This window comes from Cyanistes caeruleus, chromosome 14 (assembly GCF_971803275.1).
Source record: "Cyanistes caeruleus chromosome 14, bCyaCae1.hap1.1, whole genome shotgun sequence".
Classification (NCBI taxonomy): domain Eukaryota; kingdom Metazoa; phylum Chordata; class Aves; order Passeriformes; family Paridae; genus Cyanistes; species Cyanistes caeruleus.
In genome coordinates, this window is record NC_141714.1 from 18,463,717 (window position 1) to 18,535,805 (window position 72,089).

At 38.4% G+C, this 72,089-nt stretch overlaps 1 protein-coding gene and 1 long non-coding RNA gene across 2 annotated transcripts; one reads left to right on the forward strand and one right to left on the reverse strand.

Moving 5' to 3' along the window:
• The first annotated feature begins 891 nt into the window (after window positions 1-891).
• Window positions 892-5,301, forward strand: LOC111928549 (uncharacterized). The gene is made up of 2 exons (XR_002864176.2): window positions 892-4,588; window positions 4,689-5,301. It is a non-coding gene; the product is annotated as an uncharacterized LOC111928549 (long non-coding RNA).
• A 14,586-nt stretch (window positions 5,302-19,887) lies between these two features.
• LOC111928761 (uncharacterized) lies at window positions 19,888-36,267 on the reverse strand. Its single transcript, XM_086851017.1, has 4 exons — window positions 36,064-36,267; window positions 30,132-30,203; window positions 24,462-24,577; window positions 19,888-21,113 (listed from the first exon to the last, which is right to left on the reverse strand). The coding sequence occupies exons 1-4, from the start codon at window positions 36,265-36,267 to the stop codon at window positions 20,933-20,935; spliced, it is 573 nt and encodes a 190-aa protein (XP_086707143.1). The 3' UTR covers window positions 19,888-20,932.
• Between the last annotated feature and the right edge of the window lie 35,822 nt (window positions 36,268-72,089).

Here is a 72,089-nt window from a genome sequence, read left to right on the forward strand (position 1 = left end):
CTTCCATAGAATACTCCATAGCACACTAATTAGGACTCTTCTGAGAGGTTTAACAATCCCTGTAGGCAGAGGGGGGAGCTGGATCTGATCTAATCCCAGTGACTGCCCTCATTTCTGTGCTGCTGCAAAGGGGAGCAGAAGCTTCCATGGCCTCCTTTGGTGGGAATGGTGCTGCCCATGCCTCACTCCAGCTCTGGCTGGGGCACTTGTTCAGCTCCAAGGGGCTGGTTAGTGTCCTTCTGATTGGGAACGGCGATAAAGAACGACACGGACTCTCAAGGGAGTCACAACAGGAGAATCTCTCTAGTTTATTGCTCTAGGCTTGTCTTATAGACAGATATGTGGAAAGTACAGAAAGGAAACTCTTATTGGTTAGTAAAGTGCTATATCACCATCATTGGTCAGTGGGGCTCAGCACCCCCCTGACTCTATCCTGCAAGGAAAACAAGAGGACAGACAAACAGCACCTGGCCGTTGTTTTCTGTCTCTGAGGATTGTTTTGAAATCCTCCCATGAATTTCACAGGCCAGCTTCTCAGGCAGGACTGATAGGCCATGGGCCTGCAGTTTCTGCAGCTCTCTGCAGCCTGCTCCAAAGCTAGCATCCATAGGTTAGGGCTGAGTGGAACCTCTGTGCCTCTTGTTATTCCTTGGGTAGGTTCCACGGCCTTTGATCCCAGCTCTTCCTCCCTGGAAAAGGAAACTTGTGTACCCAGGTCAGAGCAGTGAATTCCACCAGGAGCAGGCTGGTGTGTGGGGCTCTCTGACTCTGTCTCTCTCTCTGGCTGGATGGAGGAGGTACAGTTTGCAATCAGAGGAGGAAGCCACGTGGAGAACACATTTTTATTTATGGCAGAGCACAGAGTCAGAGGCTGGCCTGGCTTGGAACAAGATAATCTTTGTTTAAAGATTATCTTGTTCCAATCCCCTGCCATGGGCAGCTACAGCCTCCACTTTCCCAAGCTGTTCCAAGCTCTGTCCAGCCTGGCCTTGGGCACTTCCAGGGATCCAGGGGCTGCTCTGGGCACCTGTGCCAGGGCCTCACCTCCCTCCCAGGAGGACTTTTTTGGACTTTTTAATGTGGGTTCCTTCCCAATAATATCCCATCTAAGCTGCCTGCTATCAGCCCCTTCTGTCTCTCCACACCTTTGTCCAAAGTCTCTGTCCAGCTCTCTTGGAGCCCCTGCAGGCTCCAGAGGATGCTCTGAGGTCTCTTGGAGCCCTCTCCTCTCCAGTTTTGAGCTTCTGACCTCACCACGATGCCATCATCACACTTCAGGCAGTCTGAGTGGGATTTTGCAGTGCTTGAGAGAAGCATAAACAAACCAGAGTTCCAGCTCTGGTCTGAACATTGTGTCTGATTGCAATGAAATGTGTTACTTGAGCCATTGGCTTTAAGTGACATAAACCAAAGGCACGAAAACATTTCTGAAGTGCTGATAATGCTCAGTTACCTCTCACCTTATTTCAGATCACTGATGTTTGTAATATTTCTGCTCTTCCTTATGTTCCTCAGTATTGCCATTGAAAATTCAGCCATAATTAGCTACCATGAAAACTAAGAGCAGTAAATAAGGACTGTTTATTATTAAAGCATGAAAGAGTTTCAAATTGCAATGCTTATTGAAATCAACATAAATCTTTTCCCCCCTCCCAATTAATCTAATCTTAGAAGATCTTTCCATTAAAAAAGAAAGTTGCAATATGAGTATTATTATACTCATATATGAGTGAGTGCTATCTCACACTATACAGTTGATCTTTAAACCAGACCAAATGTGAAATTTTCAACATATTTTAAAGTTGTTGCTCTTTATTTTTACCAATTAATGACTCTTTTGAACTTCACCTCATGATACTTATTAGCCTTCTTAAATATACTGGAGGTGATACATTCTTCATTTATGTCACTCATTAATCACTGCTCAATAACTGCTGTCAGGAAGCTGCTGCCTTTGATGTCTCATTGTTCAGCGCCTTCTTTCTTGTTGGTAGTTAATCAAACGCTTCCCTGCTGTGGTCAAAGCACAGCTTGAGAGCAGTTCCAGAGGTGATCCAGCATTAAAACATGGAGCTGATTGGAAAGGTCCAGTTTTTTTTTATATATCATGCCCAAGTGAAAGCTTTCATTTTGCAGTCCATGGCAAATGAGGCATTGTTGTCCTGCTCTTGTGACTGGGAAAACAGAGCTGAGTTCTGCCATCTAACTGAAGCACGCTGTAATGACTGACTAATTAGCTGCAGTTATGAAATGAACTGCAAAGTTTCCACTGTCAATCACGGTGAAATAATGTTTCTTCTTATTTTTTCTTTTTTTTTCTTTTTTTTTTTTTGTTTTAAGAGTGGAATTAAAATAATTGTCGAAATGTATTAAAGCTTCAGGGGGTGGTAAGTCTAATGAAAGCATCCAACAGAGAAAAATATCTGTCCTGGGATAAAATGAACATTTTCATTTCTAGTGTTCAAGCCAGATTTAGACTGAAAATATTCAGGAAGAGATTCTGCAAAAGCAAGTGTGGGCAAACTGAAAACAAGGGAAATAGCAACTTAGAGGAGAGTGAAAGACAGGAATGAAATGGGACCAGGAACAATCATTGAAAAGGAAATTAAAAAGAAATTAAAAACAGATTATTTGGAAATAATGTATGCTTTTATAGTAGTTTGGCACAGTCTAAAAATAAATCCTCAGTGTTTGGAGTCTTTGCAAAGATGATAAAATATTTCTGTTTCTCTTTTCAGAGATCTAACACTGATAACAGGACATGCCAAACAGTTGCTGCTGTTCAGCTGAAGAGATCTCTCAGATTAATATATACTGCCATCATCTTCCACTTGTGAGTGAATCCGTAAGTTTATGTAAGACTAAAGTAAAGAAAAATAAAAGTACAGAAAATAAACATGTTGTGCTTTTTAGAAAGAAGGTATTACACTGCCTAATCATTTAATAAATAAAATGGTATTTAGCAAGTGGTACCTAAGAAGAAGTTGAGGCATTTTTAGCCAGTTAAGATCTTCTGCTATTCCCTGAGCTCCTCTCCTGTGTAAAATCTTGTCACAATCACCAATTGCTGGAACACTCAAATTAGTAAGACAAGAACTTGAGTAGGAAAGGGGGTTGAAAGTAAGTGATCATTAAGGTCCCTTCCAAAGCATTCTAAGATTCTGTGATGCGTGATTTTAAATAAAACATTGTAAAAGTCTCTTTGTAGTAGGGACCTCACAACCCAGACATGGCACAGATAATGACAAACCCCATCTGTACAGCTTTGAGATCTCTGTGTTGTTTCATTTTGCTAGAGCTTTCATGAGAACATAGACCTATAATTAAAATAAGAACTTGGTGGACTGTTTAGAGTCTAACTTTCACTTTGTTACCTGCTATTTCTCATTTTTCTCTCGTTTGAAACTGAACAGAAAAGATTATGCTTTAGCCCGCAGGCACTTTCTTTAGATTTCTTTTTTTTCAAATGACTGAGGGAACAAAATATTTCCCTTTCTCTAGACACTGGCATTCCACCTGACTCAAATCCCCGTGACCTCAAGCACAATTTTCCCCTGTTCAGGACTGGATACAAAAGCACTGAGTTAATCCATGGTCTGTTCACTGCGGGCACAATGTGCCTCTTGGTGTGCCTTGTGATCTTCAGAAGGGCAGAGTAAGAACCTCGAGAGAATCTGAGGGCTGTAAGTGCCTGATGCACCAATGGCAGGCACTGACCTGCTCAAAATGCTGGGGATAATTTCCCCAGGCTCCCAAGCAGTGACACATCTCCCCTGGAACCTGCAGCGCTGCAAACATTCCCTGCCCAGCAGGGCCTGGGCTTCACTGACCTGCTCAGGGCTTGTGGACATGATTCTCTGAACCTGAGACAATATTCAAGCTCTCAGTCGCTGACCATTCCCAATGGAGAGCCTTGGGAACCATTCTTGCTCCAAGATTATTTGTGTAAATAAAAGATCTCTTCGCAAAAACAAGACACAGAAGTTCTGAGAGTGTTTTCTCTCTTATCCCACCAGAGGGATGAGAGAGGTGTTGTCCCTTCTACCCATCAGGGTGACCTGTTCAGAGAAGCTTTTAAAAAGGTTAACAAAACTCCACAATAAAGGCTTTTGACCTCATGAAAGTGGCTGCAGTGTAGATAATTTCTGGGGACCCTCGCTCAGTACTTTGTGTCCTCACAGGGTATCACACTCAGGTTCTGTGATATCACTGCTTGGGTTTGTGATATCAGTGCTTGGTTTGTGATATCCACCTCAGGTTCTGTGATATCCACCTCAGGTTCTGTGATATCCATCTCAAGTTCTGTGATATCACTGCTCTGGTTTGTGATATCACTGCTCTGGTTTGTGATATCACTGCTCAGGTTCTGTGATATCCACCTCAGGTTCTGTGATATTCATCTCAGGTTCTGTGATATCACTGCTCTGGTTTGTGATATCACTGCTCAGGTTCTGTGATATCACTGCTGGCAGCTTAGCAAAGTCCAGAAGAAATCAGGACATCACGATCCTGACTCCATGTGATGAACATCTGAGGAATGTTTCAGTGGCCATTTGGAAAGAGGAGGGAGCCAAAACCAAGGATTTTAGTGAGATTTAAGTTCAAGCAGCTGATTCTTTTTCTTTCCTGGGCACCAAATCTTTGGTGCTGTATCACTGCCTCCAGTGAAGATCCCGAATATTTTGCAGGAATATCACAACAAATGACTAAGATTCTGTGCAGCTGTTTAATGCATCAACCCTCAGTCCAATGAAACTGCAGCAGGATGAATTTGGACTCTTATACTTTGGGGACTATGATGGGTTTTGCTCCAGATGCAAAATGACAGACTGCTGATGGCTCTTTACATATATTTTGCAGACTGAGTTAATCATAAATAATTATGTCAAATAAAGCAAATTCCCCATAGCCTTTCCAAGGAGGAAACTCTGAGAACATGAAAAAAAAATCAGACAACTACAAAGTATAGAAAAGAACTAACTCAGAGGTGCTTCTTTCTTTTTTTTTAATTGAGTTGATTTGAGAGAAAAATAATAATAAGAATAAGAATAAGGAGAAAAATAATAAGAAGAAAGGTGGCTCCTGAAGCTTTTCAATAGGTTTTCACCAAGGTGTCCAAATTTTAGGATTTTTTGCATTCTGAGCCAAGTGCAAGAAAAAAAAAAAATGCCCTTCTCAATGCCCACACTGTGGAATCAAGAGGATTCTTTTAAGTTAATCTAGTACAGCAGTGAGTCTATTCATATTAGGAATAATTTATTTTCTATCTGCTTTCAGGAAATATAATCCAACTGGGAGAAAGAATTTGACTCAGATTGCATTATTTTTGACCTAACAAATCAGGAAAAGTTCTCTACTCTCTCATAACCAGTATTTTAATGTATAATTATATGAAGATTGAAAACCCCTTTTTCTCACTTTTAAGCTGTAGGTGACAGCTGCTTTTCAGGACACAGGCTGTCCTGGTGTGTTGTCACAGTCTGTAAGATGTCTTCAGTATCTCTTTGTCTCTCTTTTCTTAAGCTTTTTTGTCTTCCTGTGATTTTTCTTCCCCTTTTCCTTATTCTCTTTTTCATTGTTCCTTATTCTTCCACATTTCCCCGTGGGCTTCCAGCTGACTCTCTCCTTGGATTCCATTCTCCTCTCTGCTTTGTCTGCAACGATTTCCATTTTTAAATGGAGCTGTCCTTATTAGCTGCCTTCCCTGCTCCAGACTGATTTTCCTGTGCTTTGCCTGTTTGACAATCCAGTCACACCCCCAGGGTTGAGCTGCAGCTCAGTTTTACACAGATTTTTACACAGAGTTTTACACAGAGCTCTTCATCCCCCAGCAGAACTTCCCTTCTGACCCCCTCACAGACCAGCAGCCCTGCCTGCCACATGCCCTGACAGCACAGCCAGCAAATTTGGCATAAACCCCACTTATTCAATCTGTATTTTAGGAAATCTCTCTGCATGCCAGCCCCTTCTCCAGGGAGAAACTGCTTTTCATTTCTGGAGCATTACCTGAACTACAGCCATCCTGCCCCACTCCCAGGAATGGAGAATGTCTCTCATCCTTTACTCCTTATTGGGAAATCAATACCTTAAAATATCCAAACCCACATTTGTTTTACTAGTTTGGTCTATTTTACTCATCACACTCCTTCTCCTCACCATTTTCTTATTATATTTTATATTTTTCCCGCATTCATCAGTTCTTAGAGTTGCCTCTTATTGATAGGAAGAGAGGAAAACTTCCCTGCAAGCTGGACTGGCTCCATAATTCCAAAATTTTCCATGCACAGCCTCCAAATCCCCCTCTGCAGTTGATATTCGCTGCTTGTCTCAAACAGGAAACTACAGAAGAGATCACATCATCAAGAAGAAATCAAATTAAATGGAAAAGGCGCTTTTGACATTAATGGTACCTGGAAAACATCAAACTTAGAAATATAGGCTCCTGAGATTCTCATGGAGAGTTAATGAAAGAAAGGTTGATCCAGAGGAAAACCTGGATCATCACCAGGAATTTGGCCTTCCCTAAGTACACAAGATGGATTGTGCTTATTGTGGGAATTTCTGTGGTTCTGAGGGGGCTGAGTGTCTGTGGGTTTTTTTATATAATCACCTTCCCAGTGACTGTGAATGAAGTTTGGAAGTTGGCCTAAATCTGGGAAGTTTAAATATGTTCCAGCTACAGTCGGACTCCATTACCTTGGAAGTCTTTTCCAACCTTAATGATTCCAGGATTCTGTCCAGGGATACCCCAGCTGAGTGATTTGTTCTGTTTCTTGAGGGAAAACTCTGGCAAAGTCCAGTACTGATGGTTACTTATTAAAGAACTTCCCCTCAGTATTCCCTTTACCATAGGAGTAGGAAGTGCTTAGAGTGACTACAAAACTGACTTTAAATTAATCATATAACAAGATGTAGTTTCATGGGGGCACACACAAAATGTTAGACCCAAAAACATATAAAAACATAAAAAATAAAGATATAAAAACATAACCTGCGTAAGTAAAAATACAATTTATAAAAAGCCACTGCATGTGTGTGTCTCTTCATACAAATCTAAGAGTAGGTACAGGTACTTAGGTTGAATAAAACTTATTGACAGATATAAAATCTGACTCTAGCAGAAGAGCAGTGTGCTGCAAAAGGCAGTATTTCAGCATTATGAGGGACTTTTACCCATTCTTTTTTATCAGCTGTTTCTAACTTGAACAAAAAGTGTTATCCATCATCTTGACTCAGAACCCAAAAGCACAGTTTTCACAATATTTCCAATGAGAGGAGACATACCCAATTTTATCTGGAACTGGCACAGTTACCTCCCTAAACCTGTACCAGAAATTGTGAGCTGAACTGAAGATGGAGGTAAATAATCCAGATATTAATGCTGTGCTTTTCCATCAGGTGATTGCTCTTGCCATGGCAGGCAAGACAAGGAACCTGAGCAAGATCAGGGTTTATTTCATCCAAGAATGATTCTTTCCCAAAGAAAAAATGCTTCTAGCTGGGAAGTTTCTAACAGGTCCCACCTAAACAGGGCTAGCTTTAGAAAAACCCTTGCCTTTCTATGCAAAACAGCACTGACCATTTGAAAATTCCTTACTCTTTAAACATGACCAGACTTAGATCAGGTTTGAAATTCCTTGCAAGAAGAAAAATGTTTATTGAATGAACAGGACCATTTTTTTAAGCAATGTGTATAACTGAATTGTTAGACTTTAGGGTTTAATTAATGGCAAAACTCATCTAGATGAGGAAAAGAAAATCAAGATAAGTTATAAAAGACTCTTATTATTTATACAGTTCCTATTTTTCCTCAATTAACTATCACATTAATGTGGGGTATATCATGTTTAAGTTAACACAACAGTACAGTTTAGATCTGTGCAATTGTTAATCCAGTTATTTTATGTGAGGAAAAAAATGTTTTTAATGCAACAGAGACAGCTCTTCATTCCTTCCATGCTAATCTAACACTTGTTTTGAGACTTCCTCTCCAAGTGATTTTCAGTTAAAAAGGAGATGTTTTTGGTTATATTTCCATGGGAAACACCACAATTTTCCTTCATCCCCTTTGCCTCTCCAGGCTTTCCCCACAGGTGTGCAGGAAGATATCTAAAGCCCTGCAAGGATACAAACAGAGGTGGCTGAACTGCATTCCAGATTTGTGGGTTTTGAAATGCAAATTGGCAGCAACAGTTGTCCAAGGCTGTCACACAATCGAGAACTCCCAGCTCCTCTGCTCCTGAAATACAGCAAGATGCAAGCAAGGACCAGCCAACCCTAATCAAGAAGAATGTTTCTGTAATTAGATAGGATTGTTTGTTAGCCCAAGAAATTAGAGGCAGCTCTTAACAGCACAAAAAAATAACAGAGTTTATTGCCTCTGTAGTAATTTTTTTCTCTTCACAGTCTCATGATTTGCAATAACATTCTGATTTTCATTTTAAGCTGTTTGGATTTTGCTGTTCCCATTGCCTTATTTTTGGGATGTAACGAATTAAGGTAATGAAAAGATCTTAATAATTTAGCATCACAATTATGCTGTGGTGGTTTGGGGGGGGTGGGGGTGGTTCTGTTTGTTTGGGTTTTTTTTAATAAGAAAGCCAAGAAAATCTGCTCTTTTTGGATATCTCACCTTCCCCTTTCTGTGTCTGCTCCCCATTCACCAAGTGCAGCCATTTCACCTTATGAATGCAATGAGCTGAAGAAGGAACTACAGTAAAAAAAGAAATATTGGTGTTTCCAGGTATTTGACTATTTCATCTTCCTAAAAGACTGGAACAAAGCAGGTGTCCTTGTAGCATTAAGGTCAGATAAAACAGGCAGCTGGCTCCTTTTTGCAGTGGTTTCAGCATCCTTCCAAAAAGGACAGCAAGACATGGCCTCTTGTGGAGGCAGAAAGGATTTGTGTGTCTCAGCTCACATTCTGCACAGGGAGGCATCAGGGATATCAGGGATAGATCACCCTAGAAATTGGGACACCTGCAGAGAAAACCTGTCAGGACCAGGCAACACAAAGATAGTTCAGGTTCCTCTCACACTCAGTGAGTTTTAATGTACTCCAGGAGGGATCATCTCAAAAAGATTAACTGGCCTTGGGACAAGAGTGGCTACAAAAGCCGGACCTCTGTGGAAAAAATCAGTTTTGATGGCAACTCTGAAATGCTTCACCTGGATGAGGAGGAATGGCAGCGTGACAAGGGGTCATGCAGGTGACCAGGACATCATCAATTATTTCCTCTCCTCCTGTGGCTGCTGGAGGTTTGATGGTGCTGAATGTGAGACTCCATAAATATGTCTAGAGGGATTTGAGAAAAAATGGCTCCTTGCAGCTGCCTCATTCTTTTCTAGATGGAATTTGTTTCCAGTACCTTATGTTTCAAATCTTTTCTCTGAGCACTTTAAAGGGATTTGCCCTTTAAATACCACCAAAAAATTTCAGCAAAGACTAATTATAACCACCTCACACGATTTCAGTGCTCACATACATTGTAAGAGACTTACTGAGAAGTTGGTACCTCTCCAGCTATAGGCATTTACACCCTGCAAAATGACACATTCCAACTGTACACTCTGACAAAAAAAAAACAATTTATTTTCAGTTGTCCTTGCGTAAATAAATTAAAAAGAATTAAAAATAAAAATTAGCCAAAAGGAAAGCTGAAACAGAAGTCAGAATGGTGTTGGGAAGTTGTCTGAGGTGTCTTGGTGTGATGTAAATGTGTGTGTGTGACTGAGAGCCCCACTCAGGCTCTGGCACTGGAGCCACTTCTGGTTCCCTGCAGCTCCACCTGGGCAGGCAGAGGGTGAAGGTCCCATCTGAGAGCTGTGTGTGTGAAACTGGATTTCTGGAAATGGCACCAGGCTGGCATTAATGAATAATGAAAGCAACTCAGTAATGATGAACCCAAATATCCACTGCAGAGACCTTGGTCTTTGCGGCCTTGGTGAGAACTTCAGCTGTTGAATTTCTGCTGTGGGAACAATTTGCAGGAGGATTCTGAAGGATGTTATTGGATAACAACTGTTCTTTGTGTTGCTTGGGGTTTGTGGGAGTATCCCAGCAGCTACAGAGCAGTCAGCTATGCCATAAAACTGTGATATGTTTTATGTTATGATCAGTACATAAGCGTCCAGCGAAGGATAAAACAGTGTCATACCTGTTCTAAACTAAAACCCACCAGCTAAATCTTCAAGTTGGCGCTATCTACAGGAGAATCTGAAAGTGTGGAATTTCAGCAGTCACCCAGAGACAGGCTGGGCATCACAGTGATCAATAAAATATCTATTTGGGTATTATTTCTCCATAACTCATGTATGGCTTCTTAAAGAAAAAATCTGCCCTGACAGATGGCTCCTGGTCTTGTCTCCCATAAAGGTGATCAGGCCACATCTCAATTTTAAGTGTAAGAATTTATTCTTTTTTCTACCACTTCAAATAAAATAAAGAATTAAAAATCTCCTTCTCTTACATTTCAATGTATAGTAAGTATAGTTACAATAAAGAAAATAAAAGCCCACATAAAATATGGCAATTTTCTTTTCAAAAAGGAGTAAAAAAAAAATTAAAATAACAGCATCATTACAGGATCCTGTGAAGTTACACATTTCAGACCAAACTTTTTTAATGGCATAGCAAACTTGGAGTTCTCTACAAATAAAACTAAAATTGCTCCTTCGTTAATTTAAAATTATCCAACACTTTATTAACAATTTATCTGTTTCTAAAAGTGACAGAAAGGTACATTATTGTCTCCCTGCAAGGTGACAGAAATTCTTCAAGGTCTTGCAAGAACTTCACCAAGTGAAGAGGAAGCCAAATAAATAGAATCTGAATATGCATTAAGCACAGCTTGATTTAAATTCAGACATAAGCTCTACCTCAAGCATGAGAGGACTACAGGTGATAGCATTTGAAATAAATTCATAGAGCCAGGCCAGATTTCAGGCCCTGACTCTGTTTCAGGTATTCAAGAGTTCTGGGAGGAACAAATTTCCTTGCACGGCTCAGGACGTTACGTAAGACAAAGTGACAGCAGCACTTTGCATATCTTCTAGGAACACACCATTTATTTACAGGCTTAAAGAGAGCCTGGAACATTCATCTAGGCAGCTTGTTATGCAATTTATATGGTACAATTTGCTTCTAAAATAAAAGAAGAGTACAGACTGCCTTTTATGTCTTTATATAATGTGCCATGTAGGAACTATAGGCATTACACAGATTTGGGGTTGGAATCTATACTTATTTCCAATATAGTTAAGTATAGTCATTAAATTCCAAGCTTGTGTGTCCTCTCCTAATGTTCTTTCATCTAGAAACTCCCTCCAAAGAAAACACATAGCACAGCTATTTCAATTTTTTTTTTTTTTGCTGAATTTTATCCTCCTGCAGCTCAGTATTACAGGCACAAAGAACACACGAAAGGGAGTAATAAACTCTAAAAGGCAGTCAATGCAGATGCAAATTTTCCCTCTTCTCAGGCAGAGCAAATGTGATTGTTCCTCTCCATGAATTACAAGAGGAACACAGATTAGGTTTGCTATAAATCTCAGAGAAATCATTTATATGGTTATATTACTGCATATCAGAGTGATAATTCATGTGACAGTTGTAGAAATCACATGAATACCCAGCATCAAACTGATTTTTGCCAAACTTTCTTTATTTAGCTACAACATCAATTTGCATATTTCCATTTAGTCAGCATAATTTTTAAACTGTTAAGTTAATGATAAATGAGGCTGTTTATTGCCAAATGAGGAGATTATTGCACAACTGTTGATCCAGTGGCCATCCTTGTAATAACAAAGACAATTATTTATGGGTTAGGATTGCTCCCCCTGCCTTAGCCTTGCTGTGTTTCACTGCTTGATCACAGAGGCAGCACAAAGGGCCTTGCAAAGCAGAACAGATTTTCCTACTGAGCACATCCAGCCAGGAGTTTTGGTTTTACAAAATGGTTTGAACGTTATTGCCCACTTTTCAATTTAAAACGCTCAAATAAGCAAAAAAAAAAAAAGATTATCAATAGCAATGCATCTTCTCACACAAACAATGCACTGAAGTGGCTCAGGCACAGTAAGAAATATTTTGCCATTTCATTCTGAGCCGTTTCTGGAGGTGTTTCCACGTTTTAACCAATCTATCCCTTGTTGCTCTGTGCAATTTGTTCAGTGTATTTACTGACTAAAAGAAAAGCACTAAGCACTGCCATTAAAATATAAAGTTACTGCAGTCATGGACATCATCAGAAAGGAAGAAAAGCAACCTATCACCCCAGGCATCCCACTGACTGCAATTAAAAGCAGCCCTTGGCATTTATTCATCCTGGTGAAATATTGTTATTGAAGAGGTTCATACGTTGTATTTCATGCAAAATGCTCTGTGCAGCAACAACAGCCAGCGTGGCTGGATTGTGCTGGTGGGAAAACCAGGAAATATCACCTGGATGCTGGAATTGGAAAAGACTGGGGATGCTATCTAAGAAATTTCTGTGCTACATTAACTGCTCTGGATAGCCCAGAAAGCAAACCCCATCCTGGGCTGCATCCCCAGAAGCACTGCCAGCAGCTTGAGGGAAATGTTCTTGAAGATAAATAAAATATTATTAACCAGAAAATATTTCTGAAATATTTTTCTCCTTCTAGAATACTGATTTGTGGATCTTAGAAAAGGGAAAAAACAAGTCTTGGATCTGTGACACGTGCAGTGGAACTGGACCTGGGGACTTCTCTGAGTTCAGTGCAGAAAAGGAGTCAGATTACAAATGTTCATTACAGGCAGTGATAATTTCTTTTGCTGCTGAGTTTTTGTGAGTTTGAATCCAAGTTCCTAGAAGGGCAATATACAATGGACAGTATGAAATTGTGGTTATGATGTTTCAGAGGCAGTCTGATGACTTTGGAAGGGTGTCCTGTGATGTTTAAGCTATGGTCTGTTTGTCACCTGCACAGATTAAGGGTGAAAATGTAATTCCATTAAGCCCACTGAAAAGTTCCACTGGCCTCAGTAGAAATAGGATTTACTGGGAAAAATCCATATACTATTTCAGACACAAGATGAAACTCAGAGTCTCTCTGGCATTTTAGGCTTGTATTAAAAAGCACAACCATTAACAGCTCTTCAAAGGAGAGCACAAGTGAAGTACCAGCAACACTGGATTAGGTCAATTACACAAACAAAAAGAGAAGCTTCAGAGAGCTTTATTACACAGAATATCTACTTGAATAAACATTACTGCAGGTAACCCTTTGGCCTGCTCAATTCTCCTGAGTGTCGTATGCTCCTATTGGCATTTCCTGAATGGTGACCTGCTCTGATTCTGTAAATGATTTGATTTAAATGTCAGCCAGAACCCTGGCAGAGGAATCAGACTGAACTGCTGTGCAGAACCACCATTCTGGATCTCATCCTGCTTCCTGCATTTTCAAAGATTTGGCATTCAAAAACCAAAACAACATTCATTTCATTTTTAACATCTCTCTCTCCGTGTTCTCCATTTCCCCAGTCCATCTCTTTTCTAAGTATTTTTTGACAAATAATTGGTCTTTATGTCCAGCACACAATAGTGTTTCTTAAACAGTACCCAAGGTGTTGTCTTTGCACAGGCCACCTTCCCAGACCCGTGGGGACACCACTGGCAGTTTTAAAGTACAAAGACACAGCAGTGGAGAAGTTGAATTCACAGCTGTGATAAAGAAAAATAAGGATCTGCCATAGATGAATCGTTTGGAAAGGGAAGAAAATTATAAAGTCAAGGAATTAAATGAGAAACAAAGTTTTTGAACCATGGCAAGAAGTTTAGTATAAAGACACCTTGCCTAACTCCCAGCCCATAATCTAAACCAGGAAAATTCCAAATTAAATGACTTTGTAAAGAGTCTGCCTTGAAGCAAAATCAAATCCATGAAAATTCAAACAAACCAGTAAAATTATGCCAACAGCCTTCTTATCAGAAGCAATCCAACCAGAGAGAGAGGCAAACTCATGACATTAACCTGCAAATACCAAAAACTCAGGATCCCATTCAGGATCCCAGCTTTGGACGTTGGGTTGTGGAGCTCTTCCCAAGTGTCCCACACAGCACAGCCCCTCTGGAGGGGAGCAGCTTCCAGGAGCACTGGGATTGCCAGGATTTGTGCCAAACCAGCTCAGACACAGAGGAATGGAGAGCAGAGGCACTGGGACACATCTCTCAAAGGACACATTTATGTTAGCAATGCACAAAGCCTGCACAGTTGCAGTAGATGGAAAAAAAAAACCCAAACCCAAGGGGCTGAAAACATAACAATAAATAAATATATTCCATCTCTGATTAACTTTCTGCTTCTTGCTTAATGAGAGCTGCAGAGTTCACAACAGCCTATGTGTTATAGATAACATTTATATATAACACATATATTTAACATTTCAGAACATACTTCAAGCAGAAACACTTGGTTTCATGGCACTGCAGTTCTACTGTACCTGGAGAGGTTTTCTTGGGTCCTGGGGCCAGAGGGAACCACATAAATCACTACAAACAACCTCACTCCACACCAAAAACCTCCATGCCCTCCTTCCTTTATCACCTAGAATCACTTGTGGCTGGGTTGAACAACAATTTCCTGGGAGTGATTCACTGTTCCACACACTGAGTGTTTCTTTAAATCAAACAGCCCTCAGTTATGGTAAAAAAGCTGACAACTTTTCTCCTAAAATAAAAAAAAACAAACACCAAATCCAGAGGAAAAGCAAACCCATGTTCAACCACAGGAAGAAGAGAGGTATAAATCATCCTGCACTGATGTGTGCACTCGTGCTGTGACTGAGTTGGATATATTGCTGCATTAAATAGGTAAATATGTATTTATTTATGGGTATGGCCATGGGGTTAAAATGTTTTTATCTCTGAAGAACGGACACACAGTTCCTTGATATACAGGTCACAATACCTATGTCCCAGATAATGTAAAATTCTTCTCCACAAAACCATATTTTCCACCTTTTTTTAACTGTCCTTTCCATTTCTATGGTGTTTCAGCTGAAGAGCTTGACACCACTGCGAGCTCCCCTCTCCAAAGCAGGACCCAGTGAAGTCCATGTCTTTCTCCAGCTTTGGGAGCTTGACCCCTTCATGCCTTCACTTTTGTGAGAAGGTCTGAGGGTAAAGGAGGAAACAGCAGAGCCATGGCCTCCCAATTCATTTTTACCTCTCCATCCATCACAATATCTTTTATTGGAAGAAAGATCACTAAGCTCACACCTCCCCTCGCAGTTTGCTCCAGGTGAAAAAGAAGAGAAAAAATTCTGAGGTTTATTTAAGTGTCTATTGCTGTTGATCTGGAAAGGAGCTAAAAATCTGAATGAGCTTATAATTGTAACTTTACCTCATTTAAAACCTCTTTTTCGTGGCTGAGATGGCAACAACAATGTAAGATCTCACATATGCTGCATCTTCCCAGCTCTTATCAGGCGTAATTTTTAATCTAGATACAAGGCTGGATAAAAATAGGGTTTTAAATCCTAGCCAGCCTCTGCCTCAGGTTTTGTATAATCTAGAAATCTAGCTACTTCCATTTTTTTGAGGCCAGTTGAAACCAGAGTGGGACAAACTACTTTTAGCATGGAACATATTGGATGGATGGAATTTAGTTCCAGCACTAGCAGAATACAGGCTAATATAACTTTGGGAAACTAATCTAAAGAGATATTTAATAGTAAAAAAAAAGGCAGAAAATTAAAAAAAAAAAAAAAAAGTTGAAGAAAGATTATTTTCATATTGATTTTAGTTTCAAATTTAGCTAATTTTTAAGTTCCAGTTCAGAAGGACTTCTAGATACAGTTATCAACACACTTGAAAAATTACTGTATAATCATCAACTAAAGAAGATTCAGCTAAAATGCTTTGACAGAATCAACAGGTATGACAGGAAATACTGCACAATCTACTTGTCATTTTACTAGGCTACTTATTTAGTATAAACAAGAATAGAGCTGTAGTTTTAAAACAAATTAGAGGGGATTTTTTAGCTCTGAGCAGTAGTATTTGTATTTCTCAACCTATTAAAGTGACTTGGAACAAATATATACCTTCACCTTCAGGAAAAAGAAACAAATCATTATTTAATGTAATTATAAAGAGGACAACTGAGAACTATGAGACTATCTTAGGCAAGGATTTTGTAAAAAAATCCTTTTGTTCCATCCTTTGCAAATCATCTTCCATGATTCATCACATAACTCATTATTCAAGCCTTTTCCAGAGGAACTATCAGACTTATAAATTATTTAATGGTAACTCTGTGTTGAACATGTTTCTTTCCACTTCATACTACAGCATAATCCCATCTTGGTCTGGAAATAATAACTCAAACCTTCCTTGACAATCAGAGTAAATCACACTGAGATTTTTAATCAAGTAAAAGATGGGTAAAGTTAAAAAGAACTGAAAATTCATCCAGAGCCTATAGAAATAGGGAATCACAGTAGTATTTCTCTTCTTTGTGCTTCCCTTTGAGCTGAACACATCAATCATGTCTTCAAAATAAAAAGGAGGAGAATTTTAAATAGCGAGGTTAACAGGTAAATCCAAGCAACTGCACCAACCTTTTAACTATTTACCAGATTGGCCTTGAATTGGGCTACATTTAAAGCTCAGATGTGAAGTGGAAAATACTATTCCTAGGGGGCACAGGGAACCCAATAACTTTCTTCTTCATGCTTAATAATCTTGTATGTGAGGGACCAATCTAATTTGTGGAAACGGATTGTACCTTAGGGATATGTTATTTCAACCCAAACTGAATATATTATTCATTCTAAAAAGCAGCAATAAAGATTATATAAGATGTAATTCATTATTTTTCTAAACGTTCCACCGTTCCACGGGGAGATGAGACTTAAATAGCTTACAGGAAGCCTACCTTAATTAGGTTGCTTTTCAAATCAAATATAATATAATTTTAACATAAAAAAAAAATGTCACTCAAGGGAAGCATTCCATTTACCAGGATGATTAATGAAATTTAAAGGGGAGAAAACCCACATAGCTCCATGGGTAATGAAAGATGTGGAGGAATCTGGGAGAGGGAAGGACACAGACGTGGACGTGTACAAATATGCTGTGAGCTATATACAGATATCCCTCTCATATTCATGCATTCCTGCACACACTCACGGAGAAAGGCAATTTGTTACCAGAGCAACCACGGTCAGTTGGCTTTTTTGTCCTCCATCAGAGTTGGTTTGCATTTCTGTTAACTCATTTTAGCCACAGAAGCTCAGAAAAAATGGTGGTATAAGCAGATTATTTTAAGATTTGTACTCGAGTTTACACTTGTAGGGAAAAAATGAAAAAAAATGAAAAAATGAAAAAAAAGTAGCAGAAAATTTAAATATTTTTCTCAATGATTTACAAACAGTTCATTGTAAGACAGTGAAGGTATAACTGAGGTATTCACCTCACTGATGCACATGCCATAGAAATAGACATTGCTTTTCTGTGCACAGGGTAATCCTTCAGCATCTCAGATCCCAGGATGCAATCATTTCCATAAATATTGACTTTTAATGAGACTCCTGGTCAGTGATTTAATTTGGGGATGCCAATTCCTCTGTCATTTCAGTAGCCACAATAAAAGCTGAAATTCAAGTTCTAAAGACACTCAGTGCCAAGTTTTATAAACCCTCAAATAACCTTTAAGTGAAGGATTTGAGTTAGACAGCAGAATCTGAAACTTCTGGCCTTACCCTCTTTGCATCCCAGTTAACACTGTAGGAAACACTCCAGGAAAATTCAGGTATCAAGGATTTAAACATCATAGGGAGCCATGGTCCTGGGCTGGAAGATGATGGATATAATCCACACACAATTATTTTCCTTCCTATCAGTCAAGAAACTCTTTGAAATGAAGAATATTTTGACTAAACAGAGAGTGAGGGAATAAAAAGGCATGAATTTATTGGGGTTTTTTTTTTCCAATCTTTGTTTCTTGGTTTGTTTTATTTTTGTTTGGCTTTGTTTTTTTCTGTTCTGTTCTGTTTTACAGTAGTCTGGACAAGGATCACTCACATCTTCTCTATTAGAAACAGATCCATCCTGTAAGTCTGGTCTTTAAACAAAACAGACTAATGTATTTAATTAATTACTGTCTGTTCATCAGAGACACTTTTCCAGTAAATAAAAATCATATGATCTCCAGAGAAATGACATATATGAAGTGGTTAGGGGCTGCAAACAGTAATTTTCCTCATGAATGGCAATAGGGATTTTGTAATGTGATTTCACATAGAGCTCAGATATTTCAGTTTATAATGTTGAGATGTACTTCACTAGATCTATGAAAAAAAACATTATTAGTTTTTGGCTTGGTGAAAGACTACAATTTTTAATCAATTCTGGGTCAATCAATTTCTAGTTTGCTTAGAACAAACAACAGATGTTGTTTTGAGTCAAATAACCTTTGTTTTTAGCTATATACTTTAACCTAAAAACCAGCTATTTAGTTTTAGCCAGCTTTAGACGAGATGTTATTTCAAAATAACAATTATTTTTTTAAAAAAGAAACTCTTTATGCCTGTTTCTTTTCAAATTTTGAAACATATTTCTGGAATTTAGTTGGCTTCTTTTTTTGCATGGATAATCCAATGTATTTGCCAAATTAAAGAAAACCTACTCAGAAGTCTGTGTCAATCTTGGCAAAAAATGAAGTCAGCCTGGACATTTCACTCCAGTGCAGACATCTCTGTTTCATCTTCCACAGCTCAGTCCTTCCACACCTTCAAGAAGAGGAGGCTGCAGAAAGAAGCAAATGTGAAACCTTGAGAGACTTGGAAATAACCAGGACTCTCTTGTTAATGAACAAAAGGCAATTAATCCGTTCCAGGCAGTAATTTGGAAGGCAAATAGGCAGAGAGGCAGATTGGCACTGTGGAGCCAGCCAGGGACCCCATGCTTTGGAGCATGATGGTCTCTGTGAGCACTCCTAGGCAGGTCTAAAATAAATTACAGCCTTTGTTGTGACTCACATTTGGTGGGCTTAAGGATGTTTGACAGATGCCAGTCTTTTTCAGATGTTTTTTCACGTATCACATCTTCCCCATGTCTATCCTGCAGCCTTCTCTGAACTGTGTTAAGCAAATATGGAAAACACCAAATTAAGGGCTGTGGCATTTTGGACTCTTCTCACTGATCTCACAGGAAGAGTCCCTGACATCCTCCCCCAGCTGTCAGCACATGGGAATGATCCTTTCCTGTAGATCCAGGGGGCTGGGACACAGAGCAGCCTCCTGGAGCCCACCACGAGCCCCTTGCAGGGCTGGGACCCCAAGAGGCTCAGCCAGCTCCTCTCCTCGGGCACTGAGGTCTTCATCACCCTTCGGGAGGAAGAAGGGCTCTGACACCAGCACAGAGAATTCTCCAGCAGCCACCTGGGCTCTTGTGCTGATCACAGGAAGCAAATCAGCTGCTGGTGAAGCTGCTGCTCCTTCACACACCACAGTGGTGTCCCCTGTGCTGGGGTGGACACATCTCAAAGGCCACCGTGACCCTACTGCCCCTTCAGCTCCACGTTTTCTCTGTCCCTCCTGATGTTCTGCAGCTGGAATCCTGATATTCTTCTCAGCCTGGACTACTCTCAGAGGTCTCTGGCCTCTTTTCCAGCTCCCATTCTGTTGTCAGTGTCACAGCACATCCGTTGTGCTTCTTGCAGGCACCAGGTTACAGCTTAATAACAACACAAATACTTGGAACTACATATGGGGGTTTCTATTTTCCACATTCAGAGGAGTTATTTAGGATTCTGCTATGGTCACTGCAGTTTAGGTAAGTGGGGGTCACCAAGGAATAAGGAGAGGAAAATAAAAGAGAATTTCTGGAAGAAATATTTTTCAAAGGAAAGGAAAGATTTCAGTTGTCGGGTTTTATTTCCTATGATTTTACAGGCTGCGCTTTGATTTTCTGTGCAAGAAACAGTCTGCCTGTCTTATCTGTGAAATAAGATAAGGGCACATCACATCATAGTATTTTGAACCAACTCTTAGCCTTAGACTCTGCTCTAAGGTCTCATTATTCCCAGAGGATATAGATAGAAATGTCTGTCTCGGGCACAATTTTTTTTCCCCTTCAAATTATATGACAAGTCTTTAAGAGAAGTTATTTGTCCATTATGCTACAATATGTCTGGGAAAGGTATCCATCATGACTGAGGAAAAATCATTCATTTTCAGACCTGTCAGTCTGAGCAGACAGAACAGGGAGCATCTCAGCATGGAAAAATAGAGGCAGCTCATCCCCCATTAAAGTTTAGCACTGTTGAGGCACCTCTGACATCCAGAGCTCGTTCTTCCTTCCCAGCAGTTCCTTTCACTTTTCCAACAGGAAGTTTGTGCTTCCAGCTGGAGTGCAGATATTTTAACTCTGATAGCAGCAGAGTGCTGACAAGGGATGGGGAAGCTCCAGTGCATCCTCAGCCTGCATTTCTGCTGGGCAGGAAAACAGCAGAGACTCCCAGTTAATCCCAGTTTGTGGTGAGGTAAGGAGGGGTCAGCACAAAAATTTGGGATAGAGGTTAATAAACAGTATTGGGCAGCAAAATTCTGGTGTTTTGGAAGGCATAGACCTGCCCCATGATGTGATGATGGTGTTAAATGTTTCTCACACAGAGGTTTTACATCAGATTCCAAGAGTTCACAGACATAACAGCGCTGTCAGGAAGCAAGCTATGATCATAAAAGCTCCATTAACCCCTTCTGTAACTGGGATTTCTGCATGCATGCTTAGATCAGATTGCACAACAAAAAGAAAAAAAACAACAAAACTACAAACAAACCAAAAAAAAAAAACAACTGAAAATTCTGCAGGTTTTAATGAGAAACCCAGTTGTGCAGGTTAGTTAGAAATAGAAATTGTGTTAACATCAGTTAATGGGCAATCATGGTATTTTAAAATGTTCATTTGCAGATTGTTCCACACATAATGACAAGACAGGAAATAATTGTCCAAGTCCTTAATCCTAACCCTCGATAAATTAGGATTCTCCCTCTGCTGCAATTTCTCACCCAGCACCAAAAGGCCACAGTGGTGACAGGAAAAATTCCTATTGATGATGGATTGATTCCACAGTATGAATATCTGAAAGAAAACAAGAAAAAGGAAAAGAATTAGCCAAACCTGAGTTAGATCTTCCAAACTATAGCAACAGAAACATCAGCCTTCATGCTCCACTTATTATGGGAATGGAAAAATTCCCAATAAATCTGGACTGCAATTCATAAATACAACTTAATTTAGTTTATCCTAAAGTAGTGGACACTAGAAAAAAAATCAAGAAAACAAAAGTAAAAAGAAAGCAAGCTTGAATTAAAAAAAAATGTCACAAAAAAAAACTTGTACAACAAAACAAATTGTATGTGTAATTGTGTTTTGACCATGTTCTTATTATCCACCAAAAATCTTGTGTTTGAGTATAGATATTGTACAATTACTTTCAACATTTGGCATAATTATTTTGATTTTAACTGCTATTCATTCTGAGAGAAAAATACAGTGGATAATACCAGATAACAAAGGGAGCATTTATGAGTAATGATGCTGCTCAACAAACCCATTGTCATTCTCCCATTTAATGGTTATGTCCCGTGTGTGGCCCAAATTATGTGGCAATTCCTAAAATAATGATACAGCTGTGGTAACTCTGCAATCCCTGAAAAGCACAGCAGAGAGTCTAAATAAAAAAAAACAAAACTCCTGTGTGTCACCTGTCTGCATCTAAATGTTACATTAGTAACATTTCAAATAGAAAAAAAACACCATTAAGCTTTTATTTCACAGCAGGTGCCACACAATTCACCTAATTTTAGCCACCAGAAAGTGGAGTCTAATACTAAAATATCAATTTATTGTACCATCAATTACCAGGAGATAATTAATTCCCTCTCAAAAGGTAGAGGCTGGATTGTTCTCTGGGGACACCTTCACTTCCAGACAAGTTTTCCAGACTTGGCACCAAACAGAAGCACAAATATTGCTGTGATTCTCTGTGCCATTTGACTTCCCTCTAACCAACAGCAACCTCAATTACTCAAAGAATTGGAAGTCTCAGAAAACCCTCTGAAAACCTCCAATAGGACAGAAAAAAAGCCCAGCAGAGCACTGATACCCAGCACAGCATTGATTACAGGAAGTTTTTCTTTCTCAGATTGTTCGTTCTTAAGGTCTATCACTCCAGTTAACTCTGAAGTGAATTTAAAGCGTTGATATATATTCATAATGAGCATTAAAACCCTTCTTAACTCACTGCATTTCTGCACAAGAGCTCCAACTTCCTGAGCACAGTGTGTGGCCTTCACTCTGAAGTGTGCATCACTGTGCAGATCAGTATTCACTTGTGACCATTTAATTAAGAGCCCCAGGCCATTCTCCAGACCAGATGTGGCAGAAGGAAGGAGGAAGATTAATGGAGTTGTGGCTTGTCCCCTGAGGAAGGATGGGCTGGAGCAGGAACAGCTCCCTTGGATATCCCTGCTGAGCAGCCTCCTCACTCAGGTCACCAGCTGAACCCACCCCTTGCTCTGTGCTGATATCTCATCATTCCCATCACTCCTTAACTCAGAAATATCTCACCATTTGCAAACTTTGCATATTCTCTATCTGTCTCCAGCAAATATCAACTACTCAGCAACATCCCAGGGCTTTCTTTTCTATTATTTCTTTCCTATTATTTCTTTTCTATTATTTCTTTTTCTATTATTTCTTTTCTATTATTTCTTTTCTATTATTTCTTTTCTATTATTTCTTTTCTATTATTTCTTTTCTATTATTTCTATTCCATTAGCAACTTAAAATTGTTTTCTGTGAGGGAGGCACTTCTAAACTTAATCTGCAAAAATACCCTGTTAATCCCTTTAATCAGTTTGCAATGACAAAGCTGGAGAAATCCAGACATCAAAATGCTGATTCTTCTGCCCAGGCCTGCAGGTTTGTCAGGATGGAGCACCACAAAAAGTTTGAGAAGACAAATTGCACAAAACCAGACATGTAATATGAGCATTGTAATAATTAGCTGCCTTAAAGTCTCGATTGTTCTTTTATTTTGCTTACAATCAATAGCAATCCATTCAGTCTGTAGCTCCCAAGTCATGATTTTTACTTTATCCGACACTGGGGCAATTTTATAGCCTGAATTTTTTGTGCAACTCTTCCTTTAAGTGTTGGTGTTAATTGTGGCTCAGGACACCACAGTCAGTCCTTCTCTGCCTCCTCTCACGTCCCCTAGACTAGAGGATTACAAATTGTACTTCTGGTAAATGCAACTTCCTCATCTCCCCAGTTATAGTTGACATTTTTATTTCTCCAGGGCTGGAAAGAGCTTCTTGATTTCAAATCCTGGTATGACTTTTATTTCTTACACTGGTCTTACAAAGTTATTTTTAACCCAAACACTCTTTATTTTGAAAAGCCTTCCTTTTTACTTATTTCTCTACAGTATCTATTCACTACTGATACTGCTATTATATTTTTTCTTCCCCTTCGTAGCTGCTTAGAACCTTTTAAATAGTAACTTGTGTTTACTATCTGTTTTCTGTTTTTATATCCCTTATTCTGTTTTATTGCTGTTCTCCTGTGTCCTTTCTCACCCAGGTGACTGCCTGACACACTGGAGCTTTATTTAGAGACCAATATAGCGGATAAAAGATGTGTTAAATTTAATTATTTCCAATCCCTATAATTTACAATATCATAAGTATTATATATTTATTAAAGTATTAAGTATTAAGTATTAAGTATTATTTATATCTATTGGAGCAAATATTCCAGCTGCTTTAAAAAGTTCAGGATTCCTGCTCCTTTTGTTGATTAAGACACAGCAGCCCTCAGTGGCTTGGCAGGCACAAAATCAATACAACTTCACCCATTTTGGGGGCAGACTGAGGCTCTCCCATCTGGGTGAAATGATGGGATACCAGACGTGGCTTCAGAGCTGCAGGATCCACGGGTTTGCTTCATCCTGCTGGAGCAACTTGCTTAAGTATGGGTCTGCAAATAATTCTTGACTTCGGTTTTTAATTTAATTCCTTAAAAATAGCTTGCTTAATAAAGTAGCAGAGATTAAACATATTGGACAGAGTGATTTTTATGGGAAAAAATAAATGCCTCTCGTGTAAGTGACAAACCAGTACACTGCAAAAATAAATAAGACTAAAGATAAAAATACTAAGGCGGGGAAAAAAAGGATATTTTGCCAGTGGTGAACCAGTCTCTTAAAAAGAAAAATCTCTGGGAGAGGAGCTGTCCATTAGTCTGTTCTCCACTGCCATTTGTGTGAGAGCTGAGTGGACGGGATGGCTGCGAGAGCTCCTGAACCCCCTTCCCTCTTTCCTTTCTTTAATACTCCTTTTTTTGTTCATTTCTTTAATACTCCTCTTACAACTGCTGGCAGAGCCTGGTGCTCTCACACTCTGGTTCCTGCTCCACGCTCACCTGGGTTTAAGTGGTGCTGGAGAGGAGGAACGGACGGCAGAGCAGCAGCGGGGGCAGGACTGGAGCGAGATCCTGGAGGGGAGAGAAGCTTCACAGCTGTTAAATTGTTTTTCTCCCTACAACAGAAGCGATAAGACCTGGCTTTATCTGAATGCTCCCTGGACCAATTGTTTTTCCTCTCACTGTCCTCACAGCACCTCTACACAACTCCAAAGTCAGGTGCTTTAAGTCCTGGCAACTTTCTGCCGTTTAAGACATGAGCGGCTTTGGGGAGGCTGCAAAATAAAATTAAGGGCAGAATTTAACCTTCATTGTTTTGCTGTGGTTGGAGCTTCACGGTGCAGTGACCTTTGTATAAATCCAAGGTTTAATTCTGTACAATTACAAGCCACTTCCTAGCCAGGTTTTCCCATGTTCTGTATGGCACAGACAAACTCCTCCACCGAGCCAAAAAAATCCCCCAAGCAGTACATACATATAAATAGACTCGAATTTCTTTAATGCAGGCATCATAATTTAGTTGATATTTCACTGCAAAACTTTGTGCCAGACGTGAAGACATCTTCATCCATAATGATCAAGCCCAAAATAAAGGGAGATAAATTGTGTTTGACAATATTAAGCTTGCACACATCTCTCTCCTCCTTTACTCAGTTTAAAAGAGATTCTTTGCACAAGCCTTGCAATTTATTTTTCCTGGGAAGAGAGCAGAAAAGATGCAGTGAGGAAGTCATTATATGCAATAACTAGTGTGGGATTCCCATATGTAAAAGTACTCTGAAATTCAGCTCTTTATAAATCAGAGTATCAGTAATTTCTAATTCTTGTTTGGATTTTACCCGAATCCATTTCCTGTCCTTCCAACACTTAATGTGGTATAAGCTTTATTAAAGTCACTTTTGGAAGCTTTTGAATTTGAACACAAAGTCCCTTAATAATAATTATCTGATACAACACATGAATATTGAATATGAATATGATGCTACTCGATACTTCAGTTGCCTCGTTACTTTTGAAGCCATTTAAATATGATGTAAGCCTTGAAATGAATTAATCATACAGTCATGCTTAGGTAACAACATCTTATATATAAGAAGGCAAGAAAAATCTGCTCCACACAGATTAGAGGGCTGAGAGTTAATTGTGCTCCAGTGACTGCTGTGCAACACAGCAATATCCAAACTCATTTTAACCCTTCTTCTTACTGGTAAAATTGTGTAAAGCAGCTTAAACTCAGAAAAGGCTCTGCTGCTCTGAAAAATGAGAAATGTTCTAACCCCCATCTGATATTTCTAAAATAAAACCATTATTTCTAACCTTTTCCAGGAGGACTGGGGGAGTGCAGCACTCTGTCCAGTCAGAGCTTAGCTTAGAGGCTGCAGGGTTTGAGGGCACTTTCTTTCCAGGGCCTTTGAAACACAGCAAGATATGGAAGCAAAAAATGGGTTTTAAGGGCATCTTTTTGCTGTCAGCTGGAGGACAGACTGGATAAGAATGTCAGTTGAGTATTTGTCGTTTTCTCCTGAATATCAAGTCCCACAGGTCTGTGAGAACCTTGTGTACTCACGTAAGTTTATTTCATAGACTCAAAGGATGGTTCGGGTTGGAAGAGACCTTAAAAATCATCTCATTCCAATTATTTTTTTTTATCTTTTTTTCATATTTCTCCACTTTTTGCTTGTCCTGTCAGGATATGAAAGGCCTGAAAGCTGCCTTGTTTCTGCAGACTTTTTGACAGAGCTGTTCTCTATAAAGCTTTTCAGAGCTGGATGGAGGCTCGAGTAAAAGCCAAAAGGCATTTGAAGGAAATGTCCTATGGAAAGAGACTGCCCAGGCCTGGGATAATGGAAAGAACAATGTGATTTTGACAACTACAGGGGAAGCAAAGGGGAGAAAAATCAAAAGGAGGTGAAGTGAGTCCTTAGGCAGCTGCTTTTTGTTGTTGTTTTCCATTTGTCCAAAAAGACTGGGCTGGCAGGCAGCAGTCAGAGGGCCCTGGTAGGCTGGAAGTTGAGAAATGGAACTGATTTTTACTCAGAGTTTCTCTTCTTCCCAGTACACTGATTCCAGCTACTCAAAACCTGAATCAAACTTATTGGAAATTTCTGTCAAGGTCTGTCCCTCTCTGCTCTGCATCTGCCAGCTCCCCTGTTTCAGTGTTTCTCCAAACAAATGGTACTTTACATTAAAAACGTATCAGTCAAACCAAATGGCTTGCAGGATTATATTAAATTATCTATTGACATGGAGCCTAACAAAAATTAAATAATACATCATATGAAATTCAGCAGCTCTGTACCTGAACAAACCTATATCACTCAGGGCAACTTGCAAAACTGTCTCAAATATTTGCTAAAACAGGGTGAGAAAGGCATCTAATAAAAAAAAAAAAAAATCAGATCTCTGTTTATCATTGTTGCATTTCTTTATTGCAAATATTTAACCTTTGCACAGTCATAGACTGTTCAATCCATATTTTCTACAAGTACAATGAAAATTAAATAATATTAAGATATACTAATTATAAAAGGCACAACCACCACTCACCAGCAAATTGTAATTCCCTATACTCATTCTAGCTGCAGAACTACATTTTTTTTAAAATATCACTCATACCCATGAACTGTGTCAAGACAAAGATATTGTATTTTACAGGGAAATCATTATTTAGCAAGAAAATATTTGTCTTGATTGAGATACAGGATTTCATTCCCTTGACTAAAGCGCCCAAGTCAGAAAGCTGCTCACACACTTTATACCAAAAAGGAGAAGCTGAGTTTTCTCTGGAGGGTTCAATGCAAAGCACCTAAGTTAAATTCTTACTCTGAATTGCCCTCTGGAGAAATCTCTCTCTCTCTCTCTCTCTCTTGTCACGAATTCCATTGGAGGCTTAAGAAGATTAGTTTCTGGTTTAGGCACCAAAAGCTCCTGGAGTTAGATGGTGCAACTCCCTCTTTATGTACCAAACAGGCTGAACTAAACACATTGAACCACACTTCCTTTTCATCTACAAATGTGGACTTAATGAGCTGTAATGAATTTCCAGTATTCAAATTAAATTAAGTCACTATTTTATTTTTCTGTTTCACCCATAAAATGACAGTCCGTGTTTGGATTAAAAACAAAAAGAAAAGAAAAGTGAAAGTGGCATTTCCCATCTTTTTAAGCTGTTATCTTCATTGCTGAGGCTGGCAAGAGTGTAGAAAGCATTTGGACTGTTGAAATCCTTGCTATTTTTCCATATGGATTGCCAGCAGCAGTTATAGCACTCCCCATTCCATTTTACCAAACTGACTCTCTAAACAGAATTAAGGGCATTTCCCCTCTGGAAGGCACAGGAAAACGAGCAAGCAGACACTTGTATAAATACAGAAAACCCAGAGGAAGCAGTGGGTGAAGAGCAAACCCCGAGCTGTGCAGGGGCAGGGTGGTTTTTGCGCAGAGCAGCATCAACAGCGCTCAGCTCCGCGCTCCTCGCCCAGAGCCCGTCAGCCCCTCCTGAAATCCACCGTATTTCAGGTGCTGCCTCTGCTTGCCTTGACACAAGCCAATGATTTGTGTCCCACTCAATTTAGCTCATGTGAGAATCCTCCAAGCCTCTGCCATGTGTCAGGGGCTGATAATTGCATTGATCCCCCGGCTGTGGGCTCAGCCAGGGCGCTCTGCTGAGGACAGCGAGCTGGGCACGGCTCTTGTTAGAATTACTAAATTTGTCTCTTTGGCTGGTTTGATTCCAATCAGCCTTGGCAGAGCGATGCATAAAATAGGGAGTGCTAAATGTGCCAATAAATGAATTACTTTTCAGATTATGTTTCCGGTGGAGATATTGATGAGTGGGCTTTGTGAGCTGAATGGAGCAGGTTGCTGCTTTCTATTTCCTATTGAGCAGGTGAATGTATTCTGATAAAATGAAGAAAAAAACCCTGTTCATCTGAAGACTTTTTAAAAAATAAGTTTGGGTGGTTTTTGGGTATTTTTGTCTTTTTTTTTGGTTTTTTTGTGGTTTTTGTTGTTGTTGTTTTTTGGTTTTTTTAAAGAGCACCACGGTTGATTCTAACAATAATTTTCACTCTTCTCTTTAACATTCTCCTCAGGAAAGAACTCTGAGGGAAAAGACCTCTCCTTATGACCATGGATATTCAAAAACAAAGTTTAGAAAACAAACTAAAGGCAAAACTTCTGGAAATACAGCCAGATTACCAACATTTTGGGGTACAAGACCACTGCTAGCTGATCCTGCCATCAGAGCCTAGTTACTTGTTTATTTAAATTGCTTTTTGAGGTATTCTAGTTATCAACTTCCTTGGCTATCTCCCTGAAAATCTTTATTTAAAAGCCCCAAATATCCAAATATAACAACACCAGCAGGTGATTAAACCATCAGTGTTCAGTCCCTCATTTATCATATAAGGACACTCACATTAAGACCCCTAATTTGAACAGCGACAACTTCTCATAATTCTCATGTCTCTCTTGTTTCTTCTCTAATATTCCTCTCAAGCTCATTGCCTCTGAATCTGAGGAAATATAGGTGCAAGCTGAGAGATTCACAGCTCCGTTTTACAGCTCCCTCTGAGCGCCCAGAGCTCCAAAGAGCTTTCTGAAAGGTGCAGATGTTCAGCACCTGTTGAGGAACACTGCCAGGAGGATCGTGTTTGCAGCGTGCCAAGCAGCCACCAGCATCTGCAGGACTTATGGAGGTGTTTAAATCCCTCGTGCTTTGATTCCTCAAGTTTTGGACAAAACCCGGCGTTCCGCATCATAAATGTTGCAAAAAATCGAGTTTTAGTGGTAGTCTCACTGTTGTTTTAGCCAAATTTTGCCAGTTTGGTTTGCTTTTCTGAGCACAGATACGAGGAAATTGAATCAATAGATTAAACGGGGTGGTTTTGAAAGAAAAATGTTATTTAGAGTCAGCAGAAGTACAGGTTTGAAAGGGACCCTATCCATAATCACCCAAACTTGTAAATCATAATTGAAAGCCAAACACATGAGACTATTCCCCACCCACTTATAAATGCATTTTAAAAGACTAATGTTTAAGAACAAAAAAAAAAACAAAACCCACATAATTTCTCTGTAGGCAGAAAAGGAAATGAAAAACATATTCAAAATCATTTATGGACGTTTTAACTGCTTTAGTAAATTTTTTGCTTGATATACTTACTTTATTTTTAAAACTCAGTCAAGGTGACTGGGGGAGAAAAGTGGGTTCTCATATTCATATTTTTATATTCATATTCTCATGTTGTTCAGTGGTGAGAGTGCCAAACACTGTCATGTTTTCTACACTCAAATAAGTGAGATTCCAGGACTGCAAGGATATCAGAAATATTAATTTGTTGAATCTGCCATTGGACAGATATTTTCAACAAAAATTGCATATATGAAAGTAACAAAGATCTAGATGCAAATCCTGACTGTTGAAAAACATGACCATTAATTAATAAGTTAAGAGCTGTGAGCCTCTTCTTTGGGGAAAAAAAAAAACAGTGGGTGTATCAGCATGGATTCATTGGCAGGAAATTACATTTCTAAGAGGAAGAAATTAGGATAACCATAAATCCTATGGCTTGTTAATTCACCAGCACAGCAGGATTAGCTTAAATAGCAACGAGTGAGCACATGTTGAATCAATGGAACTGGGAAGGAGTTTCAGTGTTTACTCACCTCCAGGTGATAGGTGGAAGTTTCAGCTAAAAACCAAGGCAGGTTTTCAGGTGGAGGCTGATGGAACACGTACTGAAATGAGAAGAAAAAATTCAGTTTAAAGTTCCTCCAATGGACAGTCATGAATTACAGATCTTAAAGAATTAGTTGTGGTGAATCAGATGCTTACTTTATTGATAGATTTTAGATTCTATGTGGAAACATGGACAATTCTGATGGTAAAGCACAAGACACTGATTTTTTCCCTTCTCTGGTTCACTTTTTAAGTGGTAGGCACACATCCTGTATTGTAGGATTGATTACTGGGCTGAATTCAGTAATTAAAAAAAAAATACACAAAGGTTGCATTGAAATGAAGGTACTTAAGATTCATTGAATTCAGCACCTTGCTCCTCTCACAAAATCTTTGCAGGGCAACGAGCAAACCTCAGGAGATTCTAGCCAGGCTGTGCTCAGGGTTAGGTTCTGACTATTTGCCCTGCTGGGTGATTTCAGCCATGCCACACATTTCATTATTCCATGCTCAGGATGGATATTTGGGTTCCCAATCGACTCTCAAGCCTCCTGTGTTACTCCAGTGCCTGAGGAATCGTGCACAGGCATCCAGTGAGGGCTTCCTTGGCTTGCTGAGTGAGTGTTTGGCACAGAGCTCCATCCTGCCCAAATGGTTCCTGGAGAGCTGCATCCAACAGAGAGCAGTCAGTCAACAGCTTTGGAGCTCCCAAAATAGCCAGCAAAATCAGGTCCAAGGCACAAACACAGCCTGCTCTTGCATCAGAGACATGAGACAAAGAGATCCTTAATCTAGCTAGACAAAGAGGAGGAATTAGATCAAGAAATCCTTATGTTCCATCTACACTGGTTTTTTTCTTTGTATCTTCATCCACATGACCTTGGTGCGTTAATTTTCTTGAATTTATTCCCCTTGTTGCTGCTCTATTCATCAGGCACAATTGGTGGCTTCACTGCTTCCAATTAAAAATCAACAACAACAAAAAAAAGTTTTAACTGCTTAAAATTTCTAATAAGAGAGAAAAGGGAAAAAAAGAAAATGTGGTATGCATAAGCTGATAAAAAAGCAGGATGTGACATGCAGGACTTTGCAGAACTTGTCCTGCAAGCACCACTTCAGCTTCCAAAGAGTAAATCATTCCCAGGAGGGAAGCACACATGAACAGCAGCTTGGCACTATTAGGTTGGCTGTCTAAGTAAAAATAGTTTCTGCCTTTAAAGGCTTAAAAAGGACTTTGTTTGTGTGTATAAGCAGAAAATCTGGGATCTTTACAAACAAATGATGGTAGCTACCATTGTATAGCATTTTTATTTATGGAATTCAGAATATTCCAGTTTCAGAGTCTAAAATATACATATAAAATACGTACATTTTCTCCAAGGAAGAAGAGAGTTTTCCATGGGCAAGCACTAAGACTCTTTCTGTTCTAGTATCAAAGCTGGTTTAGAATCTTTGGCTGACCACTAAAAACATGCATCAGTCAGTTTTGAATCTTAAAGACCTCCTATTTATTGCATGTAATTAAATGCCTCCATTATTACTTCATGAGAAAGATCTGTACATTGCTACAGAGAACAGCTTCAAGTCACTGATCTGAACTTATCCATGTGCAGAAGTAGATGAAGGAATGCACTGTCTGAAATGAAAAATGTTCATTAAAAATAATAAATAAATGGCCCCAGAAGCTCAAAAAGAGTACTTAGCCAAAAATAATAAGAAACTGTATAAAAACCCCATAAATTTAGGAAAATATCTGGTTCTGTCAATCAAATGTGTTACCCAGAAAACCACAATGAAACCCCACAGACTACAAAGCCTTGAAGGCCCTGGTGCTGGGTCTGCTCCATCTTCTCTGATTCTCTTGGTTACCAATACAGAAAATATTTCCACTCTCACAGTTCCCTGCCAGATCCTTCTCCATTGCAAGTGCCACCCTCCTTCAGTCTGCTTGTCCTCCCTAAATAATGTTTAACATGTCTGTTTTAAATGACTGAGTGCAATATTCGTGTCCTTCCCTGGGACAGCACACAGGAAATTGTGGTGTTCCATGGAAATGCACCAAATATAATAAATATGACAGGTATCACCAGGAGCTTCTCTCTTCACGCTGCTCTCAGCTCTCACAGCTTTGGTGGAAAGGATGGCTGGGAACAGTGGGAATTGCTCATCACTTCACTGGACCAAGAACGACACCAAGAACTTGTTCAGTTGTTTTTTTTTCTCTGAATTCTTGAGTTTTGGCTGCATTCTCACAACTGTATTTAATTTCTGTTATCCATATTTTTTTTAGGTAATGAGAAAAATACATTGTTTTTAAAATCCTTCATTCCTAGTGAGAAACTGCTCTTATAAGAATTCAAGCTGAACTCCTACCAGTCTTTGTTCATGCTTCGCTCAGAGAGTAATTTGGATTCCGAGTTACAGGGAGACATGAATTACCATGACCCTCTGGTTCATATTATTTTTTGAGGATTGAGCTGTGATGAGCTGGGGAGTGCATAATTTATGAGCTCCAGCTTCAGTGTGAGCTCCAGATTTAATAACCAGCTCCAGCCTGATGTGTCTCCTGCCCCGCTGCCGCTTCCACCAGCGGCTGTGGGATGGACTGGGAGGCAGCAGCCTCTCCACTTATCAGAGTCAGTCAGCCAGAGCACAATCGCTCCTGCCAGGGAGCTGAAATCATTTTCAAGTATAAAATCCTTGCTGAGAATTCTCCCACGAGTTCTGGTGTTTGGGGTTTCTTTTCACCCTGCTCGATACTCTCCGAATCTTCCATCCCTCTCTGAGGGGAAGGAGTGGGAATGATCCTGCACACCCCACTTTGTTGTCAGGAGGAGTTTCAGAGTGGGGAACACATTGAATTCACTGTTCCCAAGGACAAGGTTTAGGGGTACAGCCTTGGGATAAGGCAGCTCCCTGTTTTTTATGTAGAAATCCCTGCTCTGAGTTTGGAAATCTTTCCCTGCATTGACAGAGGGTCAGCTGGGTTTGGATTCCTCTTTGGAAACCAAATAATAAAAATAAGGTGCTACAAGGATTTTTGTTGATCAAAATAAGCCTGAAGAATAAAAGCTTGGACATATTTCCATGCAGAGTAACAAGGAAGATAGAGTAACAAGATAACAAGGAAGACAGCAGAGAGCAAAGAATTATTGGGATGTTGGGATTTGGTTTGATTGGGTCAGACCACTTCGTTTTTCATGCAATCTAAAATGGTGTTTTAGTAAATAATTATAGTATTAGTATACTATTTATAAATATTATAATATAAAGTATAAGTATATATTATAAATTTATATATATAAATATTACTATATTTAAATAGATAATAAAATGCTATTATATTTATTACTACTGTATTATTAATAATATATTGTAATATATTTTATATTATTAACAGTGTATATTATAACTTGATATGCATATTATAAATATATACTAGATATTTAAAGTACATAATATAAATAATATAATATAAAGTATAAAGATTTAGTATAATAAATAGTAACTTTATATAGATTTTTAGTCATCAGCTATTGCTGAAGAAGTGAATTAATTACAAAGGGAAAGGGAATTTTAATTATAATAATTATAAAAGGAAAGGGAAATTCTGTGTTTAGCATTTGGACAGGCTGAAATGCTGGCACGTGTCACTGAATTGTGGCAACTTCTCTTTGGAGAGGGTGGCCACCAGAAAAATTACCCAAAATATGCTTGAAAATGAGAATCTGAAGAATCCCATTTGCATTAAAGCACAGAAGAACACCAAAGAAGTCAGATGAAAATCCACCAAGGGAAACATAACCAGCAGTCTGAGAAAATAATTGGACAACAATAAATAAATGTGGTTTTGTTGTTTGTGTCTCCTTGAGCTTTCTTTGACTCATCTTAGCATTCACTGAATTTTGAGTCACAAGTTATAACTAAATTGTATTTATTTAAGAGATTTTCTAGACCTGTAAGAGCAGCTCTTCAGTTTTAGTTTACATTGAATCCAGATTACTTGGGGCATTTTTTAATGGGAAAAAAAAAAAAAACCCTCAATATTTTAAACTGCTTCAGTGATGATTTCACTCAGATTAGAATGCAGGAGATTCTGCAATGAAAAAGAGAAAGCTAATAAGAAAAATTGTAAGAGAAGAGGAACCAGATTGTCCTTTATCTTACACCAGTTTATGCTGTTGAAGTTAAAGAAATCTGAGCAGTGAAATGAAATGATGAATCAGACCCAGTGCCTTTCTCCATTGCAAATTTAATGTTACGGAAAATGATATTAAAGTATAATACCCCTACTTTAGGGCTTACCAGAAAATGACTCATGATAAACAGAGTGCGTTTGCAGAAATGGCATTAAAAAATAAATTTAGCTTCTCTCTCAGGCTCATTCAATATTTCAGGGTATAATTTAAGTACACATCCTTCATTGTGTTCAAAAATTCTTCCTTGGGAGTGGGAATTCAGAACTTTAATGGTAACTTAGACATTCATGCATAAAGTTATCAACAGAACTTGAAGTGAAACTGAACATTTCTGAATACAGAAGCAAGGTAACGCGAGGAAAGGCATGTTTCCCTTTCCCAAATTGCCTTTGAGTAAGGCAATTTAAGTGACATGAAAGATAGTTTAGCTTTTAAAAACTGCATTTAAGTGCCCATTCACCTTGATATCGAAAGCATTTTTATTGACTTGAACCTGTGTGAGTTCTTTCAGATGAATTACCAGATCAAATAAATAAATAAACATTAGACTCTCAGAGAAAGTAACTGGGAGAACTGACCCCCAGACAGAAGCTTGCCTTGAACAAACCAAGTGGCAATGAGGAGAAACCCATTTTTCTCAAGAAAATACCTAAACTCTCCCAAAAGTGAGACAAAATAAAATCCCAAACCCTTTTTGGCTGAAGGCTGCAAGGTTAAGTTGGTCTTCCTGGGTATTTGGGGATGACATGTTCTGTTTTATGGTGAGATAGACTCTTTTATGGACCTCAGCTAAATGAAGTAATAAAAACTTCTGCTTTCCCAAACTATCATATCAAGGATATTGCTTTGTACTTGCAGCCCTAAGAATATGTATTGCCAAGATTTAGAGAGTTCAGTGCTTTTGTAAAGCCTCTGTCACCATCTCAAAAGAGAAGACTTAGGTAAAACTATCTGGGATACCTTAAAAAAAAAAAATACACTAAAATCAATGCACATTAAATTAAATTTATGTCAGCCAAAGCATAAAAGCATAGGAACTATTTTCTACCATCACTAATGTCTGTTTCAGAAATATTTTTTCTTTCCTTTCTTTTCTTTTAAAAATCAAATTTTATTAATTTGGAGAAGGAGTTCTTCAGCCCTGCAGAGTCACAGTTCAACTGATACATTCAGGCTGGAACAGTGGAAAGAAAATCAAGCCATGCAAACACTCGCAGAGGTCACTCCATCACTGTCCAAAGCCACTGTCCCATGCACTGTGCTGGGGAAGCGTCTGCAGCAGAAGAGAATTTCTCTGGAGGTCACAGCCCATCCCAGAGCAGCGTTTTGGGGATGTCCCCACTGCCAGCACCAGCCAGGTGAGCAAAGGTTCACTGCAGGTTCCTCTGGTGTTCGTCCTGCCCCCACCACTGCCCCAGGCAGCCTCAGGAGCAGAGCCTGAGCGATGCTCTCAGCCTTGCTCCTGGAACTGTTTCCCCACATCAACTGCACAGATTTTATAAAACAAGCCCACAGCAAGACATTTCCATGACAACACGCTGCAGCAACTAAACTCAGCCTTGGAACCAGCTCTCGTTTTAGTTCTTAAAATCTAAAAGTGTCTCTAGGCTGTAGTGGTCTGACCACAAGCGTCAGTGCTCCAAGATGCATTGTTAGAAATGGCACAGGGAACATTGAACCCCCAAGTGCAACAGCTCCAGTGCTTTGCAATTATTCTTACCTTTGATGTTAATTTTGATCCCTTTTTTCTGGAGCCCCAGTGCTGACTGATCCAGCAAGCAATGCCACCTGCAGCTGAGCTCTGTTCTGCAGCACTGGCAGGGGTGTGAACCAACAGAGCTCTTATTGCTGCTTTTCCTCCATCTGTACACAATCCTTTTTTGTTTCTGTGATTCCACAAGCCCTCTGCAAGGGGAGAACACATCTCTCCTGGAGTCAGGTGCAAGGTAATAAAGCAGAACTCACCCCTCTGCAGCGTTACATGGATTCCTTTTGTGTTTCTCTCTCTTGCCAATACCGTGTTGGCTCAATGCCTCGAGAAGAAAGGCACGGGGAGCAAGTGTTGTCATGGATCTCAGAGCAAGAGCTGGGTGATTGCAGCCATTCTGTGGGATGGGAAGGTAACAACCACATTTCTATCACACACTCAGAGAAAAACCTGTTTGCCTGGTGTTAAACTGCTGCCTAATTAGAAAAAATGCTGAAATAACATTTTTTTTCCTTAACATTCAAAACTACATTTCAGGTTTTATAGAAAAATAAAGTGTATAGTGCAAACTCACTGTTCTCTGGGGTGAAACCTTTTCTTACTCCAAACCCTATGTCCTAGTTTAGGGCAAATTTGGGAGAGAACCTCTAAATGGGTTCTGCCACAGACACCCCAAAGATTTTATGGTTTGGGTTTTTTATGACTCTATTTAGCTGAAAAAAACTTTCCTAAGTGGTAAGAACTCCCTAGACAATGGCAGATGTCCCTGAATATACTGACTAACATGATTAATAGATAGATTTATCTGATTGCAGATACCAATCAGGACTCACAAAGCTTTGAATTCTGGCTAAATTGCTGGATTGCTATACAGAATATAGACTGAGAGTTTAAATGCTTTGTACATTTCTTATAAGAACTATCCCTTTCTGGTTAATTCATACCCTGATCAAATAATTATTTTGTTTCAGTATAAAAATCACAGAAGCATTAATCAAAAGTCTTCAGTTAATAATAAAAGAGAAGACAAAAGCCACTGGAATGATAAAGAGTTTTGTGCAAAGTCTAAAAGGATTTTAAAAGAAGTCAAATGTTTGATGTATTTTTTAAAAAAACACCTTTCTTGATTTGAGTCAATATTAATCTCTAATTGATGAAATAAATGCTGCTGCTGTTTCTCTTTGAAATGAATGGACACAAAAACATTCAAAAGGAATCCTTTATAGACATCACATGTGGCCACATCAGAAACCTTAGGAAGTTAAACTACATCAGAGTAAGAGCATTAATAGTGGCCTGAAATAGAGGCATTGATCTGTTGAAACCGAATGTAGACCAAATACCAAAAGAAAATCATGACAAAATTATTTCCTTTTTGAAAAATATGATCAATTAATAAAAAGAAACTATTCTATTTTAAAAAAATAAAAATCCTTTTTAGTTATATTTCTTTAAATTTTCCATTCTCTATAAACACTAAAATTCTGCTGTAAGAGTATTCTGAGTGCTGTTAAAAATACTGAATAAATCCTTATTCTGGATGGCAGAAAAAGCTTGTATTAACAGAAATTGAGTTATAGTCAAAATTTCTGGTTTTTAAAGTGTCTGCTTTTTGTAAAATGCTCAGTATGGGATGAGTTGTATAACCTTAGTTTGTCAAAGTTCTGGAAATGAAAAGATTTCTCTACTCAAGCACATTCCCTATTCAGCCTCTGAAAATGCATCCTGAGAGTTTTGCTAACATTCCCTAACAGACTTGGTCAGGGGGTTGTGAAATCCCATTTCACAGCACAGCCAGGTCTTTCTGAGCTCCAGCCCAAAAAAACCTGACTGGAAAAGGCTCTGGGCTCTGCAAACACGGGTGGTTCTGTTCCATTCTGAGCAGTGGAATTACAGAAATGCACTTTGCTGCTCTAACTGGCTGTAAATGAGGAATTGGTTTGGTGGCAGCAAGGTGTTTTGGAGGTATGAGACAGCACAGGATTGAATTTCATCCAGTTTTACTCACCATTAATCTGAATCAGGTCGTACAAATCAGGTGGTGCTTCAGCAACAGGAATGATACCGGATTATTTTTCCTGTTACTTAAAAAACAACCATCCAAAACTTAACTCTCAGCTCCTAATTTTTGATTTTACTTCACCCACATAAAACCCTGAAATCCATTTGCCATTTATGCCAGAACCTCCATCTGATTCCAGAAGGGAATGATGATCCTAACAGAGCTCAGGATAATATTTCTGTTGATGTCCTCCTACTTGTTCTGTGCTGGTTTTTTACAGCATTATAAACTATCCAGTATTTTAAAAGCTTTCTTCAATGTCACCTCTTTCACAAAGTCACAAAGACCATTAAACAAAATCATCCCAGTTCCATGTATGTTTTTTTCTTGCTTTTAATTTTACAAAGACGTCAAGAAAAGTGAGGCAAAGCTGGAGAATTCCAAAAATTCTGGAGGAATTTGACAGTGAATTTTTTTCTGTGCCTATTCTGAGGTTGCCAATTTTATCTGTCATTTTTATCTGTGCAATTGTTTGCAGCCCCTCCAGCAGCCAAGGCACTGCTCTCACACTGTTGGGGCACAGACTGTTCTCCTCTCCAGAAGGCAAATCCTTCTGGAACTTTCAGGATCCTCAGCCACAGCTTCTCTCCCATTCTCTTGACACCAACACATTACACACTTTTAGAGTCTTCATGAGAGCCTGTAAGTCCTTCCTCACACAGCAAAAGGAGGAGAATAATACCAGAAAGTCTGGAAAAAGCCATTTCAGTGTTTCAGAGTGGGAAGCAATTTATGGAAAACAGTTTTTGCTTCCTTTGCTGCCCCACGTACAGAAGAGGAATAAACACTGGGGATCTGCAGAAATGTGAATTCTTTGGGAGATTCAGACCCTGTAAGAACAACCCACAAAACAACAGCAAAATGAGAAATGAGTTCCTTGGGATTGAAGCTGGTTTAGACCCAGAGTAAAAATGTTCTGGATGGGGCAGAGGACCCTGGTTAGAAATCCAGAGTAATCACAAGGGACTATTAGCCTGAACAGCTTTTAACAACATCCTTGTGGTAACCTTAGACTTTTCCCTTTCCTGAGGATAATGAGTCAGTCCAAACCAGTTTTCTTTCCTGGTACACAAATCTATTGAGTGGAATACAGAATATTCTCCAGTGAAGCAACTGGTTTCCGTGGATACAGCTAAGATTACACTTCAGCATATTTTTTCATTCAATTCAAAGTCTAGAGGAGCTCAATTTGCCTTATTAAGGACAAAAAAAAAAAAAATTCTTTAGTAGTCTGTCCAGAATGCAGACAAAGGAAAGCAAATGTAGCATTCTGAAGCAAGAAGTCTTATGAGGACTGCTGCCCTTTTAGTTAGAGATCATTAAAAAAAGGTTACATACTTACAGCAATAACTGTAAAAGAAACATGTAATTTAAACATTGGGAGGATGTGTGCCATTCTAATAATTATTTTGAAAGTATAATATGAATTTAAATGTTTTTCCTGGCACATTTAAAATATTTTTATGGATATCTTGCCAAAATCCAGAATAATACACTACGTGGTAGATCTACTTTTCTGTAGCAAATAGACTGTAACACAGCAGAGTAGAAAATCTGTGAGACTTCTAATATAACACAGGATCAAAAAAATAATTAGCTGGAGATGAATTTTTATTTTTTCTTAATATCCTGGATACAAGAAACCACGTATTTTTCACATTCCCTTTAAACATTTGGTGACCCCGACAAATTTTTGTCCTTACTGTCAGGTTCACAGACTCCCACGTATTTCTGTGTCTCATTATTAGTCTAGAATAGAAATGTTTCTTCAGCTACATGATATTAAATGACTCAGTTACTACAGCTTCAATTACTGAGTTGCCTCCCCCATTAAGTGCCTTTCAGCACCCCTTATTTTTACAGAAATTGTTAAATTGTTGGCCTTGGCCCTGCACAAGAGCCACGTGCATCCCACTGGTATCTCAAGGCAATTTCCTATAGATTCTTGAATTGAAACACCACGTGCTAGAATTTTACACAGGTCACAAAAATCCATCAGTTTTAGCTGCCAGAGAGTCAGAGGAAGGCAGAATTGACCAGAGTGTGAAGGGATCCTAATTCCACAGACACAAATGGAAGCGATGAAGAGGAAAACTCGTGTTCTCTCCTAAGCTGACATCATGTTAATATGGCTTTTATTGGGATCAATGGGATTGATCTACAGCAAACAATCACTGCTTTGCTCTTACCTCCCTTGCCTGCTTAGAGAACATCATATTTCTGCTCAACAAGTCTGCAGTGTCAAACACTTTCATGTTTTTATCCACTGAAGGATGTTTCCTGAGTTTGCCTGTTTTTCCCAAGCTGAATCCCTACAAAGGCACTCCCAAACTTCCATCCAATTTGCCAGATGTGGCCCAGCTGCTATGACACTGTTCCTTTTTGCTCTTTGCAGGGTATTTTTTGCTGATTAATACAGGAGACAGCTCTCTGAGGCTCCCCAGCTTCTGAGGAGCTGTCAGAGTTTTTGATCCACGTTTCTTATTCCAGACAATGTCATGATAAAATTCAGCAGTGCTCAAATTTCTGTTCTTTCATTAGGGCTCCCTTATCTATATAAACATTTCATGTTCTTTCTTTCACAATGCCTAGAGGTTTAGAATAGTTTTATGCATTTTCTGCCACTTCTATCTTTAATCTTGATCCCAGTTAGTTCTTTATAGTTGCCAGAGGCTCGCTTTTTTTTTTTTCTGTTTTGTTTTTGTTTTGTTTTTCTTTGTTTTTAACTTCAAACACAACTTTCTGTTCTACTTCCTGCACCTAATACTGACAAGCTGAAAGGAAGGGATACAGGAAACACAAGGCAAAACTGCATTAATCTGCAAAACCTATTGCAGATAAGTAAGCTGCTGCTTAATTCATATTCTACCAGGGTGAGGCCAAACTATGAATTCAAATAAATATCTAAAATAAAAGGAAAAAAAAAATAGGGAACAACTGCTTGTAGGGCTTCTTAGATATTTTGTTCATATACCTTCAAACTGCATTTTTTTTAAAAAATGATCTTCCATGAACACAATTTGGTGAATACTTTGCAGAAGGTGCTTGTATTTTAAGAAAAGTTTTGTTTGTTTCAATGGACTCTGTAACTTTGTGTAGTTTTAGGTGCTTACCTCATGGATGTATATTCATATATATCACTACTATACTTGTCTTTCTGGGAGAAAAAACAGTCGAGAAGCATATGGTGTCTATAACTGAATACTAAAGGAACCATGGAAAAGACCAAAATTATAACATTCTATAAAACCTTTCGCTTTTTTAGCTGAGAGGAATCTTAAAAATCCATTGCTTTTAAATTAGACTTTCTAGAATGAAAATAATTCTTCACTTACCATTCCCTCACTTGTAATCACCCATTCCATACTCATAGATCTGAGACATATTTTTCACTGCTTCTGGTAAAAGTGAAATATGTACCTGGATTATTAACTTATTCATTTTGATACATTTTATTTAAATTTCTACATTTGTAACTTATTAATCTTACTGCAAGTTAATTTTGTCACAAATAGCACTCCCATTAAAAATTGCGATTTCTTCCAAATATAAAGATTTTGGTGAGATTGTTGGCAATTCATACAGGGAAGAGGTTTCTTCTTTAATCTAATATTTAGGTTACAGAGTGTTAAAATAAAATCTTTTTCTTAAATGAAAATAATAAGGATATAAATTGGTGAAATATCCTGTTAAATTCAAACAAATATTTGAAGACTTTTTGCCTCCTGGTATTTTTCATCTCAGATGCAAAGTTTTACCATCACTGTGAAATTACATCCAATCTGCTACTTAGTCCTGCCTTCCAAAAATAGCAAGCTCTTTATTTTCTTACACCCACAACTCCAATTTTCTGCCAATTGTTAACAAATCTCAAGTCACTGGAAAAACGAAAGTAGCTTGTAGATTCTATTTTCTCCCCGACCTCACACAACTGAAATTATTCTCCATGCCCATTGGTTATCGCCCATCTTTAATTATTCATATTTTCTATGAGCCTCCTGTTTGGATGCAGTTGTGTCTCCACCCCAGCTGGATCCAGAAAATTCTGATTTTCTTTGCCCCCCTCCTGCAGTGGCTGAGCAGGGAGGGGATGAAGCAGAGCCCGTTCAGGGTTCCTCAGCACAGCATCAATCCGAGCTCCTCCCCATCCCCTGGACAGCACTTGCCATGAAACTCCCAGGAACTCAATTATCTTTGAGACTTCTGTCCCTTTGTCAAATGGGGTTGAAATTGGCCAAGAAATTCAACATTTACCAAGGGAGAGCAGGCAGAGGATGCTTTCACATGAACACTCTTTCCTTAGGACACAGGGCTAAAATAACTGTGCAACAAATGCTTTGCAGGAACCTGGCTCACCAATTAAATCACAGACAAGGGATTTCTTTTTGTATTTATCATCATAAATACTCTGCTTTACCCTTTGCAGAATCTCATTTAACCACATTCATTTTAAAAGAAAAATTTCAGTCCGAGTTTTGTTTTTTTGTGGAGCACTGAGGGGAAAATGTTCTCTTATCTTCAAATGTTATTAACTGGAAATAAGTGTAACCTACGCTTTGAGGCCCTTATTGCAATTTAGATAGACAATTAGATATCTGACACCAAAAAGAAAGAGAAAACTTTGTAGCAGAGATTTTTCTCGTGGTGCCCCAGGTGACTACAGCAGACTTCCTTCTGTGTTCAAATGATTAAAAACTACAATATCCTTCAAGCCATTTTTAGAAAGCTATTTGTAATTGCGCTATCAAGTAATATAACTTTTTCAAAATTAGCTTATGAGATTTACATAGGATTGAGCTTTTAACAGGAAGGTGAGTTGTATCCTCATTTGCAATTGTTCAGCTCCTTCTTTAAGGCTGGAAACTTGCAATAGAGGAAACCAAATCCTTCCTTCACTTAACTGGATACACAAAGAAAAATTTCAACCTTGGAGACTTTCAGTAGCTTCCACAACAAATGCACATCACTTTTAATAATAAAAGCACGTGTCTTCTCCATGACAAATCACTTCAGGACAGTGCTGAAAATGAATTGCTTTATGCTGTAAATTTAATTTTTGATTAAAGAAAGACTTTCTGGTTAGAACTTTGATGGGGGCAAAAGAAAAGTATCTCTGTACTTGCATCCAGATGTTGTCAGCAGCTATGCTCAGAAAGACTTTACAGATGGAAGGGGTTTTAATGATTTAATCACAGGGGAGCCGTGAGAAAATTTGTGATTTAGCCACTGATGTTTTGTGGCAGTTTGCACATTGTAAATGGGAAAGAGCACATAGCTTGAACAAATACTTCTTTACAGGAGACATGATCTCCAAAATTAGAGGCATAAAGCTATAGGAAGCTTAGTTCAAAAGCATCAGCAGAATCATCCACTTAGAAAGCTTGATTTAAATGTTGTTCTGCCTTACACTCAGGAAATGTTGCTGAGAAGAAGCCAGAGTGGAGCAAAGAATAGAATAAAGAGCATTGGCACTCCCTTGCCAAAAAAAAAAAAAAAAAAAAAAAGAAGAAGGAAAAGAAAATACTAATTGTTTATCTTTCCCCTAATTTGTAACTGCATTGTTGAATCAAGCATTTTCTCAGCTGAAGGTATACCCTATGAACCTTACAGCAGCCACTCAGAAAATGTCTTCATTTTTCACTCACGCATTTTCATCAGCCTCAGATCTTGGGGATCTGAGAGCACATCATGTTGGTAAAATCATGTTTTTATAAGCACTGGAAATCTGCATAATTTCCTTTTTTTAAATGACTACTTCAGCACGCAGGGTGCTGTAGGCGACTCATCGCTCACATTTGATAATTAGCTTTTGTTGAACAGCGTTGTTGTGTGATCTTGTAGGAGCTGAGTTTGGGCAGAAGACCCTGTGATGTGTGGGGATGACCCTGTGGAGTGTCCTTGCTTAGCTGGAGCCCCAGAGTCCGGGTGTTAATTGGCCACAGAGAGTAATAAAAATGGGTAAATGGGAGCAGTTTCCTCGGTGAACTGAAAAATTGATGTGGCAATTATACTCAATTAAAAAGAATAAACATCAATGGTTTTGCTAAAATAGCTTTGCAAAAATCTGAGCACACTAAGAAATACCTAAAGGTCAGCTTAAGAAAGGATAAGGTGTTATCTTCACCGGGTCAACTCTGAATGCCTTTTCTTCTCTTTTGTGAAACAAAACTCCTGGGATATTTGAAAATCATCTCTTGGAAGGTGAAGATAAAAACCACCAGACTAATCAAACAGAAGGAAATGTGCATCTTTTCAGAAATCCAAGATTTCTGGAAACAGAGAGAGGATGTGAGGTGTTAAAATAAGAAAATCAAAGGTAATCAGGGAAACAGGCTGCTTTACTCCACTGTTTTCTGCTTGAGAGCACTGACTTCCTTTTTACCTGCAGAACTGATTTATCCATCACCTTAATTTAAAGCTTTCCTAGTAGGTTCCAGACTCAAACCTAAAGAATTCATTAAAATACAGGAAATGCTGCCCTGACCTCATGGATCTCAGCCACTTCGACACCCTGGATCTCAGTTTGTCCACACAATAATCTTATTTTCAAACTGAAGAGAGAAATAAGCAAATATTTTTAAATTGAAATTTACTTTGTAACTTATGTGACTGCCCATTAGAAATCTGAACTGCAGGTATGGATAAACATTACTATCTTTCTGAAGATTTTTAAGCTATCTAACCTGGCCTGTTATGTAGATGCTGCATTTAAGTGTGTAAAAAAGTCATTTTTTAACCCCTTTTTTAAAAAAACACAATTTGACTGACTGCTGAAAGACAAAGAAAGTCATTCATGACACTTCAAAATATGCTAAGAACACAAACATATGGAAAGCTATAAAATAAACCAGAGTTTACTCACTTGACATAAGCCAAAGGCCCATCCAAATGTCAGTGGAACTGCTGGCAGATATCAAACCAACCCTCTGATTAACTTCAAAACGCTTCACAGGAGGATCCTTGACATTCTCCTTTTGTTTGACCTTTGAAATCATTTGGCCTCCTTGTTTTCCTCATTCCTCACTTCCTCTTCATCTTCCTTTTCTGGTGGGGACAATGGAAGAGAAAATGCCTTCCCTGTGGGCAGGGGCTTGGAGCTCCTTGGATTTCGCTTGGGTCAGCCCTGGAAGAGGATTAGAGACTTGGCCAAGAGGGAAATGTTCTTGAGGACTATCAAGCCTGTCCAGGGAGCACATTAAAGTTCTCCTTGTCTCCACTTGACTCCTCTAATCCTTCCAGCCATTGTTGGGTTCGTGCATAATTCCCTCACCATGACAGGCTTCAAGCTGCAGCGTTAATGCGAGTTGGAGAAATCAACTTTTAATGACAAAATACTTTCCTTAGAAACATCAAAGAGTTTCTGGCAGTTATTGTGGCAGCTGCCATTTTCCTACCAGATCATAAGCAAATGTGACTGACAGTACTTTGATTTTAAATTGTACCATCCTGTCCTTTGGAAAACTATTTTCTCACCTAACAGCAGTGCACCAGTATCTGAAACTAATCTGAATTTGATTATACAGTTTAATTCTTAATTTGTCCTTAAACTTTACTATGTTTTTAGGAGGAGAAAAGAAAATTACCATGGAACTTGTATTTTTCATTCAATTACTCCAATATTCTTAAATGTAAATGGCAATCTCTTTTTTTTTTATTTACTACTTAAAAACTAATAACAAACTCAAAGGGCAAATGGTTCATTATGGTAGATTTCATGGATTTCAAAAGCAAAATAAAACCAAACCACAGAACACTGATAAGCTAATAAAACAGAGACCAATTTCTATTTATTAATAATAAATCTTCAAAAAGAAAACCATGAATTTTCAAAATGGAAGGACATATCTGTGAATAAGGACAGTTTTTATTATTTTCTAACTGCAATTCTTCTCAAAAATCAGAAATCATGATGTTTCATAATCCTGACACATTAACTTGGGTTTCCAGTTTACTGATAGAATTCCTTTTATTTCCATCTAAAGTAAATGCTGGCAAAATTAAATGTCTTGGAGGAAGACACATTCTATTTGAAACATAGATCCTCAGTTTAATGGAGTTGTAAATGCTTTCATGCTACATGGTGGAAGGTCAAGTTCTTTAACATTTCCCTCCACACATAATAGAAATAAATTGCATTCTAGTTAAATCAAGCTAGTCTGAGTTCCTAGAAACTCTTGTATCTAATTTTAGGATCTTTTATTGTCTAATACTGGAATTTTATGAACTACAAAAGCATTACCTTTAGTCATTTAATTACCTTTAATCATTCTGCCAGATACACTTTAGAGGAGTTCCTTGTGAGATTGTAAATCTGTACATTTTTGTTCTTGCCTAAGATTTTTTCCTGGTGTGACTTCTTACAGCTAAGAACATGCAATTTAACTTTAAAGAGAGACAGCAGTGAATACAGAACCATTAAAGTGTATATGTAATTATATTAGAAAGCAATCTTTGATGAAATTTATTATGGAGGTATTTAAAAATCTTATATTTCTAACACAATTAGTTACCAAATTAACCAGTGGTTTTGCACTAATAGGTTAAATTATCTAAAAAATCCCTCAACAAACCAAATGTACAAAGATAAACACGGTAAATGTTCAACAGCACAAGTTCATTTGCTCTAAATGACAATTATAATATATTTAAAATTGAATATTTTAGACTCCTTTCCTGCCATTATTACTGGCTGCAGTTCCAGAGTAATTCTGAGCATTCCCACATAACTTCTTGTTACCAAAAAATTCCCATTGCACAGAGCAAATGTTTCCAGAAGTGCAGAAATGGATGAGTTCTTTCAACTGCTTTCAACTTTTAAGGTATTCCATTGATTACTTAGCAAATTACTACAGTGGTATCATAATTATTGACCAAACCATGGCAGGTATATAGCTACAACCCCTTAAACTGGGCAAAATTTGCAACTAAAAACAAGAAAAAAGCTGAAAGTCATGCTGAAAGAATAGATAATACTTCACTTAGAAGGGGATTTGCATTTTTTAATTGAAGAGAATTCTAAAAATGAAAAACAAGGCTGATGCTGTCAGAAAGCTTTACCCAAACTTTAGGTATTGTTCTAGGTGTGTCCATGACTTGGGGTCATGCAGATCCAAAAGAAAACAAGCTGCTGCTGTCAGAGGTGTAAAAGATTGTTTTTTCTCAGGGAAGTTTAAAGAAGTTGAACCTGGAACTCTTGTTCAGCAACTGATTCAGAGCTTCGTGCCCACAGAGCAGTCAGCAAGTTTTCCATGATGGGGTTCAACACCTTCTCCTGTTCCAGACAAAGTCACTCGTCCATCAGTGCACTCAGATTGCTGAGTTATCCACATATTCTCTGCAGCTCTTTAGCCTGTGCATTTCAGATGCCAAAAAAAGCTCAGTTCAAAAGGGAAAGTTTTAGATTTACCAGCCTTGGATGAGCAAGCAGGAATGAGAAATTCAAACCCAAGGAAATCTCTTGTTAGATGGCATAAAAGACCTCCAGACATTTGAGGGCTTAGTCTATGCTTATTTTCTTTCTAATTAATATATAATCACAAGTATATTTCATAGTATAAACAAATTATAAAAAGGTTTTATCCTATTTACAGTGGATAAAAGCTATAAACACTCAGCAACCACTGCAAAGAGAATGTCTGTACATTGGTCCAGCATTTCTAATAAATGGCTTAGACTTATTTAGCAGTTAGTTTTGAGGAAAGACCTAGTTCTTAAAGATATTTACATTTAGGGACAAAGATAAAATATTAGACACGTAGTAAATAGAGCCGTCTGTCTCTTGATTACAGAACAACCACAATTGCAAATATGTTGGTGGTCTTCACAGAAAAAAACTTCATCAAGAATGGGGAATTCAGCTTTTAAATGGAATGCCAGAAATAACACAAGTGGTCAGCTGCTTCAGATATATAAACATAAAATATTCTAGTTTATTTCTTAAAGAAGTGTTAAGATGATTAAAACTTAGCAGAACTGAGATTATGAGTAAGGTGGAAATTATAACCACATTGCAGTTTAGCTGTTTGTGTGATTAATTGTGGGTAAATACAAATATTCATTGTGAAACGGAGTCCTTTGTGCTCCTGTGGTATAGAGCCAAATGATATTTAACATGTGAAATTCTGAAAACCATGCCTTCTTAAATTGGGAGTAAAAAATAAAGAGACAAAACACTGTTAAGAGATCAGGGGATGGCACTCAGGCCTTACCATGGAGGACATCAGTATTGTACAAAAAGAAAGAAAGAAGAAAAGACAGCATTTTCCTTCGAAGACTTGCAGCATTTTATAAAAGAAAGAGGAAATTCTCATTGTGCACAGTATTAGGAGGTCCATCTGGGAAAAGCAATCCCATTTAGCAAAAGCAAAGAGGCTGCAGAAGAAAGGAAGAGGAGATTGGGTGTGAAATCCAACCCTCTTTGAAGTCAATGGGAATTTTGTTGTTGATTTCACTGGATCAGGATTTCTCTCAAGGTGGATGCAGACTGTGCTCTGTTGATCTATCCATGTTGAATTAAGGTTTCTGATTTCAAAAGCCATATTAAAGTCACTCCCATGTAAAACTGATATAGCAGAGTACAGCATAAACTTCATTATTTTTTAATGGGGGAAAATGAAAAGATTACTGTTCAAACCCTGCTGTTAATACAATTAAAGGTGGACAGAAGGGAGGAATATATATTTCAACGTTTTCCTCCTGTGTCTATTTTGTTTTTTTCCCTTTAGTTTTCTGCACTGAACACTCTTATACCTCCCAGCTTCACTCTTTGTGCCCTCTTCAGTGTTTGCCTGCAAATTCCAGTGGCAAAACTGACAAATTCCAGTGACCAGCTGACAAAAGCCTACTCCCATTTTTATACAATCTTGAATTTTTTTATACAAATTTTATACAAATTTTATACAAATTTTTATACAAATTTTTTTTATACAATCTTGAATTTTTATACAATCTTGAACTGCACTGTTCAAGTTCTGGGTAAAGTTTGTTACACAGTTTTAAAAATATTTTATATAATTTTTCAGTAAGGGAAAAAACACTCTCAGATGCTTTTTTTTTTTTTTTTTTTTTATTATTATTATAAAGCAAATTCAGATTTACAAGTACCATATGAAAATGTCAACTTTGAGTGATGTGACATTTGATGTAAATAAGTAATCTTACGGTGCTATTTTTACTATTGTGAAAAAGCAATAATAAGTATAATTTATTAATAATATCATAAATAATGTTCCATATAAATGGGTTCTTTCTCATGAAGAACATTCAAAAGTTACAATAAGCTTTGTGCTTTTAGACAGGTTATCTTTACTCATGGGAAGATACATTTTCCTTTCCCAAAATTGCACATATCATAACAGCTGATAACTTTCATAGAAACCATGTCCAACTAAAAGTGAAAACAAAAGGAAGAAGAATAAAATTTTCTGTGCTATACAAAAATAAGCCTTCTTTCTAATTATAATTACTTCTTGAACCTAATGTTAAAAATGTGTGTTCACACACGTATTTAATGGAATCAGTGGTGCTATTTAATCAGATGCTGGAGATTTAAGTTGGAAATACGAATATCAGGCTGGGAAAGTACTCAGATATTCTTTACCTGCTCCTTTCCTATGGTAAATGTATTTTTAATGCAAATCCATCAGAGTGCTTTCATCTCTCTGCTGTCCTTCATGGAGGGAAACCCACAAAGGTGCAGCCCCCACCCCCCTGCCCCTTCCCTGAACCAAAACAACCATGAATGACCATCATCATTTGAATGATTCTTACCTAAACCTGGCAGATCTCACATACTTGAGTTTAATTTAAAACTGTGTTTGTTTACAGAATGCAGAGGTTCAGAAAACTCCTGTATATACAGCTGAAAATTTCAGAATTTAATATTTTCGAGGCTCTAGAGAAATATTCCTTCTAAACCTTTTCTTATCTGCAGAGGAGAACTGGATTCCTTTTGCTTTTAATGTTAGCAGCGTCAAACATCTACTAAAACTCGTTGAAAATAAAGAGAAGTCTGGCTAGTTTTGAATTTAAGGGATTGAAAAAACTAACTTTTATTAGACAAAATTTCCCTTGTTTTAGATGAATCTATAAGAAGTTTCCTTGCTGATAAAGAAATGCATCTCTTTGAACATTTGATCCTTTTACTAAATGTGAATTTTTCTGTGTAAAACATAATCCATTTTCTTTCAATAAAAAGTGAATGCTCTAAAGTTTATCTTTTTTCCTTTTCAAAGCAGTTTTCTTTCAAGTGTCCTTGTGAAAGAGATGTCTCTCTCTAAACCTTTCCAGAGGCATTTGTCACTCATTCAGCCTTTAACCATGTTTAGCTTAATGCTGCACATCAGAATATTCCAGTCCTTTCCCCAAATTCAAAAAACACTGCATGCAATGGCAGCTAAGGCAAGGCACTTCCTACTAAAGCTTGCACTGAACTTTAGGGTCTAAAGTATTTTTCAGAGAGTCTTTTAAGACTATAATCATGTATAATAAGTTGTTGTCTTCAAGCTGCTGAAGACAGATGCAAACTAGAATTTATTTTTCTTAGATCTAGGAATTTTAGGGTTTAGCATGCTATTAAGAATTAAAATATTAAACCCTTTTGCATCAATTCAACAGAAAAATATTAAGTTTTGACCATGTGTTTTGAGTTTTCTCTCAAACCAGAGACAAAATAACTTTTTTTCAGTGAGAGAGTTTTGTTTTTGAAGGATAATTAAATGCTGCTAATAAGAAACTGTAATTATGTATCAACACTGAGAACCCTGATGGTGGCATTGCTTGTGTTCCAATCATAGGAGTCGCAGATTTCCATAGGCAGCTTCTTGAGATTTTTCTTGTATGCCTTAGTTCTCTGCCTTGACTCTGCTTGGAGTCTTGGATTTTCTCTAAAGGCTGGAATTAGCCCTGGGGTGGAGAATGAGGGATGGGAAGGAGAAATGGTGGTGCTCTAACAAGAGTTTATCTCCTCCTGTCTGCAGGGAATGTTCCTGCACATGAGGCCCCAAGCACACTCTGATTTTCACCACAGCTTCAGGACCCAACCTCATTTGCTGCTGAGAAATCAAGGCAAAATTTGTTGGCATTCTGGGTTCTAGAATTACTTTAAGCATAAGCTTAAACACACAATAAAGTTAATTTATTGACTGAACAACTGTAATTTACAAATACTTCAGTGATAGCAACCACTGGGGAGAAAGGAAAAAAAAAAAAAAAAGCTGTAAAAGCTTCTGAGAGTGTTGTCACATCAGCATTAAAGCAGAGAAGAGATTTAGGCTACAAACAAGAAACTGGTTTATAACTCCCAAAGGGGTGAGATGCTGAAGCAGCCTTCTTGTGGGAGAGGGAGAGGAGGAGCAGAGAAAGCAAAGAATACATTCCCTCTAAAATAAACTTGCCAAATTCAAAGATCCAGCCTCAGCAGAGGAAGGCCTTTCTATGCCTGTGTCACCAAAATTCTTAAAGGGATTGTTGAAACATCCTCAAAGCTCCCGAGGTGAGAGCTGGGAGAGCAGAGCACAGCTCAGCAAAAGCTCACGATTGTTGGCAGGACTCTGCAGATGAGGTCAGGTTTACCTGTGCAGGAGTTAACAAGAAAACTGGGTAGAAAATGAAACAACCCCCAGGTTGTACAGCAAACTCAATGAAAAACACAGGAACGCTCTGTCTCCGCAGTAAAGGCTGCAAGTGCACAGACTGGAAAGAAAAATGAGTATCATGAAGGTAAAGCCCTGTACCAATTCATCAGGTGGTTTGGTTGCCTGCTGTATTTTCTGTTTGGTGCTGCTCTAGCTCTAAGCATTAAGCCTTTCTACAAACACTGCTCCTCTTAAGCAGCAAGGTGTGAATGATGTAGCTGTTGTGCTTTAACAACATTGCTCTGGTTCTAACCATTCCACAGCCTCTTGTGTGATATCCCACTACGAATGCAGTCTGCTCAGTCTGCCTCAAATATGCCAAAAATTAAATTACTGGTGGAATTAAGGAAAAATGATTTCTGTTGCTGCTGTCAGAGACTAAGGCAAATAAAAAAAAAAATAAAAAAAAAAGACTGATAGGCTAACTAATACAAAACATATGCAAGGAATATAATGGGGAAATGAATGTAATCATAAAATAATTTATTCTCCATTAGGAAAAAAAAATAAAAACCCAAACTATTAAGAGTTATCTCATTACAAAACACCAAAGGTCACAGTTAATTGTCAAAAAATTATCCTTTTCCTTAGTTGCAATGTAAAAGAAAACAACCCTCCAGGAAATAAACGTGTGGGTGGTGTTTTCCATGCAGAGGAAGAGCAGGATGAGGGTTTCACCTCCCAGAGCTGCTCAGTGGTTGCAGGGTGTCGGTGCAGAATTGTCCCCTCACCTCGGCTCCGGCTCCTTGGGACCAAAGATCCTGAACTCCACGGGGTCCCACATCAGACAGACCTGTTGGGCTTGCAGGGATGGCTGTTTTATGCTGCAGGTTGCCATGGAAACCCCCCATTTACATAGTGAATAATGTGACTCACCACCAGCATTCACTGTCAGGGGAAGATTTCAGCTTATTAGCAGAGACACAGCTCCCGTGTGGAAGTCAGGAGCTGGGATGCTCAGGCAAAGCCTTTTGAATTGCCCAAGCCACCTTTCCCACACCTCTGCTGGTGTTTGTACCTTGTGTGTGCTCCCTGCTCACCTGAGCACTCAAAACCCACACTGCACACATTCAATCATATATATTACTTTTATATGTGAATTTACTGCACAATTAGACCTAAACTTGGGACTGTTGAACAGTTTGGGTTGAAGAACTTTGAAGATGACTTTGTTACCATCCCCTTTCCATGGGCAGGGACACCTTCCACTATCCCAGGGTGATCCAAACCCATCCAGCCTGGCCTTGGGCAGTTCCAGGGATCCAGGGGCAGCCACAGCTTCTCTGGGCACCTGTGCCAGGGCCTTCCTCCCTCACTTCCCTCAATTCCCTCAGAATTCCCCCCTAATAATTAATTAAACCTGCCTTCTCTCAGTTCATCCTTCTCCAAAGTCCCTCTCCAGCTCTCTTTAGACCCTTTAGGTCCTGGAAGGGGGTCTAAGGTCTCCCTGGAGCCCTCTCTTCTCCAGGCTAAACCAACTCACTCTTCCTCCTACACCGACCAAAACCCAACAATTTCTGGCACGGAGCTTGAAACCAAAATTGAATTTCTTGTGCAAGAGCCTTGGGTCTGCTTCTGTCCTTAATTACTTAATGCAGCCTGACATTGCAGCTTCAGAGTCTGACTTCTGGGAGCATTTCAGACATCTAACTGAGCTAAGGGCAAGACACAAAAACTCACAAACTCCCCAGTAATATTTATTAGCATTGTGACTAGTCTTAATCAAGAGCTGCTGCTAATATGCATTAATTCCACATCCATACTTTTGTAATCGTACATGCACCTACACACACTATTCTAAAAGCAAATTTCAACCTATGAAGGAACTGCTGGGATAATCAGTTTTGCAAATACACAAGAAAGGATCAAAGATCAGATGGAAGTTCCTCAGAAAAAAGTCTAGGCAGTGTTTGAGTCTGGGCAAAGCACGAGTCAATGTCATGACATTGGTGAAGGCAAATATCACAGTGGGATCTACAAACAGGAGTTCATAGTTGCAAGATATATGAAGTGATCCCTATTTACACAGCAGGCAGAGAATTTCTGCTAAAATAAGAGTTTTAGACATTGTGTTCCAAGACAGACGTGGAAGAAAACGATGGGAGGGATGAGAGGTCACAAGAAATATCTGCTAGGAAAGACAGAGTTAAGAACTGGTTGGCTGGCAGGAAATTCTGAGTTCTTTATGAGTTTAAGAGGCCCTTGTAAAGAGGAAGGATATCATCTGTTTTTCATGGTTCTTTCTGAAAAGAAAAATGTCTGTGGAATAAATAAAAGTACTGAGGTTATTCTAAGAGTAATTTCTACCTGAGGAATTTTAATCTCAGGAAAAAAAAACAAAGGAGAATATTGCAGCTATCTCTACTTTTCAATTGAAAAAAAAATTAAAGTCAGAAATAGTTTGGTGAAATGAAATGTAAGAAAAAGAATCTGGGTTTCTAAAAAATTAGCCAGAGGCTATTTAAACATGAGATGTTTATTTTCTAACTCCAGGTAAGCAATTTCTGAAATTTAATCATCTGATTTCCAAGTCTAAAAGTTCTAAAACCTTCTGGAAAAACAACAGCTCCCATTTTAGATATATATATATATATATATATATATATAGTATTGAAACAAATTTACCTCACCTAGACTTTCTCATATCTATTGATGCCAATTGTTAAAAAACGTTCTTGAATGGGGTTGCATGTCAGCACACATAAAATGCAGGGTTTTTTCCCAAAGGAAGAGGCATCTTTTCAAGAGGCTCTGCACAAGTATTATCCACAAATTGTCTTGTTTTCCACAGGTAACATATTAAGTTCTACATTAGGACTGATGGAAAAAGAAGCTGCTCTTCTTGTAATGAATACTTTATGTCTAGCTGGAAGGTGTGTGGGCAGGAGCCTGTCCACTGTCTGCTCTCCTGAAAGTCTGATTCAAGGACTGGCTCAACCAAAAACCCTAAAGGATGCTGAAAATATATGTAATATGTACTGGGAAGTGAGATACTTAATAGGATTGTGCTCTCTTTTCAGTTCTGCTGAAACAAACGTGCCAAGATTTAGTGCTGGGAAGCAGACATGACAAAAAGCATTCTGTCTTTGAGAAGCTTTAGTGCAAGAAGAAAAGGCTGAAATAGCTGTGGCTTATTACCAACTTAATAAGATTCAGATTGTTGCATGTCCTGGAAAGAAAAAAGGATTTCCAAATTGCACATTTTTTTTTTTCCAGAATACAGGTACAATTCCTGGTGTATCAATAGCCCAAGGGCACAACATATTGAATGACTTATTAAAGATTCATGATACAAATTTATTTCCTAACAACACTCTAGGAATGTGTTGTTTTCCATTACAGGAAGCAATGCTTCTCAAAAGTGTTTACATGTCTCAAATTGCAAAATTTAATTTTCAAATCAAATGAAGCATAATGAGCTTCATGAGCTCCTCATTCTTCACTCCAGGTTTAGCTACAAACACAGCACAGCAAAACAAATTAGAACGAGAAAATCAGGTGGAACAAAGAGCTTCTCTTGACCACTGGCAACCAAAAAACTTGTGTAAAGAACAGAGCATGGCCAAGCTAACAACCAATCTTCACCTCTGAGATGACAAAAAATAACATTAAAATTCGTTTACATCATCTCATATAAAACCAGCTCATTGTAAGACCTGTAACTACATATAACTTGTATCTAAAATCTTTACAAAATATTATTCTGCTCTTCCTGTATGACAGCACCTGCAGGCAAGGGGAAACTGAAGGGAAATATTCAGCACAACGAGAATAAGAAGCACCAAACTAATTACAGGTAGATAAAGGGGATAATTAATAAATCTAAGTTTTGAGCCCAATTTTACAAGAAGTGAGACTGATATTCTGCATCAACTAAACTTCTGTGTGCGTCTCACTGATTGGAAATTTTGAAGCCTGATTATTTCTATTGATCCAGGCAAAGAGAATTAAAATAAGAGCACCACTACACTTTTCAGTGAACTACTGAGAGAGCTGATGTTGTTAGACAAAGAAACCTGACCAACCAACCAAACTCCCGAATGTGTGTGAAAAATAGACAGAAATGAAAATTTTCAGCCTTACATGTTTTTATATATTAATGACTTAATAAAATATTATAGCACAAATCCTTAAATCAGTTTTGAATTAGTTTTCCTTGCTTTTCTACCAATCATGTCAACAGATATTTGTTCAGAGGGAAAAATTCACAGCAACTTAACTCTAATTACTCATTCTTCTAGAGTAGCTTTGCCTTAATATTGTTCTTAAAAAGACCAACAGACATTTAACTCAAAATCTAGCTTTCATCACGAAATAATTTAAAATATTTTGGGTCTTTTTTTACAGAGAACACTCAAAATAGCTAAGTAACCCCAGGCAAAAATACAAAACCAATGGAAAAACAAATGCCAAGCTAAATCCCTGCCTCCAGGTGAGTTCCAGCCTATTGTGCACCTTTCTGAAGAAAGGCAAAATCTCAATAATCCCTGCTGATACAGGAAGGTTATTCAGAAGGTCGTCAAGGCCTGGAAATCTGTTCCCTGCAGAGTTTGGCTGCAGATCCCCTGGGGGTGTCCAGCCTGCTGCTCTGACCCTGTCCCTCTGTCCTGCCAGCCTCAGCTCCCCACACCCCAGGACAGACACATCACTGCCACCTTGCCTAATCTCAATTTTACACAAGAAATAAGATGAAAATTTAGAACAAAGAGCTTCACCAAACGTTGTCTTGACTGATTCACCCATAAACCAAGAAAATAGAGGAGGTGCATGATTTACTGCAGAGCTGGGAATCCGACTGCACAAATAAATTGTAACTTTTTCCAAGTGTTATTAAAAAAAACAACAAAAAAAAAACAACTCCCAACCAGATAAATTTGCATAAACCTTCATAAATGTCAATAAGTGTCTTGCCTGTGACATACCAATGTATAATTGAAGAGAAGCCCAGGAGAGGCAAGGGTTTAGTTTTCCCATGGCACTCATTTCCTTCTGGTTATGCCGTGACAGCTGGAGAGCAAGTCTTAATATTTTTCAGAAGTGAATTTAATTGCTTTAGAGAGTCAGTTTAGCATATCACTTCAGAAATACCCCAAAGCTACGAGCAAACCCATTGTTAGCCACATAGCTTCTTATTTGTGAGATTCTTAGTTTACCTCTTAGTAGCTACCAAATTACGTTTGCAACACCTTACTGGGTATTCCACAGGTGGCCTCCAAATCTTATCCCTGTTGGAATATTTTCAATTAAAAGTTTTATGATAAGAATCTGTGATAGCCTGAGAGCTGCTGATGACAGATAATGGGCTATAATCCAATGAATTTGGGAATTGAGGGCTTAAAGGTTATCCTGGCAATAAGAATAATCCACTGGGCCTAAGCAGTTCTAAGGAAATAATGGTTTAAAATGTGGTAATTTGGGAAGGAGTGGTAAAATTCTTTTTCTGAAAAATGATAGCAGTTCTCAGATTGAAAGTAGCTTATGCCAAATGAAACAAATGTAGTTTATAATTAACAGTCATTTACCTCTGCTGAGAATATAAAAAAAAAAAAAAAAAAAGAATTTCTGGTTTAATTGTAGAAAGTTCTCTAATCATTCAAATGTCTCAGCTATATATTTTCAACTGTATTCAATACTGACATAAATGTGTGATAGATACTTTGTTGTATCAGATTGTCTCAACAGACACCTCTGTCATCTGGAGGCATTGATTTCCAAAAACACCCATAAGAAAATCATTATTGTATATTTAAGGAAAACACTGTAAGGTGACATAATGTAGTGACATGATATTTTTCTGCATTTTTTTTCTCTAGATATGGAACAATTCTTGCATTCAGTCATCACCTTGTATCCGTAATTAAAATCATATTGATGTTTTTAACAGTGACAAGTTTCTTTTTATCAGTCTTAACATTTCCCCTCCTTTTTTGTCCTTTAAAATTTAGGAAAAAAATCCAACATGTAGCAGTTTTGTTCAGTAATGATAACCAAAAAGATAAATATATAAATATAGATATTATTCTATTATTCTAAAGCTATAGATTGTGATGACTGAAATTTTCACAGTCAGTTTTTTTACCTCCAAACAAAGTACGCTTAAAGGGCACATGAACAATTCTGCTGACGTGTGCAGTGTGATATTTAGGCCCATTTATTAATTTGTATTTTGCATGAGGGAATTTAGTAACTAGCTGTGAAATATAACTGCATTGCAATGTTACATTTGTTAGGTACAGGCAGTCTCTTTACAGCTATTTATAGAGGACATCATTCCAATAATCTCATTTGCCTTTAGCTCAGCATAGAGCAGCCTGAAGCCTTCCAGACAGGAGAAAATTATTCAGATTCCATGTTTGTGAATCTGGATCTTTCTGTGTTCTGGCCTGGTAGGATTCCATGGGCAAACCCCTTTTGCTGTGATCATCAGAATTCAGTCAAAAGAACCACCAGAACCTCACAAATCGAGGTCACCTTATTCCAGTTCTACCAGTGGACAGCCCCTGGTAAATGCAGCGTGCAATGAGAATGACACCAGGATATTTCCATTTTCTTACAGGCATGAAGGGCTCTCTGCACTGCCTTTAGCTGCCAATTCCACCAGATTTCAAGAGCTGAAAGCAGATTAATGATCACAAGAGCTTCAATGCTTTTTATCTTCTATTATCTACAGAATTATGGCACTCCTTGTTTCTTTCACACAGCACAGGTGAGGAAAAACTACTATTTCATCTCAGAGAAACAGTCTAAATTTACTATCCAAACCCAGCAGAGAATGTACAAAACCGTTTTACAGGACAGTTGATAAACACTTGATTTCTTGTAGCAGTTTTATTTCTTTGCAGATTTGAGCACACAGCTGATCTCTAAAGCTTAGCTCTTTTAAGGGAATTTAGGACAGTTTCAGCCACATAAGTAGGAATTAAAGAATAAAAGTCCACTAATTCATAAACATATATTTAGTGTAAAATCCAGGTAAGGTCAGCTCATCTCTGCTGCTCCTTTGCTAAGCCTGCTCTGGTATTTTTTATGTCCTATTCTTTTTAGTCTCTCCTCCAAGCAAAGGTGTTTCCATAGCCATAACTGTTTCTGCCTCCAAGGCTGGGCTCTGTCTGAAAAACATACATTTAAACAATTCTTGTTTCATCTCTCTCTTTGATAATCTGTATTAATATCTCAGCAGTAAAACCATTTCTAGCCATAAGTGTGTACGAGCCCCCATCGTTTGTCAGGCCTTATTGGCACTTCAATAGTGGACATTAAAGGAGAAAAAAAAAAAATCACAAAGCCCTGACAATCTAAATTAAATTAATAATCTGTCTTGGCAGAATCCTCAGAAGCACAGTGCTACAGTTTAAAAAGAATATAGCAGGAGTTACCATATTGTCTAACACACCTCAGGAAAAACAAAACAAAATAAAACCATCAAATCCAAATGGGTGAGGTGCTAATAAATGAAATAAAAGAGCCACCAGAGCTGGTTCAAAGATTATTTACACATTTGCCATTTTTTCTGAGATGTGTTATTTCAAAGCCCATTTCTCACGTAATGCTCTAAATTGTGAGTACAACATTTGCAGTCACTGACTTTTTATTATATTTTAAAGCGATTTCATTACATCAAGAATGTGTTTTCATGACTCAGGACAGAAATCCACAGTGCTTTATTCATGTAGAACAGAAGAGTCTATTTCATTTGAAAGGGACCTAAAACGATCACCCAGTCCAGATGAATACACGATTATAAATTATAATCTATAAACACCAACAACACCACAACTGCTGCTTAAAAAGGGGATTTATTTGGTCTTAGTTGAGATGGCAACAGCTGAATTAAAATAATGGATAAAACCTTCTGTACCAGAACAAATTGGTCACTCCTGAAAATGCTAAGCATGGGTTTGCATAACAAACGTTGGAGAGGAGTTTTCCTGTGAAAGGACACGATCTTGGGTGTCACCTGGAAAGTTTTTTGAACAAATTGGATCCACAATGTCTTTGATTAAATTTTAACCCTCTTCCCACTGATCTGTGCAAGTGCTGTTTCAGAGCAATGGTAAAAAGCAGGAGCACATGGGTTGAACAACAGGAGTTCTCCACAAGCTTTCTATTTAAAAACTCACAGAAGCAGTGAAAATAATTGCCAGGTTCAGCAGAGAGGGGTCACAGCTTTGTCCTCACATTCCCACACAACTGCCTGGGACAAATGGAAGGTGATGGAGGAAATATATAAATAAACACTTCCAGAATTTTAGCACTCCTCTCACCTCTATCCAGAAAACATGGCAAAGTTCTGGAGGAAGTTTCTAGGTATCAAATAACAAAGCAGACTCTAATAAAATATCATACCAGCAGAATTAAAATCCTTTATGGTTACTTTCAGTCAAAAAAAAACCCCTTAATTTAATATCTGGACCTTAAATACAAAGTTGTTGATGATATTTCTAAGCTTTAATGCATGTTTATCTAAATTTAAACTTACTAATTATACAAAGACTTGAAAGGAACCTTCATGCTGTAAATGGAAATCCCATTAAACCACAGTGCAAAGCTATGCTTATATTTAAAGATCAAATATGAATCCAGAAGTTCTTTCTTTACTTTTGGGTTTCAAATGAACCATTTTGTAAATGCTGGACATCCATGAAGAAAAATACAATATACTGCATAGTTGTGGGATGAATAATAGCTCACCATGTCCTGTCATTTCATAGTTAAAGGATTGGGTTTTTTTTTTACCCAGAGTAACCCTGGAAAATCTCATGTTTTTGTCATTGCTAGCTGCAATTTGGTCACATTACAGAATGCTATTTAGTGTAAACTGATTGCTGAAAACTAAATTAAGTTTGGGATCATGGACTGGTCAAACACCGAGATCTTTTGTAGGATTAATTCTAAGATTTCACCACCACAAAACTCATGATTCTGTAGGAAAACATCCAAAAAACTGACCTGTTTTTAAGCCTTACATATAATGAAATAGCAGAGGAATCAGGAATGAAATTCCTCAGTGATGAGTTCTTTTCATCTTAGGGAAAAGGACTTCAGGAAGAGTTTCTGGGAGGCCTCTCAGCCGCGAGGTGTGTGTGGTGGTGAGCTACTGCTGCTGTAGAGCACAGCTGGAGCAGAGGTGTGAGCACAGAACACATCTGGAGCAGAGGTGTGAGCACAGGGACACAGCTGGAGCAGAGGTGTGAGCACAGGGACACATCTGGAGCAGAGGTTTGAGCACAGGAACACATCTGGAGCAGAGGTGTGAGCATGGGGACACATCTGGAGCAGAGGTGTGAGCACAGGGACACAGCTGGAGCAGAGGTGTGAGCACAGGGACGCAGCTGGAGCAGAGGTGTGAGCATGGGGACACATCTGGAGCAGAGGTGTGAGCACAGGGACACAGCTGGAGCAGAGGTGTGAGCACAGGGACGCAGCTGGAGCAGAGGTGTGAGCATGGGGACACATCTGGAGCAGAGGTGTGAGCACAGGAACTCAGCAGCTCCGACTCAGCAGAGGCAGCCTCACCTCCCTGTGCTAAAAGTGAAGCAGCAGCGTTTCACAGGCGGTGTTGGTGTTGGTGTTTGTGTTTGTGCTTGTGCTTGTGTTTGTGTTTGTGTTTGTGTTTGTGTTTGTGTTTGTGCTTGTGTTTGTGTTTGTGTTTGTGTTTGTGTTTGTGCCAAAGGATGTGATCACAACCAAATGAAAGCTCACCCAGGAGCTGGAGATGTGCAGTTGTGCCGCTGCTCCTGCTCTGATGGACTCCAAGGGCTCCGTGGTTGTGTTCACTCACTGAGAATCTGAGATATTTTTACTTCATGTAAACCATGCCGTTCTCCACCACTTTTTTTTTTTAAATAAATCTTCCCAAAAGCTGGCTATGATTGAATTCATGAGTGCCCCCAGGCAAAGACATCACTTTAGAGTTCCAGAGGTACTTATCAAAATTGTCAGTGCTAAGGTTCTGTCCAAGGCATAACCATTTTCTTGGGGAAAACAGTCTATCTGAATATTCAGCTGATTTTATTAAATCACTTCTTTGAGGCCGTGCTCAGATCCTTTGGGGTGTTTGATTTTCATGAACATTTGAGTGACTAACTTATTGCCATGCACATTTGTGCAAAGTTAATTTCAAAGCACTATGCACCAGTATTTTGCAAAAAAGGAAAGGAAAATCCACACACAAAAGTGTTTGTGCTGGAAGGGTTTGACTGCTGTGGGACTTATCTGATTTACCACAAAATCCCAACCTCCAGCACTCAGTACCTACCTAGCTATTCGTGAACTCTGCAATTCAAAATTATTTCAAAAAGCTTGGCTATTTAAACCATTCACATCTGTTACAAAACATTTAAAATCTGTTCATAAAAACAACCAAAAAAAGAGATTTAAGATTTTATAGTGAATATATGAACCACTTAGGTCCATCAAAATTCAGATATACTTTTAGTAGATGTAGAGAATCATATTTTTCTAGAAATCTGTTGAGCAGGGTTTTTTTCCTGTTTACTTTTTCATAGGAACAATATAAATCCACTGATAACTTCAGTGCTGTTTTGCACACACTCCCTTCTTCCTTTCCTTCCATAGACCAGATTAATCTTTCCCCTCTAGAAGAGTGAAATAACAGGTGATAGCTATGGAAAATACAGCCTTATTTGATTTATTGAGTGAATCGCTTCTTCCCTGGGTCATTAAATTTCTCATTCACATTTATGTACATTTTTCTCCAATTTCAAGTAGACATTCCAGTTGTGTTGCTCATCTACTTTCAATATAAAGGATGAATTAAAGCATTAATCTATGCAATCATTTTCTAAGGGAAGCAGTGATGGTTTTACACAGAATTCACCTTACAATGCTGTAATCACATTTTGAAGACCCTCTCATAAAATCACATTGAGCTGAGGAAGAAATAAAGCCTCAATACTTGTCCTTCTAGGACTTTATTATTATTTTCTGGGTTACTAAATGACATTGAGAACAGGCCCTTGCTTATATCTTCACTGCAGAAATATATTTAGTTTAGCAGCTGTGGATATTGTCAGAAAATGTGCAAAGTAAAAATAAAAAAAATTGAGTTCAAGAGCTCAAGACAAGGTTTATTAAGGCTTCATGTCCCCACATGAAGATGCTTTTGTTTTACTTATCACTGCATGATTTGTAGGAGGGGAAGAAAACAACACATTAAGTTCTGCTTCCTTGCTTTTCCATGATCAGTGGAAAAGATGAGTTTATTTTTACTTTATAAAAAGGTAATAAAATAGTGATGGAAGAAACGAACTTGGGTTTGCTGTTTGGAGTGGAATCATCACACCACGAATGAGAGACATCAACACTCACTGCTCACGTACAAGGGCACGTCGCTGTTTTAACACTAAAATCAAAGGCTGGCAAAGCTCAGGGAAGAACCAGGCTCTTCTCTCTATAAAATCTTCATGCAAAGAAAGGGCAGGGAGATCCTGGCTTTTTCCTGAGTCAGGCAGGATGTAAAATAGAGAATGTGGAAGTAACCTGGACAGCTCGTTAGGAGAGTGCCTGCAGCACTCCTGGGCTGCTCCGGAGAACCCTGCACTCGTGCACAGCCAGTGCCTGCAAAGCTGCATGTCAGAGGCATTATTGGGTAGGCAGAAACCTTGCCTGGGGAGAATTGTTCCCTTTTTTGTTCTTTTATAGAGTGTTATGTGCAGGGCTCACTGAAAAAAAAAAAAAAAAAAAAACCAAAACCCCAGACCTGAAGAAAGGAGAGATGCTAACCTGCAAAAATTTGAAAGAAAATAAAAGGTGCTCTGGGAGCTAGCACAAAACAGAGAATGAGAGGAAGGTTTCTTATTCAGATCCACATAGAACATGGCTACATTTCACTTCTGTCACACAAAACTCTTCCACTTCTGTCTGTACTCCTACTTAACACAAAACTATTCCAGTTCTTTCTGTACTCCCACTTAACAGGCAGGCAGACTCCTGGGGACCGTCCCTCCAGGAGCCTCTAAGGGACATTACAGCTTTGTGACCTTTACACTTCCCTGCTCTGGGCTCCCACATCACAATTATGTGATTATCAGGTCCTCAATCAAGCACTGGGGCTGGCAGTCAGAGTTAGCTAACACCACTCCATCCAGCCAGCTCAGCTGCCATCAATAACAAATATTTAATCTGCAGGCCTAGTACACACATCAGTGCAAAGCCAAAGAGTGGCACATCAAATTCTTACCCTGAGTTCAAGTTTTAGATCTGATTTTTACACTTGAACACAGTTTATTAAGAGTCATAAAACTGAGGAAGTTTAAGAACAAGCAACGTTATATTTCAGATCAAAACCCAAATACATTTAGGAGAAGGAGCAATTTTCAGTTTGATATTTTGCAGGTACTAATTTTCTTATGACTGAAACCTGACTTGCTCAGTCTGTGTTTGCCCACAGGAATGCATCTGTGATAAATCCAGGGAACTTCCAGCTACAGTTCAGGTCAAACCCTTTGTCATTACTGCAGAAGATGGGGAATGGGAGTTGGAGGAACACAAAAAATTAACTTTTCTTCTTTATTGTTTTTCCTTCTTGACTCCCATCACTTCCTGGCAGACAACCTCACCCTGACACACAGGGAGAAGTTCCAGGACTGAAAATTTTCACACTGGGTTCCTGCCCATCCTTTGTTACCATTATAATAATTTTTAATAGTTACAGGGGTTAAACATTACCTCCTGTAAATATAAATTGATCATATTTTTGCTTTGGGGAAAAAAAATAAAAATGTTTGAATTGAAATTAAGGCTTTGATATTTCAGAATTCATCAAAATACAGAAGAACAGAAGTTGATTAAGATACATTTTCTCCTGTCATATCCAAAATTATCTATCTTTTGATTGATTCTTTATCTTTGCCATAAAGAGAAGCTGCCTTGAAACACTCACTTTGACCTGACAGGTTTATTAATAAATTCCTGTTGTGTGTGCAACTGCACAAATATAAATTGGAGGTTAAAGTTACCTTTCAGCCAAATCTGCTCCAAAAAGTGGAGTTCAATGTCCCCTCCCCATTCTGGGAGCGCTTTTAGCTACTGAAAGAGCTGAGAAAAAGAAGCAGCTATCAGGGTAGATGTAAATTGCACAGGTAAATAAAACTCATCCTCCTCACACACAGATATCCAAAAATAATTCATAATAAAAGATTTTTTTAAATTTTAGCTTTAACCTAAAAATGATATACAAAGACTTTAAGCCTTCAAGCTACCGATTTTCCTCGCAGTGACTGTAACCACCAAGGAGTTTGGATTTCTCATGACCCTTCAGGGAACCCCTGGGTCAGGGGACTGGAGGAGAAGAGCCAAAGCTGCCTGATGAGAATGCTGGGGCAGGGGATGTCGTGCAGAGCTCCAGCTGATATCTATTGACTTATTGGTGTTTGGGAGCTTTGCAAAGATTAGGCCAAACCTGGCCCCTGAGCCCCTGGCAGCATCAATGGATGTTCTGCAAAGATTCCTGCCTTCAGCTTTGTCATCCTTTATCTTAGTAAACATCAAAATCTGAGCACAAAAGACAGAAAATGAGCTATTGATTTTCCAGTATTGTCTTAACCTGCAGCTTAATTGAAGGTCAGGATATGTATTGCTGTCAAAGGCAGACTTCTGCTATTCATGGAGGGTGTCTGGCACAAAACTGTCCCCGAGAGGCAGAGCACAGATGGATTTTGGGCAAGCCCCCAAAGGGGAATATGAAACCTGGCACTTTCAAACATTCCTGAAGGAAAACTGAGGCATGGAGAAGACTGCAAAGAAATTGGATTAGACGTGGACAGCTTTGCTAAAGGAAAGGTGAAGATCCAGAGAGTGGAGGAGAGAGGGAAGGACAGAAAGAGAGAGAGAAAAAAGGGCCAGAAAGAGATGAATGTTTGCCATTATAAGATGACAAATAAATTGTCTCCTCAGAGAAAGTAGGTGACTGCAAAAATCCCCCTCTGTGTTCTCTTTCCCATTGAGTGATGTAAAACTGTAAATTCCCCTTTTCCTAACACTGTGATATGGCAGCTTTTGTAAAGAAAAGCATTTGGTTTTATTAGAAGACATATGTAGAATGACAGTAAAACAGAAGTTGTCAGATAATAGATAGGAAAAAAAATCCACATCTTTCTCTTCTTTTCTGTTATTGCTTTGGCTTTGCTATCCTTCATCATCCTCCTCTCATGAAGTATCAGATTTTGACATTTTATATCTGTCATTCAGGAGGTTAAGATTATTTCTCAAAAAAAAAAAAAAAAAGAAAGAAAAAGAAAAAAAATAAGAAAACAAAGAGTAATAGATATTTCTATTTTTAAGATATGCCAAACCACCCATGAAGCTTGCTCTTTTTTCTGTCATTATTCTAAGTGTTTTTCTCCCCTTATGAAATGAATTAATTTTATCCTATATATGTCAATCAACATCATCATATAGTCCTCCTGTTTCCACTCTTGTGCCTGAAACCTGGGGAGAAGAGCAAAGGAAAAAGCTTTATGTTTATTTACTTTGATACTGCAGTGAAGTGCCTCAGATGGTGACAGTCACCCTAAAATGTGTCGGTAAAATCAGACAGTCCAGCAAAGCCCCTTCATTTCTGTCAGGAGAAGAATTTCATCTGCTGTGGGAGGACTTGCATGATCACCAGGATACTGAACAAAACCAACATGAAATCATTCACATTTAACTGATGAGAGACAGCAGAAGGATACCTGGCCTCGCTGAAACTTTTAAAGATGGATTTCTTGGTGGGGGGTGAAGGAAATGTATTTATTTGTTATTTGCTACAGAATAAACATGGCAAGAGAGTACAATGCTGGAACTGCTCATATTTGAACATCCAGACCCTCTGTGTCAGGGTTGACAAAGATTAGGTTTACTTTCATTCATTTATTTTGACTTAATTGCAGCCACTGAGTAAACATCTCAAAATTCTCAGTGGTCTAGGACTGTTCTCTGGGGAAACTCGGTGTTCACACCCTGGAAGGACAAAAGGATCTCAAAGTGTTAAATATCTTCAGACCCCAGAACTCCATGGCCACACAGGCCTGACACAGAAGGCAAATGTTCTCTTCAGCAAAGAGGAATTTGTTTTTTGTATCCTGATTTTACTTCTTGTTTCACCTCCAACCAACTTTGGACCTTTCCTGGCTCAGCTCTCTGAATTAAAGATGGAATGGAGGACACCTTTAATTTCTCATAATGGGGTTATCACAGTCAGTTTGCCATTGCAAAGATTCTCATTTCTTGCTCTCATTTACAATGGCTACCATATAGTTTTGAGTGCCTATTCAATCTGTTTTGAATTATAAATAAATAAAGAAAATAAATAGATGTGTGTAGATATCTCAATATATCATCTATAGATCTATATCTATATAGATATCTATATCTATATAGATATCTATATATCTATCTATATATATCTATCTATATCTATCTATATATCTATATATCTATATCTCTATATCTCTATATCTATATCTATATCTATATCTATATATATATATATATATATATATATATATATATATACTGCCTATGGCATTCAGGCCTGTTTCTTTCCCAGAGAAGGGAAAGGTTTCTCTTAATTTTAGTTTCATTTACTTGTGCTTTAAATGAGTTTATTATTTTGCTTCTTTAGTGATTGTCTCTTGTCTTAATTATTCCTGTAGCTATGAGAGGTGCAAGCCATACCCTGGGGCAAACCACAACTGCCTAATTTTGACAAAGGTAACCAATGCTACAGAAACAAAGTGAGCTGAGAACAAAAAAAAACCTTCCTGAACACCTTCACATCCAAGGAAATGTGAGGTCCTACATGGTGCTGTCAAATTGTAGCAATTCCCTCCACAGCAGGAATTCAATAGAAATATAAATAGAATTCTTCATCTCACAGTGTCCTCCTGATGGAATATTCGTTCTTCTGGGATTCCTTATTGCTTCTTTGGAAAACCCATTTTTTCAGGCTGTGGTTCCTGCAGGCAGCAGCAGGGGTTGGCAGGGTGCTGAAGGCTCAGCTGCACATCTCGTGTCTGGATTTAAACCTGGGAGTTTTGGATCCAGCACAACGGGCATTGCACCGCCCTGAGATCCTTTCTGGAGGCTTCTGTCACACATGAGATTGCCTGGATTTTCTCTCACAACTCTTCATTCCTTTGTGATGGTAGGATGAATTACCACAGAAATTTTCTACCATCTAGCAAGCCCTTTTGCCTCCTTTTAAATCACAATCTGCAAACTAAAGATGGAACGGCCGCACCTCAAGCTACACGCTCTGGTTTGGAATTCAGGATAATTAGTTTTGATGTTTTGAAGCAACACTGAACAACACGAGAAACTGAAGCAGACAACAAAAGTGAGAAGCTTAAAAATATCAAAACATATTTACCTTTCCAAGTAAAACACAGCTGAGATGCAGAAAGCAAGCTGTTCTCCAAAAGGTGGATTATAACAAACAAATGTACACATTCCATAGCAAGGCTCAAACTCGGAGTTATGAAGTGACAGCCACACCAGAGTGCCACGAGGAGCTACAGAATGCAATTTAATGCAGAACCAAAAGCACTAACTTGAATTTTTTTTATTTTTTTTTTTTTGTCCTTCCAAAGCTTATGAAATCATTCTGCTCCAACATTATAAAAACTGTGCTGAAACGCCATACCTTCACAGTGGGAGGCTGCTTTTTTCCTTTTTAATTACTAGGAAGCTGGAAAAGACTTGACTTCCCAAGAGAAAAAGGACTTGAAACTCAGCCAGCCATCTACAAGTGATCCTACAAAGACAGAACAAGCTACATTTCTACACCATGATCAAAAGCCTGAAAGAAATGACTGGGAATGCACTGAGTTTAGAAGTTCCTACTTCTTCTTTTAGACACTGATACAAAACTCATAAATGCTCTATTTGCCTCCAAAAAAAAAAGCAAAGTGTATCAATTTAAGCTAATATTATTTCTAATTTTCTTTTAGTTAAAATTTTAAATTACATATGTAATTTTTACTGTTACAGCTTCTCTTTTTTGCAAAGATTTTCAGGTTATACTCAGGATTTATTTATTCTGCCTCTCCTCACCTTCCTTAACTTTCCTTTTCCCACCTCCCAGCCTCACCCAACTTTGTATCCACCACATATTCTCAAATTCAGGCTTTTTTTCTCCAGCTTTACACTGGTGTTTTTCTGCACCACTGCCTTCAACACTGGCTTGGTTTTGCCTGGCTGCATTTATTAGGTGTGTTTTATAAACAGGTAAGCATAAGCACCTAGGAATACTGGATTTGAGAAAGAAATTCCTCTCAAATCCTGACATTTTTGGGTTTGGCCACACCTAAAGAGCCTGGCTCTCCTTCTCAGCTGTACACATAGGAGTCAAGCAAGATAACTGGGGGAAATGGTGAATGTCTGGTAGCTCATATTCTTATTTTAGAGTAATTTTTAAAAGCAAATTGTTGTAGTATATTTTTTTAATTGTTTTAAGGTAAAGATAATTTGGTCTAGATAAGATAATGAAACACAAATATAGGCTTTGTACTGTTTTATAAAGGGTAAGTTCTCAATAGTAAATAAATTACTGAAATATTACCCAGAATACAAGTAGTTCATTGTTCCCAACTCTAACAGCACGTGGGGTAGCAGGAGGGAGAAGGGGGGTTAATTTTTCATAATTTATATATACAGACTCATTCCTTCAAACATTCATTATAATAAATATCCAGGATGTTTCCATACAGGGATATCCTTAATTCCAGCAGGTTTTGGTGCCTGTTTCCCAGGGTTAGGGGATAAAACTTGCTGTCAGTAGTTCTAAAGGGAAAAAATCTTTTTTACTTCAAGAAAGGATAGTTGAGAGATCAGACAAAAGATTTCATCTCAGCTCATCTGTGCCAAGCCTGGACTTTTAAATCATCTGGAGGTGTTTTGGAGTGAGTTCACCAGTAACCCTCCATGAAATCTTCTCTCTCTGTCCCACTAAGCTCCCCAAATCTCCTTTGAACAGAGAAACACAAATGCTCTGGTGTTAGCTCAGCAGAATTGTCTCTGCTTCAGCTCCTCCCGAGGGACCCCTGCGTGTTTGACATCTCCTGCTCCTTCCACCAAAGTCTGTGCCATGTGAGCATTGCCCCTTTCATTAACCAGTTCCCTGCTTCTAAACTGAGATCCCCAGAGAGATTCTGCTATAAAAACCCACTAAAGGCTTTATAAACAAATGTAAAAACTGTTCTTGGTCCCAAAGCAAGAGCTGGTATCGTAACCAGATATTTTACATCCAAAAATAATACAAAGTTTTGAGCTTTGAATTTCCAAGAACCCCCTTATAAAATTCCTTGTATTTCAGAAACATACCTGTTTTGGGAAACTGAGGGATCAAATGTGAAAAAAGTTCCATCTATTCAATACTTCATCCTCAAATCTGGCTTCTTTCTCAGCTTCTCTCATAAACTGTGTTCCTTCTGAAAAACCTTCTCAGCCTGCTTCACTTGATTGGTGAAGCTGCCTTTCTACTTCACAAAGAGTTGGAGGAGGTTTTGTTTTTGCCTCATTTGTTTTGTTTTTGGGGGGTTATTGCAGTTATGTTATATGTTTTATCAAAATTGTAGCACTTTAAATACATCTCCATACAAAACTTACACAGAGACTCCTCACAATTGAATATATTAAGTTAAAACCTCAAATTATGTTTAAATTACCCGGTGTCTTTTTGTGAATCATATTAATCTCTCCAATGTTCATTATTTAATTGCAAGTGGTTTCAGTCCTCCACACTCAGTCTTAAATAAATAAACAGGAAGATAAAACAATATTCTTTGAGGCAATGCAATAACAGAAAGAGAAGCTTTTGTTCCTTCAGCCTGTGCCGTACCCTGATTGCTGATTTTCTCATTTTGCTGTACAGGCATTACAAAGTGATCATCATCAGCACTCCCTTTCTGCCTGGGGGCTGATTTTTCATTAATAAAGAATAAACAGAGTGAGTTCCAGCCTGTTGAAACTCAGCTTTTCAGTCAGTTTGCTTGAGGTTTACTTAGTTCATATCAAAAAAAAATAAAAAAAAAAAATCTATTTTTTGAGAAATCTGAATCTGAAGTATACTTAGGTGGATTTTTCTGGTTAACTGTTCCAACCTGACCTTTCTAGATGTTATCCCATGTGATATCCAAAATACTTTTAAAAGACATGACCAAGCCCACCTCTCATCCACAATATTCACCAGAGAAAATCTGATCACTGCACTTCATGGAGATTTTCTGAGCTGGAATGGTTTTAATGCCAGCTGTGAGGAATTGGCAACTTTGGGGCAAAGCACTTGGGAGCACAGAGAAGGAACGTAGCTAAAATTGATGGTTGGAGGTCAACACCTTTCTGTGACTTGACAACACTGCACTGAAAATGCCAATTTTACCTTGCTCCTGCACAGTTTATTACAACCTTTTTGCAGTGTCAAAAACTTTCTGAAATTCCTCTCTGTGGTCCTCACAGCTGCACCTTAACCCCAGCCCAGGAAATATATCACCCACATTATTGGCACTTGTCTGACATTCAGCTCTAAAAGAACAGTAATCCTTTGACAATCTGGAGTTTATCTAAGGAATGGGGAACAATAACCCCCTTAAACTGTTAAAAAAACCCAAAAAACAAAAAAAAAATTAAAACCAAAAAACCCAAAACAAAACAAAACCCAAAGTAAAACCAAAGAGCTGTGCAATTCCAGGTTGGTACTGTCTCTGTTCCATGTTCAGGCCAGGTAATTGTCCAGCACACGACCTCATATCTCTGTGGCTACAATTACAGATAAAAACCCTGTGTAGGAAGCCATTCAGAGCAGAGTTTACAGGATATCTCTATTTTCAGTGATGACCCACCTATTAAATGTGATACTATGTTTACCACATCTATATATAAATATGTTTTATGTTATTTATTTATGTTATAAAATGTTTTGAGAAGTGCAAATAGAATGCATAAGACGACATCTCTCTGCCAGACAAATTCTGAAGCCTATTTTCCTTTTCATTTAATCTTTGATTTTCATTGAGGGAAAGCCACCAAAGGAAATATTTTCCCAGGTGCACTAATTGCAGCTATGAAAATTTCTGGTGATTTAAAGCACACAGAATCCATTGACACTCTTCAGGCTCTTGGCAGGCACGAGGCCTTCCTGAGCTGCTGCACAACTCCAACAACTCTGTTTGGAGCATCAAACCTCCCTGAATTCTGATGGAGCCATGCCCAGGCTGCTCCCTTGGCTGAGTCTCTGGAAGAGAAAGTGGAGGAGGAAGAGCACAGCAGTGTTTTTTCTTGGACAAAATAGCCCTGGTCTCAGTTTATTCACAGCTGTTACCTGCAAAGAAGTGCACATC

Excerpts from the sequence above, each read along its gene's own strand:
- LOC111928761 (XM_086851017.1), bottom strand. The coding sequence starts at position 36,267 with ATGTGTTCTCCCCTTGCAGAGGGCTTGTGGAATCACAGAAACAAAAAA. Across the intron at positions 24,578-30,131 it reads CTTCCACCTATCACCTGGAG|GGAGAAAAACAATTTAACAG; the intron begins GTGAGTAAACAC and ends CTTCTGTTGTAG. Across the intron at positions 21,114-24,461 it reads CCAGCACCACTTAAACCCAG|ATATTCATACTGTGGAATCA; the intron begins GTGAGCGTGGAG and ends GTTTTCTTTCAG.